This window comes from Mustela erminea, chromosome 16 (genome assembly GCF_009829155.1).
Source record: "Mustela erminea isolate mMusErm1 chromosome 16, mMusErm1.Pri, whole genome shotgun sequence".
NCBI classification, from domain to species: Eukaryota; Metazoa; Chordata; class Mammalia; order Carnivora; family Mustelidae; genus Mustela; species Mustela erminea.
The window spans coordinates 83,823,746-83,892,471 of NC_045629.1; the positions used below are offsets into that span (position 1 = coordinate 83,823,746).

Here is a 68,726-nt window from a genome sequence, read left to right on the forward strand (position 1 = left end):
ATTCAGTGTGGGTTTTTCATAGGTGGCTTTTATGATTTTCAGGTATGCACCCTCTATCTCTGCACTGTGAAGAGTTTTAATCAAGAGAGACTGTGGACTCTGAAAAACCATCTGAGGGTTTGGGAGGGGTGGAGGGTGGAGGTTAGGTGAGCCTGGTGGTGGGAATTAAGGAGGGCACGTATTGCATGGAGCACTGGTTGTGGTGCATAAACAATGAATTCTGGAACACTGAAAAGAAATTTTAAAAATAAATAAAAATTTTAAATAGAAATTTTAAAAATGAATTAAAAAAATTTTTAAAAGGATGCTGTACTTTGTTCATTGTTTTTCTGCATCTATCGAGAACATATGGTTCTTGTTCTTTCTTTTATTAATGTAGTGTGTTGCATTAGTTGATTGATTTCCAGATGTTGAAGCAACCTTGCAGCCCAGAAATAAATCATGGTGAATAATCCTTTTAAGGTAGTGTTGGATCCTATTGGCTAGAATTTTGGTGAGAATTTTCGCATCCATGTTTAGTAGGGACATTGGCCTGTAACTCTCCTTTTTGATGGGGTGTTTGTCTGGATTTGGGATCAAGGTAATGCTGGCCTCATAAAATGTTTTTGGAAGTTTTCCTTCCATGTCCGTCTTTTGGAAAAATAGGTATTAATTCTTCTTTCAAAGTTTGGTAGAATTTCCCTAGAAGCCATCTGGCCCTGGGCTCCTGTTTGTTAGGAGATTTTTGATGACTGCTTCATTTTTCTTGCTGGTTATGTGTCTGTTCAGGTTTTCTACTTCTTCACGGTTCAGTTTTGGTAGTTTTTACATCTCTAGGAGTGCATCCCTTTCTTCCCGATTGTTGACATATAGTTGCTCATAATACGTTCTTCTAACTGATTGTATTTCTTGGGTGTTGGTTGTGATCTCTCCACTTTCATTCATGATTTTATTAATTTGGGTCCTTTCTCTTTTCTTTTTGATAAAGCGGGCCAGGTGTTTGTCAATCTTAATAATTCTTTCAAAGAACCAACCTCTAGTTTCATTGATCTGTTCTGCTGTTCTTTTGGTTTCTATTTAATTGATTGCTGCTGTGATCTTTATTATTTCTCTTCTCTTGCTGGGTTTAGGCTTTATTTGCTGTTCTTTCTCCAGCTCCTTTAGGTGTGAGGGTAGGTTGTGTACTTGAGACCTCCTTGTTTCTTGAGAAAGGCTTTGTAGTGCTGTGTACTTTCCTCTTAGGATAGATTTCACTGCATCCCAAAGGTTTTAAACAGCTATGTTTTCATGAATTTTTAAAAAATCTTCTATAATCTCCTGGTTGACCCATTCATTCTTTAGTAGGATGTTCTTTAACCTCCATTTATTTGAGGTCTTTCAACTTCCCTCTTGTGATCGAGTTCAATGTTCAAAGCAGTGTGGTCTGAAAATATGCAGGGAATCACCCCAGTCTCTTGGTACCAGTTGAGACCTGATGTGTGACCCAGGATGTGATGTATTCTGGAGACTCTTCCATGTGCACTAGAGAAGAATGTGTATTCTGTTGCTTTGGGATGGAATGTTCTGAATATATCTGTGATGTCCATGTGGTCCCGTGTGTCACTGGAAGTCCTTACTTCCTTGTGGAGCTTCTGTCTAAATGATCTGTTGCCGCTTCCAGTCGGCGACGGGAGAAGAATTAGGCACAAACAAGTCAGCTGCAAGAGATTGGGAGCAGGGGACAACAGTCAAAAAGACTGCTGCCATGAGCAACTCCACAGTCGCACTTTTATTAGATAGAAACAATAGCCAACAGAAGAACTGATGAAGGTCAAACGTTAATCACATGTCTTGTGGACAAGCAAGAAGGAGGATCAAGTTTCTAGTTAACCACGCACACTCGAAGGACTCATCTAACTAACAACGGGCGCTTCTGGGAAGAGAAAGGAGCGAGAATGGAAAAGGGAGGCAGCCGGTATTTCGTTCCACCCTGAGCTGACCGGGCGTTCCCATGTGCTGGGCTTCCCTGAAGCAGGCGCCGTTCTGCCCTGGGCGGGCCAGCGTTCCCGGCTGCCCGGCTTCTGTGAAGGGGCAGCCTTTTGCCCTGAGCGAGCCGGGCATCTCCAGCTGCCCAGATTCACGGTCGTATATCATCCTTCTCCCCAAAGACCCATTGCCAGTATATGCTTTTCTTAAGGCCATATCTAAATGTGCTTGGCAACTAGTAAAATCCTCCAGGGGTTATAGTTTAAGTAACAAATTGTTCCCGAGGGGCAGCAGCAATCTGTCCATTTCACTGAGGGGGTTGTTAAAATTCCCTAGTATGGTTGTATTATTCTTGATGTGTTTCATGATTTTATTATTAATTGGCTTAGGAAATTGGCTGCTCTCATATCGGGGGCATATATATTTACAGTTGTTAGATCTTGTTGGATAGACTTTTTTAGTATGATATAGTGTCCTTCCCCGTCTCTTATTACAGTCTTTGTCAGATAAAAGGATTGCTACCACAGGTTTTTTGTTTGTTTGTTTGTTTGTTTACATCCTTTAGTGTGGTAAATAGTTTTCCACCCCCTCGCTTTAAATCGGGAGGTGTCTTTGGGTCTAAGATGAGTCTCTTGCAGACAGCATATCGATTGGTCTGGGTTTTTTTGTTGTTGTTGTTGTTTTTTATCCAATCTGATAAGCTGTGTCTTTTGAATGGGGCATTTAGTCCCTTTACATTCAGGATAATGATGGAGAGAGGAATTTAGTGCCATCGTAAAGCCTGTAAGGTGACTGTTACTGTGTATTCTCTTTGTTCCCTTGTGGTCTATGTTACTTTGACACTCTCTCCTTGCTTAGAAGACCCCTTTCAATATTTCCTGTAGCTCTGGTTTGGTGATCACAAATTCTTTTAGTTTCTCTTTGTCCTGGAAGCTTTTTACCTGTCCTACTATTTTCAATGATAGCCTAGTTGGATATAGTATTGTTGGCTGCATATTTTTCTTGTTTAGTGCCCAAATATATCATGCCAGTCCTTTCTGGCCTGTCAGGTCTCTGTGAATAGGTCTGCAGCTAATATAAACACTTTAATGAAATCCGAGTGAAACTAGAGGGTCAGGTGACCGCTGGATTGGCACGAAGCCATGGAGTGACCACCATCTCACAAGTAACTTTGCTTATAGAAGAATAAGAGCATATGGGGTGACTGGGTGGCTCAGTGGTTTAAAGCCTCTGCCTTCGGCTCCGGTCATGGTCCTGGGGTCCTGGGATTGAGCCCCACATCGGGTTCACTGGTCAGCGGGGAGCCTGCTTCCCCCTCTCTCTCTGCCTGCTCTCTGCCTACTTGTGATCTCTGTCTGTCAACTAAACAAATAATAATCTTAAAAGAAGAAGACGAAGACGAAGAGCATAGAAAACACGACAAAAGAAGAAGACATAGTCAAAAAATGGTATGGGGATTTTCCTGAAAGAAAAAATTCTACAGATAACTCTTAGGAATGAGAAATGGAAGAGCTGAGCAAAAAAATTGAGGAAAGTGAAATATTACACATTACACATAGGTGAAGACTGAGTAAGAAACGGGGGTGTAAGCTGTCAATGTCACAGCCGTGATTTTGCCAGCAAAATGGGAGTTTCAGAGAATTGCAGGACCGGACGAGCAAGCAACAGCTGAGCCACAGTCTAGTCCCACAAACAAAGGGCACGAATGTTACTTTAGGGTGAAGAAGAAGGACGCTGGGAGAGTGGGATTGAAGGAAAGGCCACCGGAGGCTAGCAGGGCTCCAGACAGACGCTGGCTTCTGGTGGCTGTGCTGCAGGGGGTGGTGACTTCGTGTGGAGCCCCATCTTTCCCTGCGGGGTCCCATAACTCATGGTGTTTCCTGTGACAGACATGGAGGGCTAGGGACCCCTTCTGGCGTCCCCTTCTAGCTCCCAGAGTCCACATCCATAAGGTTTACCTTTACTCTTTTTCACAAAGCTAAACACGTTCCTTAACTGAAATTCACAGAAAGGAAAAGAGATGGGAAATGCAGCCAGAGGCCCAAGTGCTTGGCCAGTGGAGGACACAGTGTAGAGAAGTAGGGAGAAGGCCAAAGAGGTCAAGGGAAGAGGAAGCACAGGCAGCGTTCAAAGTAAGAACCGTGGAGGATGTGCCAAGGGGGCTGAAGGGCAGGGCAAGGGAGATGGGAGGTATGGATGGTTTCCTCGGCACAACGCTTCCGTTGTATGGGGCGAAGAGACTTGCAGAGGGTAGCAGTGATGGACACAGAGCGAGCTGATGGCACTCAATACCCCTGAGCTGAGCACTACAAAATGGTCAAGAAGGTCAAGTTCTTACTCTGCGCATCTTAAAACCAGGGAAAGCGAGACAAACGGAAAACATGGCGTAATCTGAAAACAGAACGTGAAGAATAATCATTCTACATCAGTTATCACACGTATGCCACCAGAATGAATTTGGGAGGAAAAGGCGCCGAGTTGAGATGGGCAACCAGACACCGCCGCACGGCACTCCAGGAGCCACTGTCTCCGATGCACTTCCTGAGAGGCGGAGAGTCGCAGGACGGAAATCTACATCGCAGGCGACGGTGGCCAAAGGAAAAGGCTGCCTCCGTGCTGCTGGGGTGGGAGGTGCACCCATGTCTTCCGTGGACCAGGGCAGGGCCCCGGGCCGGTGAGCCAGCATGGGTCCCTCTTGCTACCCGCTCAGTAGTCTGCCTAGAGGGATGGGGGCCCCCGGGCAGGCATGGGTGGTGATGAGCACACCTCACCAGCCCTCGGGCTGTCAGCGTCTTCTAGACAGCGACCGACCACCCGGAATACAGACGCAGCTGGCGATGTCAGAACACTGCAAGGGAGAGCCACGCCGGAGAAGCACCCAGCGCAGAAAGCGTCAGGTCGGTCCAGCTGCCTGGCTTGGACAGAGTGACGTCCACTCCGGATGGCAAGATTCGCTGACGGCCCTCTCATGGCCTCGTGCTGTCCCATCTCACACTGGTGAGCAAGCTGGGTGGCAGAGGGACAGAGAGAGGAAGAGGTGTGTGTGCGCGTGCACGAACGCACACACATACCCACACACACACACACACACACCCCCTCTCCCACTGCGGGCACCGGCCTCCCGGAGACCCAAGTTCAAAGCAGTGAGCTCTGCAGTTCTCAGAGTTGATCCCGGCAGGGAAGCAGGAAGCACAATGGTCCAGAGGTTGGAGACACCCATGTTCTGTGGAAAAGCACCCGAGGGCCCCAAAGAACCTAGCGGGGAGAAGGCACAGGGCGCTGGGCGGCCACTGCTGTCTGCACGTCGGGGCTGTTGGTCCGTTGGAGAAACACTGCCTGAGTCCTCCCCACGTCACCTCTGCCACCCACGAGGCCAGACCCAGGTGCTGGTCCGGCACGGAAGGACAAGCTGAAAAGCCAGCACACTGCACTTGGAGCCCCTCGTGTTCCCCGAGCACCACAGGAGGCGCTCAGAGAGCCCAGGCTCCATGCAGGAGCTGCCGGCCACTGTGGGGGCCACTCTCTGCCTGGCGTGCGGATTGGCGGTCTGCCACCGGCCAGCGATCAGCCTGGGAGGAGGGGAGCTCGGGATGGCTAGAGCCCGTTTGTCTGCTCCTTGGTCTGTCGGTCTGTCTGGTAGGAGGGGCTCCCGTCCAGAGCTTCAGGGCATTTGAGCAGGTGCCTGCCTTCTGCTGGTCTGCAGCCTGCCGCGGGGGCAGCGCTCCTGTCCCCGGGACCCAGGAGTAGCGTGGGGCCTGACTGGGTCCTGCCCGGCCAGAGCAGGCTCCCCGCACTGGTGCCCGCGGACCACTGACATTGGCCTACAGGCCTCGAGGTCTGTTGCTTTCTCGCGGGGGCCCTCTTCGGAGTGGAAGGAAGGACCCAGCCCAGCCCTAGAAGAAGAGCGGGCAGTTCCCCCACCTCCCGTTCCCAGCGCACCACCTCCCTGTTCCCCCCAACGTAAGGCCCGTCGTGGGGTCTCCGTCTCCCCCAGACCTCATGGGGGACCTGACCTTAAACAGCCATATGTAGTGCACTTCAGCGTCTAGCTTCCGGCCGGGCTCAAACCTGATGCGGAGCGTGCGGTGCCGCGGTGAGCAGCTGAGACGTGCTCCTCGTCACTCGGGTCTGTCTGGCCCCCTGGCCCTGCCCTCGCTGCGGGTGCTTCTCCCTGCAGGCCCTGGGGCAGCGCCGCCCCCCGCCCGGGGAAGCCGGCTACCGGCTTGGAAGGCAAAGAGGCGCTTCTCTGGCACCGGTCACGTGGTGATGCCTGCTGAGCGCGGGCAGGAGGGAGGGGCAGAAGGGGGAAGGGAGGGAGGCAGCCCCGGCCCGGCCCGTCCATCGCTTCCCCTTCAGTGGTGCGCACGCGCGGCCGTGACAGCCCTTTCCCCCCGACCGGACATCGGGGGGCACTTGTTCCCCGTTTCTCCCCGGTTCTCCTAGAGCACCAGCGCACACATAATGCCATGTTGGGAATATAGTATCATGGCGTGGAGGCCGAGAACATTAAGGGCATCCCCCGTCAGGCTTAGCTCTCGCATAAGTACGGCCACCTCAGCCCGGACAGCCGGCTCAGACCCTGTGCCCAAGGGCTGAACTTTCCCCTACTTCGCTTTCGTAAGCCCCACGCTGCTTTGGTTCCGGGAATCCCCACCCTGCTCTAGTAGCAGGAACCCATAAATACCCCTGCCTTTACCAAGCTCGCATCCGAGTCCCTGCTCCGCTGTGTCGGGTATACTTGGGCCCAAGCTTAAGCTTGACAAATAAACCCTCGCGTGATTGCATCGGTGCTTGGCTCCTTGGTGGTCTCTCGGAGGGGAAAACTCGGGCACAACAATGGAAATAGAGGGGCGGGGACTCCCGGGTACCAGGGCATGTTCTGTGCGGAGCTCCCTGCTTCCAGAAGAGGGGCCCCCGTGTTCCCCATGACCTGTGCGGTGGGCATTGCGAGGCAGCTGATGGGGCCAGGCCGGGCTTGGGTTTGCTGCCTGCAGCCCAGGGGAGGGAGTCAGAGAAGCCCCTTGGGGGCGGGCTCCGTCCCTGCAGTTGGGGCCGGGAAGGACTAGATATAAAGTGTGGACAGCTGGGACCCAAGCCCCAGGGAGGGCGGAGGGCTGACCCTGACGGACTTGCTCCCAGCAGCCCACGTGCCAACCTCAGCTCTTTTGCAGAGGCGGGCCCGCGGCTCAGGGTGCCCGTCCGCGGACGGTTCTTTTTCCGGACACTGGGCCTTGGGGCGCCCGCCTCATTCAGGGACACCTTGGCCTGGCCTTGCCCTGGCCCGCCGCCGACTGTGTCCTTCTCCACCCCCCGCTGGAGCGCCGTCAGCAGGAACGGGCAGTGCCAGGGCTGGGGATCTCCCTCTCAGGCCGCTTGGGCCTTGGCCCCCCAGCTCTGCCTCAGAGCAGCCACCCTGCCCCGCCCCCCAGGGCCTGCCAGGCCTGTGGGTCCATGGGGTGGGGGCAGCAGCCCAGCAGCGGCACTGGCAGCCCTCCTGGGTGCGCACCAAGGAGGAGGCTTCACAGGAAGAGTTTTCCGGAACCTGCTCCCGGGCACAGGGCTGGGGCGCCGGCCCACACCGGGACTTCGGGGCAAGTGCAGGACCGTCGGCCGCCGGCACCTCCCTGATGGAGCCGGCTGCACCGTTCCTCTCGGCAGGAGAGGCTGGCTGCAGGCCACCTGCCTCCCCAGGTCCTCGTGGCAGGCTGTGTGGGGACACGGAAAGCAGACCCCTTGCGGTAGCCCTGTCAGGCCTGAGAACGGGCAGCAGAGGTCCGGAGGGGCCGGGAGGCAGAGGGCCCACGGGCAGGCACGGGCAACAGGAGTGTCCGGCGTGGCGTGGGCCGATGTGCCTCCAGCCTGCCTCTCTGCCCGAGGACCGCTTGGGCCCCCTCCGGGGCTGAGGCACCGCACACATCTCAGCTTGCTGAAGGGGCCTGCCTGGCCGTCCTGACTCCTCGGCCGCCGCACCTGAAGACCTTCCCCTAAGCCGCCAACCCACAGAAGGGGCGGGAGCAGGGAACGGATTCAGCAGGAGGGCGACCCTGGGAGGTAGCAGGAGCGAGGGGCTTCTGTCCCCTTGTCTGGGCATGGGAACAATGACGGCCGTGGGAAGGCTGCCAGGAATCGGGGGGATAGGTGCCCTGGACCCCGACCCGCGGGCCCAGCCTGCAGAGGGTGGACAGCCCACGCCCGCAGCACCCCCCAGCACAGACTCCACGCTGCCCCCGGCCTGCGCTCAGAGTCTGCGTCCGGGAGAGCCCCCTTCCGAAGGAGGAGAAGGGAGGGCGTGGGCCCCGAGCACAGGCCCGGGCGGGCCGGCCAAGCTTGGGCCAAGGCGAGCGAGCCTCTCCCGGGGCCTCCGCCACATCAGTGCCATCCCCAGGTGTGTCTCTGGGTTCCTCTGACTGACCCCCAGCACTGAAAGGCCTCACTGGCGGGGACTCGGGGACTCTTGCCAGCTCAGGGCTCCTGGTTTGAGTCCCGGTGCCCTGCACCTAGCCAGAGGCCTGGGGAGGAGCAGACAGAAAGGCCCGTGCGTTAATGGGATGGAGGCCCTCGCTCGTCCCCAGCTCCTGTCCCAGGCGGCTCTCCTCTCTCTCTATTCCCCACGGGAAGGACGGAAGGGCCCCTACCCCGACCGGCCGACCCCACCGAGCCCCCAGGCCAGACCCTGCACAGGCTCTCACCAGCCACCCGCCCGCAGGTCTTGCGTCAGTGGGAGACAAGGCACCCATCCATCTCTTTCCTCTGCCTCCAGCCGGAGGCCTCCAGCCCTGACCCCTGCCTTGGGTTTCCTGGCCTGGTCCAGGGACAGCTTCTCCCGTGACGTGGTCAGGTCGGCCGCTCCAGGCCTCCTGGCGAGATAAAAGGGTTGCGCTGCCCAGGGGCGGAGGGAGCTTCAGAATGGCACTGGGGGCAAAGGCACGCCGGTGGCTGGCAGGGCGCCGGCTGTCCCTGAGCTGTGCACGCACACTGGGCACCAGAGCCGCTCAGGCCCCCAAGGCGGTGCTGCCCTTCGAAGCCATCCCCCAGTGCCCCGGCAACAAGTGGCTGAGGCTGCTGCAGATCTGGAAGGAGCAGGGCTCCGAGAACCTCCACCTGGAGATGCACCGGACCTTCCAGGAGCTGGGGCCCATCTTCAGGTAAAGCCCTTCCTGCCCGCCTGGCCGAGAGCACCCTAACCGGCTGTCCCTCCAGACGGCTGAGTCCCGGCCGGGCGCCTTGCACCAGCGCTGCCACGTCCCCGCCGGGCGCCCTTGGCCTGGGCTCTGTCTGCGCCCTCACGAAGGCAGGGTGGGAGCCGAGCGGTGGCTGCTCTGGGCCTTTGACCGTGGAGGCGGCGGCTCTCAGTGAGGACGGAGCAGTCCCTGGCAGGCCGGGCGGAGTGAGACAGCAGAGCCCCAGAGGCTTCCTGCCTTAGACAGCGGGAGGGAGCGCCTGTTCTGGAAGGGAGAGGCCCCCGGAGACAGGCCGGCTTGGTGCTGCTGAACGAGGCCCAGGGGAGGGCAGGCCCCTCTGGCAGGGATCTGAGCTTTGTCCCGCAGGTATGACGTGGGAGGGACACACATGGTGTACGTGATGCTGCCCGAGGATGTGGAGAGCCTGCAGCGGGCCGAGAGCCCTCAGCCCTGGCGGCCGCTCCTGGATCCCTGGCTGGCCTACCGACAGCATCGTGGGCACAAATGTGGCGTGTTCTTGCTGTGAGAGCCAGGCGGGGTGGCAGTGGCGGGGAGGGCGGGGGACGGGGCCGGGGCGGGGGAGGGGGGCACAGGTGGCGCGCGTCCCAGTGCAGGGTCCAGCCAGGTCCAGAAGCCCACAAGCGCCCCTGGCCAGGGACATCCTGAGAGCAGGTGGGCCCTGTGTGTCGCAGGGGTGGGAAGGGGCTGTGGGACCCCAGGAAGGATGACCACTGGCACTAGGGAGCACCCACTCTGCACCCGCCTCCGCGCGTTGTCCCGGCAGGGTGGGCTTCTCCCTTCCTATAGGTTGGGACGCCCAGGCCTGGGGGAGGGGTCACCGGCCAGGCGTCCATGTCAGCCTGAGGGCCCCCCCGGACTGCAGCCCTCTGCACGAGGTCCCCTGTGGGACTTCGAGGTGAGCGCAGGTAGCTCAGGATGGGGAGGCTGGGGTGGGGAGAGGGCAGGCAGTAGGAAAGGCGCCCTTGTTCAGAAGCGAAACTCTAAGCGGGTGCCCGTGCGAGCGTGAGCCTGTGCATGTGCCTGTGTGTGTGTGGCTTCCTGGCTGGAGCTGTCCGCAGCCTCGGAGTAGGTGTGCGCTGTGAGTGCTACATACGTGCGCGTGTCTCCGTGTGCGCGTGGGTTGAGCGCTCCAGCTGTGCTGTGGCAGCGGTGCGTGTGGGGATTGTGGGCGTGCTCACGCGTGTCGTCCTGGTCAGCGAGCGCATGTGCAGGCGTCCCGCTGTGGTATGCGCATCTCTCCGGGGGTACGTGTGTGCGCTGGTGTGCAAGTGTGCACGTGTGTGCACGCGATCGTTCTGACGACCTGCCGGCGGCCAGCTGAAGCCAAGAAGGTGTTTCTGCTTGAGTGTGGCTGAGAATGCAGGGGCCTCCCCGCCGTGCGCTGAGGGCTTCCGTCCATACTGGCCTGGGCCCTGGTGCCCTGGGAGAAAACTGGTCCAACCGTGTCCTCATCAGCCTGTGGGGGAGAACGCTTCTCTCCTCCCCCTCCCCCTCCTCCTCCTCCCCAGCTCCTCCTCCTCCTCCTCCTCACCCTCCCCCTCCTCCTCCTCACCCCCTCCCCCCCCTCCTCCCCCTCCTCCCCTCCCCCTCTTCTTAGCCTGTCTCCCCTTCTCTTCCTCCCCTCCCTCTCCTGTTCCGCTCCTGTTCTCCTCTTGCGGCTACTTCCGGCTCACGGACGTGTCCTCCCATGAACTCGCGCACGAGGACCCGGGGTCCGGTGGAAAACTCAACACTTCCATGTGCTGCTCAGCGCTCACCCCGACGCGCGCACTCTGGGTCCCCGTCCCCCACCCCCGAATTCCCCGCTCCTGCAACCACAGTTTGTTGTCTGGATTTAAGACTCCGCGTTTGGTTTGATCTCTCTGTGTCTTTGTTCATTTGCTTTGTTCAATTCCATACGTGAGCGAAACCTTATACTAATCTGTCTTACCCTGACTAACATTTCTCACTTAGCCTAATACCCTCTGCGTCCATCCATGGGCTCGCAAATGGCCAAGATCCCATTCCTTTTAGGGACCGAGTAGTACCCCATCATGTGGACGAGTATCTCTCTGTATCCCTGTCCGGGCCATCGGAAACCGTGCTGCAGGAAACACAGGGGGCAGGTATCTCGTCGCATTTGTGGTTTCATTGTCTTTGGGCAAATGACCAGTAGTGGAACTCGTTTTAGCTTTTTGAGGGACCTCCACACTTTTCTCCAGAGGGGCTGCACCCGTCTGCATTCCCACCAACGGCACACAAGGGTTCCCCTCTCTCCACATCCTCGCCAACGCCCCTTGTTTCTTGTGATTCTGATTTTAGCCGTCTGACCACTGGGAGGTGATGTGTCCTTACAGCGGACGCGGACCTCCTTGATGATGGGTGCTGCTGAGCGCCTGCTCACGTGTCTGTTGGCCATTGCGAGGTCTTCCGTGGAAGAAGGTCTCTTCCGGTCTTCTGCCATTTTTAATGGGATAGTGTGTTTGCTCGGTGTGCTGCTGCTTGGGTTCTTTGTATGCTTTAGATATTAAGGTTATCATACGTACCACTGGCAAGTATCTTCCGCCAATCAGGAGCTTCCCCCTTTTCCTTCTGTTGATGGTTTCTTCGCTGGGCAAAACCTTTCCAAATTGTGGCAAGGTGCAGATAGCTTAATTTTGCTTTTCTTTCCCTTGTCTCCGGAGACACATCTAGAAAAATGTTTCTGTGGCCCGTGGCAGAGTCATTACTGCCTGCCTTGTCTTCTAGGAGTTTTGTGGTTTCAGGTCTCACACGCGGGTCTCTCATCCATGTCAAGTTTATTTTTCTGTGTGGCGTAAGGCAGTGGTCCGGTTTCATTCTTCTGCTTGGGGCTGTCCAGCTTTCCCAGCGCCATTTGTTGAAGAGACGGTCGTTCCCCATCGGGTGTCCTTGCCGCCTTCGTCATAGGTCGGCCATACAGTGGACCGTCCAATCATGGGTTTGCTTCTGGGCTTCCTATGCTCCTTCATCGATGGGTGTGCCTGCTTCTGTGCCAGCACCACACAGAACTGATCGCTAGCGCTTTGTCGTCTGGGTGGAAATCTGGGGCTCCGGGGTTCCGGCTTCCTTCTGCTTTCTCAAGGTTGCCTTGGCTAGTCAAGGTCTATTGGGGTCCCCTCCAAATTTTAGCATTCGTTGTTCTAGTCCGTGAAAAATGTTGCTCTTGTGATAAGGATTGCAGCGAACCTGTAGATTGCTTTGGGCAGCACGGACATTTTAACAAGACTGGTTCTTCCTTACCATGAGCCTGGGATGGCTTTCCATTTCCTTCTGTTTCTTTCTTCTGTGCCGTAGACTTTTCTGACTACGGGGCTCGTACCTCCTTGGTTCAGCGTATTCCTAGATATTTTGTTATTTTGGGTGCGACCGTACATGGGACTGTTTTCTTCATACTCTTACTGCTACTTCTCATGAGTGTACAGAAATCCAGCAGGTTTCTGGGTATTGATTCTGTGTCCTGCGGCCTGACTGAATTCCATTGTCAGTTCTTTTTGTTTTGTGTTGGTTTCACTGCTGGACGCTTTAGGGCTTTCCCTCTATACAGTCTCATGCCATCTACAGGCGGGGAGAACATTTTATTACTGCTTCTTTACCCACTCGAGGTGTAGCCACAGCGATCAGACAAGAAAAAGAAACAAAAGTCATGCAGCTGGGAAAGGAAGAAATACAATTCTGGGCTCTGTTCTGAGCACGTGGCAGGACCCGTGGTTTGGCTCCTGCCCTGGAGGACCAGGAGACGGGCCGGGGCGGACTAGGTGTGACTGGCACAGGGGTAGCACTCTCAGCAACGGGGAGGGTGGGAGTGAAGCGGGCCCCGGGCCTCTGCCTCTGGGGCCTGGTGTGAGCAGGGTGGCAAAGGCGGACAGGAAGTCGCCCCTCCCTCCTTCCTCCCGGGACAGGGACGGCCCAGACGGGTGCTGACGGGCCAGCAGGGGACCTGTAGGTGTGCACGAGTGAACGCCAGGAACCCACTCGTGGCGTGGCCAGGCAGAAGTTCTGGGTCAGCCCCTCTTTGGACGGGAGCACGCTGGGCACAGCACGCAAGGCTTCCCTCAGAGAAAGGGCTGCGGCTGAGGCCGACAGGCAGGCATCTGCCCCTCAGGCCCAGCAGGCAGCTCCCTGTCCGCGCCCCCCGCCACACCCCATCCGGAGAAGATGTGTCCGGGGCTGGCCCCGAGCGGCTGACTCCGGCTTCCCTGAAGCTCCTGTCTCTGCTCTCCAGAAACGGGCCCGAATGGCGCGCGAACCGGCTGAAGCTCAACCCGGACGTGCTGTCGCCGCAGGCGGTGCAGAAGTACATCCCCATGGTGGACAGGGTGGCGAGGGATTTCTCAAAGGCCCTGAAGTCAAGAGTGCTGCAGAATGCCCGGGGCAGTCTGACGCTGGACATCCAGCCGAGCATCCTCAACTACACCGTAGAAGGTAGGGAGGTGCCGGGCTCTGTGGGGCAGGGGCAGGGGCAGGGGCAGCCAGGAACTGGACTGGGACCGTGTGGGTGTGCTGCAGGAGGCCCCCGTGAGGCCATCGGCTGCCCGAGGCTCAGCAGCCATACCCTCTCCTCAGCCAGCAATTTAGCCCTTTTTGGAGAGCGGCTGGGCCTCCTCGGCCCTAGCCCGAGTCCTGCCAGCCTGCAGTTCATCCGGGCCCTGGAGGCCATGTTGAAGTCCACCGCGCAGCTCATGTTCATGCCCAGGGACCTGTCACGCTGGACGAGCGCCAGGGTGTGGAAGGAGCACTTCGAGTCCTGGGACTACATCTTCCAGTACGGTGAGGCCCAGAGACGGGGCAGTGCCGGGTAGCAAGGACACCAGGGCCCCCAGTAGTCGCTCACCGAAATCGGGGTGGGGGGCGCTGAAGCCACTTCACTGGGCTCATGTTGTCCTCGGGGCCCAAGAGACTTGGCAGGGAGGCTGGGCTGGGCCGGTCCTGAGTATCTGGCGCAGGAACAGGGAGTCTTGGGGGTGGGGGGGCTGCCAGGTGGCGGCATGGGGACAGGTGCTGCCCAGCACCCGGCCCAGGCCCCTGTTCTCCCTTCCGCACAGCCAACAATGCCATCCAGAAAATCTACCAGGAGTTGGCCCTCGGCGGCCCACAGCACTACAGCGGCATCGTGGGGGAGCTGCTGATGCACGCGGACATGACCCTGGAGGCAGTCAGGGCCAACTCCATCGAACTCACCGCCGGGAGCGTGGACACGGTCAGGCCGGCAGCCAGCCCTGCCCTAGCACTCGGAGCCTCCTGACTGCAGGCAGAGACCCCCATGCCGCGTGGCTCCCACAGGCCCTGTTTGGAGCGGATGGAGGGCTCTGATCTGAGGGGGTTGGGGGGGAGAGCACTCCGGAGCTGATCTTCCCAGGGAAGGGTTTGCAGACGCTCTGGAGGGAAGCGTGCTCCAGGCCCAGTGCAGAATGGGTGAGGCCCAGCAACATGCAGCAGCGCAGACCCCTGCCGACGTCTGGGCCCTGGGAAGGAGGGGGCCGAGGGGCCGCTGCACAAGGAGGGGTGCGCACAAGCAGGAATGCCCGCACAAGGAGCCCCTGCCGGGGCCGCGGTCCGTTGGGCGGTCGCTACAGAGGCTTCGGAGGTGATGGGCTGAAGACACAGAGGGCAGCGGAGGCTCCAGCTTGTGGAAGAGAGAGCAGCTGGCAGCCCAGCCCCGGGGCCGGGGTGCTGTAGGGAGGTGCAGGCAGGTCCCAGGGTGTGGAGTGCCGTGAGCCTCCTGCCCTAAGCCAACCCTCATCTGCCAGCATCCCTGAGGTCCTGCTCTGGGCCAGGCCCGCAGGCTTCTGAGCGGAGGCACAGAGCGCTGGCTGGAGAAAGCCCATGAGCAGAGGCTACGGTTCGGCCACTGAGGGTCCAGGGTGGCCCGTTCCTGTTGGGACCCCGGGGTCTGGGCTGACCTGCCTATGGGAGCCCAGGGGACAGGACGCAGTGGGTGCCAAGGGGTCTGGGGATGAAGGGCTGCACCCCCGCACCCCCCATACCTATACACTTGAGTAGACGGACCCCCGAGGAGGGTGAGAAGCAGGCCCTGGGGGATGGGAGGAGGCGGCCTGGGTCTTCACCAAACATGGGGACACCTTCCCTGAGGGATTCAGTGGAAGCAGATGAGGCGAGGGTTAGATCTTGAGGTCTCAGATCCCCAGGGTCGGTGCTTCCCTGGGCACGCACGTCCACCCCCGGGGGAAGGGCGTCTTCCTGGGGGAGAGCCCCTGGGGTCGGAGGTGCGTGGCCTGTGCCAGGGTCTGAGCCCCGCACCGTGGCTCCCGCAGACGGCCTACCCCTTGCTGATGACTCTCTTCGAGCTGGCGCGGAACCCTGACGTGCAGCAGGCCCTACGCCAGGAGAGCCTGGTGGCCGAGGCCGGGATCACTGAGAATCCCCAGAGGGCAACCACAGAGCTGCCCCTGCTGCGGGCGGCCCTCAAGGAGACCTTGAGGTGGGTGTGGCAGACCCTGGCTGCCCCGGTGCCCCGGCCCCAGTGTCTGGAGAGCCGTGCTCAGCGGACCTGCAGACAGATCCTGGGGCTGACGAGCAGCTTTGCCCCAGATGCGTGCCCTGTAGCTCCTCTTCTTCTCCCTGAGGGATAGGGGCGCTTCTCTCCCTGGAATCCCGCTTCAGCGCCCTGGGCGCCCCCTCGGCTGCGCCCTCCTCGGCCGGACCGCTCAGGCCAGGAGAGCTTTGCCTGGGCTCCGGAGGTGCAGGGAGCCCGCCCCTCATGGTCTGGGCTTCCCAGTGCCCGAAGCCACCTGTGGGCGTGGCGGGGAGCTCCCCTCGCCCTCGCCGGTGCCTCCTGGGCTAGGAAGGCCGCAGAACGCAAGCGAGGGTCCGGGTGAAGCTGAGGTCCCCGTTGGACGCCCCTGTGCACAGGCTGTACCCCGTGGGCATCTCACTGGACCGGCAGGTGGGCTCGGACGTGGTGCTGCAGAACTACCACATCCCGGCAGGGGTGAGTGGGGCCCCACAGCCCCTGCAGCAGACGCCAGGCCCGGCTGACCTTTGTCCGCAGCGAGGCGCTGACGCTGCCCCTCCCCACCTCTCTACAGACCGTGGTCAAGGTGCTGCTCTACTCCCTGGGTCGAAACCCCTCTGTGTTCCCGAGGCCGGAGCGCTATCATCCCAGGCGCTGGCTGGACAGCAGGAGCTCTGGCACCAGGTCCCCCAGCCTGGCCTTCGGCTTCGGCCTGCGCCAGTGCCTGGGGCGGCGCCTGGCAGAGACAGAGATGCTGCTGCTGCTGCACCACGTGAGCAGGCCAGGGCTGCCCTGGCCGCAATGACATGCCACTGCCCGGGCCCGGCCCAGGGTGGGGGTGGGGGGAAGTGAGTGGGGTGAGGGGTGGGCGTGCTGGGCGGCCTGGCTGGGAACCACTGGCTTCCCCGGCACGGCACGCAGCCCACGGAGCAGGGCCCAGGAAGGAGGAGGAGGGGGAGGCTGGGCCAGACCCCAGGCTGCGCAGCTGTGCAGGTGGAAGCCGCGCCTCTGTCCTAGGTGCTGAACCACTTCCTGGTGGAGACCCTCACGCAGGAGGATATAAAGATGACGTACCAGTTCATCCTGATCCCCTCCACCCTCCCGCTCCTCACCTTCCGGGCCATCAACTAGTCACGTCACCATGCTGTGGGGACAGCCGCGCCACCAGCCCCTCCCTGCCTGACCCCAGGCCACCCTGTTATCGCCCAAGAGCCCTGCTCCCTGCCCCGCGACACTGTGCGGCCAGGCCAGCACCTTGCTCGAAGGGTCGGGGATGACTCTCGGTTGCACGTCCTGGCTGCGTGCTCAGTCCCGCCAGCGCCCTGTCCCACCAAGGAGCACCATCGGAGGGCCTTAGAGCCCAGTCGCCCCACACTAGCTCCAGGGTCTTCAGACCCGCCCTGCGCCCGCCTCCCTGTCTAGTCTCTCGGGGAACCCTCAGCCTCTGTACTCAACTCTGTCCCCATGAAGAGCTGACAGCTGGGGCTCCCTCCGTCTTGCCCGTTGCCACTTCAAACTCCTTGTCTGCACTGCTCTCGTCCGGCCCAGAGCTTCGAGCTGGGCTCTCAGTCCCCCTACCTGTTGCGCTCAGGCTGCTTGGGTCCTCCCGGCACTGCCAGGCTCTGGTTGTGGCTGAAGCACCCAGCCGGGGAACCAGATGCGCGGGTCGGGAGTCGTGTGTCCTGGAAGGATGGCCTCCAAGGAGCTGCCGGGGACATCTGGGCCAATGATCCTCCTCTGACAGCTGGGTGGAGGTGGACTCCTCTGGCTGGCCGCAGGGTGACCGACCTCAGAGGAGTCTCTAGAAGAAGGCTTGGGGCCATAACAGCCAGGCACAGGCACATGCTCCCTTTAATGAAGCCCTCCGTGTGCGGTGCCGGCTGCCCTCTTGCAGTGACCCTCAGGACAGGGGCCAGCCCTGACCTGGGAGGAAGAGGCTCTGAACAGCTGAGAGTCGGCTGGGGTCTCCTAGCTGGCAGGAGCGAGCAGTGCGTCCCACGCGGCCTGGGGCCAGGTGACACCCACGAGTCGAAAGGGGACCGGGAGTCCAAGACGGGGGGTGGGGTCGCTGTGCTCGCCCTCCGTCCCCACCCCACCCCCACCTCACCCGGGGAGAACCAGGCAAGGCAGTGAGGAGGAGGGGCTGCCCTCCACCCTGGTCTGGCCCGCCCTGCCTGCACTGAGGGCCCCTCGGGCATCTGGTCCTGCCCAGATTCCCTGCAGGAGGGAGGCGATGTGCACCCTTCTGGCTCCACGGGCCGCGGAGAAGGGCCGCAGCGGGGGGCGTGGGCTTCTCCCGCTCCCGCCAGGCACGGCTCAAGGGGCCGTGGAGCCGTGGAGAAGAGAGCAGCTCCCGGACCCGGCGGGCACAGGCACACGCGGGCCTGGCCCTTCCATCGCGCCCGGCCCTTCACCCCTCTGAGCCTCGAGTGCGTCCCGTGGGCATTCTGCTGGAGAATTCCCACCCCCCAGGCCCCGGGGAGGACACAGCAAGGTTGGGTCTGGAAGGGGCCCAGCTCTCTGCTGCGGCAGGCGCTCAGTCAGCAGCTCCGGCTTCTCCCGCGGCTCCAAAGTCCCTTCCTTGTTTGCGGCCCTGCTCTGTGGGATCGCGGGAGAGAGGGCGGGCCTGGAACGGAAGAGGCTCGGCCGGAGGGATCCTCTGTTGCGGGCAGCACACGTGTTCACCTCATGGTCCCTGCAGCCCTCCAGGGGAGCGAGGAGCTCATGCGTGCGGGCCAGGCCGGGAAGCCGAGGCTCAGAGGGTCCCTCCTGCTGCACAGCCTCGCAGCTCCCCCGGGCAGAGGCGCCCTGCGACCCCCGCCTGTCAGGCCCTCCCCGCACCCCTTCCCCCCAGCGGAGGACCTTGGGTTGGCAGTGACCGCACACATCTTGGAAATGACCTCCCAGTGACGGGTCTCGGGGTCAAGGTCATCTCTCGTTTTGCGTGGCTCCCGATGTCTCACTGTGCGATCGCTCGTGGCAGTCCCTTCCCGTGAGTCCCGCTTGGGATTTCCTGAGGCCTTGGGCGGTGGATGTCCCTGGGCTCTTTCTGAAAATGGTCCAGGCGATCTGGAGAGACCCAGCTTGATGATCCTCACTCCTGTCTCGTCAGGACTTCCCATGCACAGACTGCCTAGACCTTCACATCATGGATGTCCCCAAGCAGGGCACCTGTTCTTTGGCCAGAGGGGGCCTGGGTTGAGGCGGCACTGCCCATGGGCGTTTCTCTGGCTTCTTCCAGTCACCCAAGCATGGTCCCCTGCCCAGGGCCACGTCCTGTGTTCATCCCTCAGCGTGAGGGTTTCCCCGAGGACGTGAGTGACAAGAACCCTAAGCCAGCATGAGGGCGTTTCTCCTGGTTGTCGGGCGGGAACAGGTGTCCCTCCCGCCTTGTGGACATCAGCTTCCTTCTCTTGTCGCGATACTGCCAGACAGACCATTGCCGCCCTACGTCTTCAGTGTCGCCGTGGTCTTTCAAAGTCCTGTCCTGGGGTGCCGGGTGGCTCCGAAGGTTAGGTGTCTGCCTTCAGCTCGGGTCCCAATGCCAGGGTCCTGGGATCAAGCCCCTGCATCGGGTTTCCTGCTCAGTGGGGAGTCTGCCTCTCCCTCTCCTGCTTCCCCTCTTGTGCCCCACACGCTCGCTCGCTCGCTCTCTGACAAAGAAATAAAATCTTAACGGAAAAAGAACATGTGATCTGATGAGCACTAGGTATTACACACAACTAGCAATCCTTGAACGCTACAATCCTTGAACACTACAAAACAAATGATGTGGGGCGCCTGGGTGGCTCCGTGGGTTGGGCGTCTGCAGTCAGCTCTGGTCATGATCCTCAGGTTCCGGGATCGAGCCCCACATCAGGCTCCCTGCTCAGTGGGGAGCTGCTCCCCCTCTGCCTCTCAGCCGCTCATGTTCTCTCTCAGTCTTTGTCTCTTTCTCAACTAAATAAATTTCTAAAAAAAATAAAAATAAAAAACAAGTGCTATAGTTTATGTTAGCTAATTGAATTTAAATCTTCTTTAAAAAGCATTTGCTGGCTTGTGTGTCTGTCTCTGGAACGAGGCCAACAGGAAACCAGAAAAGAAAACGAGGTTCGTACACAAGCGTTTGCAACAGCCATGTTCACCATGTACGAACCGTCAGGTCATTCCGCTGCTGTCGAGTCCCCACGGGCTCACGCATTCTTGCAAATACCTTCCTCTCCTGCACACCCTCACGAACCACAAGCACCATGTAGATTTTACTGTAGTTTAAGCAGAACATTCACAGTGAACACAAGAATCTAAACCCCTGGAGATCAGCGGCAGATCAGGGTCCCTGGGTGGCTCCTCAGTTGAGTGTCCAACTCCTGACCTCGGCTCAGGGCATGATCTCTGCGTCTTGGGCATCCTCTCCACATTCAGAGGGGAGTCTGCGCCTGCCTCTCCCTCTGCCTCTGGCCTAGCTCCTGCTCTCTCTCGGTGTCTCAAATAAATAAATAAAATCTTCTTTAAAAAAAAGTCCTGCCCTTCTGTGGGGTTCCAATCGCAGCTTTGATCCTACCTGGGTCCTACGCCTTCATCCTTTCCCCCTTAGAAGTGGACCCACCCGGCCCCGGGGCTGCTGGGCTGGCCTGGCTTCTCCCTTACCTGACATTGTCCTCATTTCCGTACTTGAAAGATGGCAGCGCAGGCAGGCACTTTCTTTTTCACATGTTCGAGAGTCTACGCGCTGGAAGAGGAAACACTGAAGCTTGATTGCCTCATGACTGGCTGTGAGGGCTCCTGACCTGAGCTCCGAGGAGGAGAGGGAGGAGGGTTGGTGCCGAGGCTGTCATGCTGCCTTGCAGAGCACAGAGCTGACAACTGTGGCACAGTCCGCCGCTGCTGACAGGACGTCTCACTCTGTCTGCAAACACTGTTGCGCCCTCGTGCAGAAATATTTGCCAGTCTCACAGGAGAGGTCCTAGAGTGACTGGCTGTTTGTTGAAGCAGGCTGTCCCTTTGGGTTGCCAAATGTTCTGGAATTAGGCGGTGGGGATGGCTGCACAGTGTGGTGAATATGGTAAAAAAACACTGAATTACACTCTTTGAAATGATGAGTTTTTCTGTTACGTGAAGTTAGCTAATTTCAAATCCAGTTTAGAGAAGGAGAGGTTGAGGCCAAAGAAGGTGGAGCTCTAGTGCTCCCTTCACGTCCTCTCTCCTGACACAGACCCCGAGCACAATGAGGATGACAGCACCGCCCAGAAGTCTCCCCGCCGGTTCAAGGCGCTCAGCAGCTGGCTCTGGCCCCTTACCCCTCTGACGTCAGCATCTGAGGAGGACCTTCTCTCGCTGGCGTGACGACAGGTGCCATTGTGACGGAGGACGGCGCTTCATGCAGGTCTTGGCTCACTGACCCGCGCGAAGGCACCGGCACAGTCTCTAACGTCAGGCACTGTGGGCCGCGTGCTGCCTTATGGCCAAGCGCCCTCCTGCGACCACCGTCCCGCTCTGAGAGGGAAGCTTGGGTCCTCGGGGGGCCTCAGCTCCCTGTGGTCTGGGCACAGCTGGGCCGGCGCTGCCAGCTGAGACGTGCACTGTCCCCTCTAACCGTTCCGCTTTTCACTCAAACGCTCGATCCCCGTGTGCCGGAGTGGCAGAGGCTTTGGTCTACTCGTGAGGTGATGACTGAAGAGGAACAAACGGATCGAACGCTAAAACCACAAAGAAACCTCCAGGGCACCAGAGTCCAAACAACGATGCTCTTTATTTCTTCTCTCCAAGTAGGCTGCAAAGGGGTAACCCGCCACCCGGGAGCCATGTGGGTCAGGGCCCCTGGCTCACGAGGGAGGGATGGAACGTGAACTTGCTCTGAGGAATGGGGGGGGCAGACCCTCTACGAGGCTTCTCACGTCAGTGTGTTTGCTGACTAGGATGGAGGCAGCACCCAGGAAAAACGCCGACTCCGCCAAGCGCCCGGTCCCTGACAGAGTCTCCTCAATTGTACTCTCCAGGATGATATCCTTCTCCAGAGAACTAGGTCCTCCATCGTTTGCAATTAATCTTGTTACAACCACGAACAAAATAGAAACTATTAGTCCTCAAGACTCTTGGGCTTCAAGAGGTACTTCGGATGGATACACGAACCGTGCAGTTGCTCGTACAGTTCTTTGTGAACAAGGAGTTCCCGTTCATGCACACCCTAGAGATACAGACATGAAAATCATTGATTTCAGGCTTTCTGCTTGCGAGTATCAACACACACCTCACCAGTCTAACTAGTGCTGCGCCCACATTCTACAACCGCAAAAGCTTCTCCGTTGCCTAGAATTCATTGCTGGTAAAAAACGTCCAAGTGACGGCCTCGAGAGGTTCTGTTCCTCCTTGAACAGGTTCTCCTGGAAACGTTTTTTCTGTCCGCACTGCCACCTCACCTCTGCCTCGGACACTCCCCGATAGTCGCTGGGCACCTTGGCACGCAGCCGCACGTGTGACATGCCTGGCTCATTACGTGCGCTAAGACTCCCAGGGCTCTAGAAATACGGTGGCTCGTGTCCCGCAGGATCACACAGCCCCTGGTGTGGAGCACCCCAAAACCGTGACCCCTCACCTGATTTTCTGCGGTTGGAGCGGCCCCTCGGCCAGACGTTCCCAGCTCTTGGCCCAACACAGAAACTGGCGATGTGCGCGTAGTGCCAACCTGCTCCCCAGCACAGACTGGACGCTCCTGTCCCAACGAGGGTCCCACAGTGACTGTGATCACCTCAGTGGCGGGCACACCAACAGCCTCGGCCAGCCAAGGCGCTGGAGCCAGGCTCCCTCTGAGGCCTCCTTCGCGAGTCCTTGAGTTCGAGTCCTCGGCTCTCGCTCATGAGCTGCCCCCGGGGGACCCGTGTTGACCCACGACTTGTTTCCCTGGGACTTGCCGCAGTTGATGTGCCGTTCACGGCTCCGGGGTTACAGAGAAGGAACGAACAGCCGGCTCCAGGCACTTGCTTTTCTTTCTTTGCCACGTAAAGGACTCTTGAAAGTTCCATACCGTCCTGTGGAGCGCAGAATCCTAAGTCGGCCGCCGAGGGGGTTTCCAGGAAGGGTTCGTAACAATATCAGCAGCGTCAAAGTCCAGAGACAGAACTGGATGAAAACCCTCCTTCCTGCTTTTCTTCCTCCATCAGGCACGACGAGCCAGCCAGCGTCCAAGACAGCAAGTGTCTCGGTGTGTAAGCCATATGTTAACTTCGTCCGTCCTTGAACTTCGTTGTTGTCGTTGGACGTTGTGATTACGGACTCCTGCTTTGTCGTTTCGGCGTCTTGGCTTCTCCTGCCTGCTTCGTGTTTGGGACACCCACCCCTGCCGCGGCCCCCTGTTGTATCCCGCCTGCTCGGTAGCTCTATGCTTCCCCGCTGACTGTGCCACAACACGTGCACGATGGGCGTCAGGGCTATTCCTGGCTCTTGTCTATCCCCAAGGAGCATGCAAGGAATGTTCTGGGCCTCATCCAGAGGCGAGCGCACAGGGTTCTTTAGAGCTGATAACGCCGCGTCCTCAGGGTGAGGACGCGTGGCTGCGGAGGATGCTGCCGAACACGCTGCCGGGCCCGCCGTACCTATGCACGCTCCGCAGGGTGGTGGACGCTTCGACGACTCGCCACCCGTGACTGGGCGTTTGTGAATGTGGAACCGTTGCCGTGGGGGTACCGCATCAAGGCTCAGACTGGCGTTTCCACCAAAAACGATGATGCTGAGCTTCGTTGTGTAAGACTTACTGCCCATGTGGGTATCATCTTCTGGTAACATCCTTCAAGCCGCTTTGCTCGAATTTCTATGCAGCGATCTGCTTGTTCAACTGCTGATCTGTAGGACGAAGCTCATTTTTATACACCGCGTACAGCCCCTCCGCAGAGCGCCTTTCACTGCTCTCTCTTCATCTCTGGCATCATTTTCACTGTCTCTTCAGTGTCTTCTCAGGGGCAGAAGTGCTGAGTTTTTATGTAATCGCACCTGCCACTTTGGCCACATGTGACCAGCACGATACTGTTCGCTTTTCTCAAGTTCATAATTATCCAAGGATACAAAGATATTCTTCTATGTTTCCCTTCAGCTGACGTCTTAAAATTTATCTTCTTTAAATCCAATTCAGGGAACGTCTACGGTATTCCGAGTGTCAGACGCAGAACCCCACGAGTCATCAGGTGCGAACCACAGCCAGTTCTCATCCAGCCAGCGGCCCTCCTTACTGCCCATCGTCCAGGCACCCCGTCCCCATCCCTCACCTCTGGGGACCCTCAGCTTATCGCCTGCAGTTAAGAGACTCGTGTGGTTTCTCTCCCTCTCTGCTTTCAGCTTCTTGTGTTTTTCCTTCCCTTCCCCTACATTCATCTGTTTGTTTCTTAAACTCCACATGCCGGTAAAATCATGTGGCATTTGTCTCTCTGAGTGACTCATTTCTCTGAGCATAAGACACTCTAGTTGTAACCATGTCGTTGCAAATGGCAAGATTCGTTCTTTTCACGGCTGATTAATACTCCATTATGTGTGTACACACACGCGCGCGTGCGCGCGCCATCTCTATGCATTCTCTGGGCACTTTCCGTATTTCGGGGAGTGTGCACACTGCTGCTCTAAACATTGCGGTGCATGTGCCCCTTCAGATCACTGTTCTTTGGATAAACACCTAGGAACCCCTTGCTCTCTTCGTATTTACAAGGAGATCCACAAGACACCCGAAGCTGCTGCTTTGGTGTAAAGTACATACGGTGACTAAGGTCCCATCTCCCACCAGCTGTGAGTGCAGACAAGCCTCCTTCCCTAAACCTACGGGGCCAAAGTCGTCAGAAAGCATGAAAACCAGAACACACCTGAGATCTCCTTCCCCCTCTAAAGGTCTATTCTTCAACCTTGACACCAACATCAGAGTGTCTGAATTGACAAAAAGGTATAAATCATCTTGCGAGTTCAGAGCGCCATCCTCCAGTTTCTCTCCTCTCCTACAAGATTGCCTCGGGCACTCCAGCCCTTCCTAACCCCGGAACATCCCAGTATCTGTTCAACTTCCATGTGGGTGCACAGACACACACACACACAGACCTACTGAGAGTCTGACTGGAACAGGACGTTCTTAGATTAATTTGGGGAGAACAGCCACGTTACGTCTACCGGGCTTCACCATCTAACCACGTAGATTTTTAATTGCTTTTCCACTAAACGTTTTCCCTTTGACAACTGCATATTCAAAGCACTCGCAGGAATACAGCAAGCTCCCGTGTAGCGTCGCTCAGTCACTTGCAAAAGGAACATTTGGCGAGGGCACAGCGCGCTGTCACAGCCAGGGCACTGGCTTTCAGAACGGTCAGGACAGACAACGGACAGAGGCCGCATTCTGCCCTCAGACGGACGCACTGACGTCTTTGCCACCCAGATGCCAGCCACCGACCCTCGTCCGCACGCGCACAGAACTAACCCGGGGTCCGCTTCTCGCAGTTGGTCATTTCGAGCACGGCCTCAACCGGGACCACGGACGGTCACCTCTGGGGTTCACCCTCCCTCGTTCCGCAGAAGCCCCGGACATTCGCTCAGGCTGGCGGATCGGTACCTGCTCCTCTTTACTGGCAGGAGCACCCGCAGGGCGGCCGTCCCATGGCTTCCGTACCCTTTAAGCAGTGCAGAACAGCCGGGATGCTCCAGGCCGGGCATGTCGCACATTCATCTGCTGTGAACAGCCGCGCCGTTTTACTTGGTTACTCTGGGGAAAACCCTCAGAAGTGCCATTCCGGGCACGCAGAGTAGCTGCGTGTTCAGTTTGTAAGAAACCGGACCCCGTCTCGGCTGCCCCAACTTCACTGTCGCTGGCGGTGTGTGAGAATCTGGTTTCTTTACCGTCCCGGCCAGCATTCGGGGCGGTCTCTCTCTTCTACTTCGGCCACTCGGATTCAGGACGCCTAACTGTGTGTGTCAGTGTTCATTTTGGCAGTGGCGCAAGATGCTGAAAATCTGTTCATGGGTTTATCTGCTACGTGTGACTCCGCGTCGGTGAAATATCTCTTCGTGTCTTTGGCCTCGTTCTACGGGAGGGGCTGCATTTTTGCTGTTGAGCGGCGAGAGCTCTGTCCGTGCTCGGGACCGCGGTCTTCTGTTGGGAGTGCGGTCTGCGCGCTGGTGCTCCGTGCGTCGCCGCTCCACCCTCCGAGCAGGGGCCTTCCGCACACAAGCGCTTCTCATCGCTGGGCGTCCCCACCGCCAGTTCCCCTCTGTGGGTCCCGCTCTGGCGGCCAGGCCCGGTCCTCTTTGCTTAGTCCCCGACGCCAACGTTCTCCTCGGCGCTCTCTCCTCCTGAAAGTCACAGACTGCACCTTTTACACTTAGCCCACGGTCCTTCGGAGGGAATTTTTGAATCCCAGTTGAGGTTTAGGTGAAGATGAATTTTTGCCCGATGCCCTTGAAGAGGCAGTCTTTCCCCAGGTGACGGCGCCGGCACGGTTGCCCAGAACCCCCGGGGCAATGTGTGTGGAGTGTTTCTGGGGTGACAAGTGGTCACTGGCCGCCGGTGCTTTCACGTTGCTCAGCTTAGGGGCCTGGGGAGTGGGGCGCCTTTCTCAGGGCCCGAGAGCCTCTGAGTGAGAGGCGAGAGCGTGCTGGGAGGGGCCCGACTGCCTGACCATTCTGCCTGAGCCCAGGCTTGGTCTTGGCATCTGCGGGAGGTAGGTGTTGCCCTGACACGGCCATGGCGTGTCCGCTTCCTGGGTCTGCTTATCTGGAAGCCTCTGGCAATGACCAGAATCAAATGGGCCACGAGGAACCACCCAGGTTACACAGGGCTGTCGACACACACGGACCGGGCCTGCCAGGGATTGGAGCCGAGAGAAGCAGCCACCCCCGAGCCCGCAGGGACAGCTCAGGACATGTGCACACTGCAGCCCGCCCCGGCAGATTATGGGGACTCTCCACGATGGTGGCACTGCCCTTTGCTGGGCTGAGCCTAGTGCTTGGGATGTGCTCCCGGGATGGGGCAGGGCGGGCCAAGGGCCGGTTCTGGGTGCAGGCAAAGAACCTATTGGACCTGCTCCCTGTAACGGACTCAATCACAAGGCGTAGGAAGGACGAACAGATACTTACGAACAGAGATTGTCATGCAGAACTTCTCGTCGTTTTCACAGACCCTTAAATTCGGACAGTGGAAGGTGTTGAATACTGAGCACTCGTGGCATTTCATGTTGGCAGGGCCCTGATAGAAGACGCAGCGGCATCAGACCCGCGCGTCTCTGCCCCGTTACCAGCCGGCTGCTCCCTCCCCTGGCAGCTGACCCTCTCCCTGCCTTGAAGGCCCCTTTGCTGTTGGCAGCACGAGCATCTGCGCAGAACCGGGGCCTGTTCCTGCTCCCAGAGGCCAAGGGGGGGACCCTGCCCTCTGCAGATAAGCCTCAACTGCCCGAGGAAGCTTGAGAGTCATAAACGGCCGGTGCCCTCCCAGAGGCTGCTGGACTCAGCCAGGCCTGCCCGCTCACATGAGGAAGGGCCTGGCCGTCCCCTAGCTCAGGGACTCTTCCAGTTCCACCCCGTGTCAGCCATCTGCACTGATGACAAACGTCTCTGCTGGCTAAGATGACTGAAATTCCCCCTCGAACTCCTTCTCTGATCAGGATATCACAGTAAATGCTTATCGCGCCCCAGACAGGCAGAAGGAATACTCACAAGCTGTTCCATTCTCATTGCTGACCAATGGCCAGCCGCCGGCTAGCAGCAAGGCCCAGAGGAGCATCATCTCCTGCAGAGGCTCGAACCTACGGGCGAGGAGACGCAGGGCACGCGGTGTCAGCAAGCTCCGTGTGCACAGAGCGCCGCCCCCCGGCTGCATGTGTGCAGGAGCCAGGGGGGCATGAGCCGGGCTCCTCGGGGAGGGGCAGCACGTACCTGCTCCAGCCTCTGGGCGCCTCTCCCCACCTGCCCCTGCACCCCCGCCCAGCAGGGCCCAAGCTGCTCCACGCAGGGACTGGGGCTTGGCCTTTCCCAGCAGGAAGGCTGCGCTACACCAGCGACTTCATCTTGGGGGAGTCATTCCCGCTCTGCTCGCCCCCCCAGGCAGCGCTCCGCCCAGGCAGGCCAGGTCCGGCGCCGCCTCCACCTGGAGCTCGCCCCAGGTCCCCTGTGCCCCCCAGATGCTCCTCCTTATGCACCCCTTGATCTCAAGAGCAACCTGGGGAAAGCGCCAGAACATTGTCCGCCTGGCTATTTCCTGCCCCGCCAGCGTCTGGACAGACGTGGGGACAGGGCGTGAGTACAGCATGGAAGATGCCAGAAGCCTCCTGCACACTGGCCACAGTGTGCCCCAGGAACGTTCTCCCCGAACCCCACCTCTGCGGAATCAGGTGGCCCCGAGGGTGCGCAGGCCCCGGAGCGCCTGGGGCCCCCCCACAGCTGAGCCTGGACCCTGGCCTTCTGCTCCAGGGCGGCCCCCAGGCACCAGCAGCGCCTGCCTCTGCTCCAGCTCCCCCTGGGGCCCCAGCGGCACCCCCGACCTGTGCCTGCCCGGTGTCCTGCAGGAACCCTCGTGCCCCGCCCCAGCAGCTTGTCGCCCTGGAGGCCCCACCTGCCTTTTCAGGGTCAGGGACCAGGTCCTCGGTGCTCAGGGGGACGCCCTCACCGCATGGGGCAGGAGGTGGGTCCTGCTGGAGACGGAGCCTGACTGGGGGGCAGCCGGGGCACCTGCCTCACGGGGGCCGACCCTGAGCGCGGGGGAGGCCACCTGCCCGAGAGCGGGGGGCTCTGCGCTGAGGCCAGAGGTGACAGGCTGAGGCTGAGAGTCGGCGCCTTGCCCCGCGGGAAGCACCTGCGTGAGGTGCTGGGGAAGGGGTGTAGGGGCTTGGGGCGCCTTCCTGAGGGGCAAGGGTGCGGGCCGCCTTCCTGAGGGGCAGGGGTGCGCGCCGCCTTCCTGAGGGGCAGGGGTGCGGGCCGCCTTCCTGAGGGGCAGGGGTGCGGGCCGCCTTCCTGAAGGCAGGGGTGCGGGCCGCCTTTCCTGAGGGGCAGGGGTGGCGCGCCGCCTTCCTGAGGGGCAGGGGTGCGCGCCGCCTTCCTGAGGGGCAGGGGTGCGGGCCGCCTTCCTGAGGGGCAGGGGTTGCGCGCCGACTTTCCTGAGGGGCAGGGGTGCGGGCCGCCTTCCTGAGGGGCAGGGGTGCGCGCCGCCTTCCTGAGGGGCAGGGGTGCGCGCCGCCTTCCTGAGGGGCAGGGGGTGCGCGCCGCCTTCCTGAGGGGCAGGGGTGCCGCGCCGCCTCCTGAGGGGCAGGGTGCGCGCCGCCTTCCTGAGGGGCAGGGGTGCGCGCCGCCTTCCTGAGGGGCAGGGGGTGCGCGCCGACTTCCTGAGGGGCAGGGGGTGCGCGCGACTTCCTGAGGGGCAGGGGTGCGGGCCGACTTCCTGAGGGGCAGGGGTGCGCGCCGCCTTCCTGAGGGGCAGGGGTGCGCGCCGCCTTCCTGAGGGGCAGGGGTGCGGGCCGCCTTCCTGAGGGGCAGGGGTGCGGGCCGCCTTCCTGAGGGGCAGGGGTGCGGGCCGCCTTCCTGAGGGCAGGGGTGCGGGCCGCCTTCCTGAGGGGCAGGGGTGCGCGCCGACTTCCTGAGGGGCAGGGGTGCGGGCCGCCTTCCTGAGGGGCAGTGGTGCGCGCCGCCTTCCTGAGGGGCAGGGGTGCGCGCCGCCTTCCTGAGGGGCAGGGGTGCGGGCCGACTTCCTGAGGGGCAGGGGTGCGCGCCGCCTTCCTGAGGGGCAGGGGTGCGCGCCGCCTTCCTGAGGGGCAGGGGTGCGCGCCGCCTTCCTGAGGGGCAAGGGTGCGGGCCGCCTTCCTGAGGGGCAGGGGTGCGCGCCGACTTCCTGAGGGGCAGGGGTGCGGGCCGACTTCCTGAGGGGCAGGGGTGCGCGCCGCCTTCCTGAGGGGCAGGGGTGCGGGCCGCCTTCCTGAGGGGCAGGGGTGCGGGCCGCCTTCCTGAGGGGCAGGGGTCGCGCCGCCTTCCTGAGGGGCAGGGGTGCGCGCCGCCTTCCTGAGGGGCAGGGGTGCGCGCCGCCTTCCTGAGGGGCAGGGGTGCGGGCCGCCTTCCTGAGGGGCAGGGGTGCGGGCCGCCTTCCTGAGGGGCAGGGGTGCGGACCGCCTTCCTGAGGGGCAGGGGTGCGGGCCGCCTTCCTGAGGGGCAGGGGTGCGCGCCGCCTTCCTGAGGGCAGGGGTGCGGGCCGCCTTCCTGAGGGCAGAAGGCCACCTGCACGAAGGGCGTCCGCTGCGTGTGGGGAGATGCCCTTCCTGACGGGCGGAGGCGGCCTTCTCGAGGGCGAGTCCCTGCCTGAGCAGGGCTGGGGGTGGGGGAGCCCCGTGGGGACCAGCCCGCCTGTCCGGCAGGGGCGCGGCCGTCTGCTCGGGGCCGCCGTCCGGGGGGAAGCGTCTGCCCGAGGAAGCGGCCGCCGGTCATGGGGGGCGAGCCCCCGAGAGGCGCCGCCTGTCCCAGCGGGGAGCGCCGGGCTGCGGGGGCGCGACCGCCGGGCGGGGGACAGCACCTGGCTGGGGGGGTGGCGCCGTCTCTGTGGGGGGGGAGCACCTTGTGGCAGGGGATGGTGGCCCCATGGGGGCGCGCTGAGCCCTTGGCCGAGGTGGACGTCGCCGTGCGGGGCGCAGGGAGCCGCTGCCTGAGGGAGGCGGGCCTGCTGGGGGAGGAGCGCTGTGTGAGGGCAGCGCCGGCCCGTCGGGGAGCGGGGGCGGTTGTCGGCCGAGAGGCGGCCGCTGAGGGGGGAGCACCCGGCGGAGGGCGAGCGCCGCGCGCCCGTGGGGAGCACCCGGTGGGGGCGGGGCCGCCGGTGCACACGGCCCGCCGCGCCGCGGGGGAGAAGCTTCCCCGCCCGCCGCCCGCCCCCGCCGCTGCCCCACCCTGTGAGGGCGCCCCCTCCACGGCAGCCGCTCCCGGCCGCGCGCCCGCCCGCCTCCCGCCCCCGCCGCCGCCCCCGCAGTCCCTTCCCGCTCCCGCAGCCCCCCGTCCACACCCGACCCTCGACGACCCCAGAGAACCTTCTGGAGCCCCGGACTTCGGGGCCTGAGGCCGCGGGCACAGCGGGGTTCGGGGCACAGCCGAAGCAGCTGCGCGAGACGACCCTCCGCACCAAGTCCGCGTCCCACAGCTGGAGCGCGACCCGGAGGCCGTCTCCGCGGGCGCGCCCGACTCCCATGGGGCCCTGCGCGCGCACGCCCGTGCGCATGCGCTCTCCGATGCGCGGGATTCCAGAAGCTTCGGCAGGCTCCGAAGGCCCCGCCCTCCAGGGCCGGGAGGCGCGAAACGTTCCGGAGGTTTCCGGGTCGTTCGTCGCCGGCCCGCAGCAGCAGCGTCGCCGACAGAAGGTTGGGCGTCTCCGGACGGGGCAGGGGCGCGGAGGCCGGCTGGGGTCCGAGGGCCCGGGCGGGGCGGGGCGGGCGCGGGGCGGGCGCGGGGCGGGCGCGGGGAGGTGGGGGGGGCGTCCCTCCGCACGGGGGTCGCAGCCCCCGCGGGACCCTCGGCGAGCGCTTCGGCCCGGCTCTGCGCGTCCTCGTCCGGGCCGCTGGCTGCGGCGGAGCGCGGTCTCGTCCTCCTGGTCGCGCGGACGCGGAGCGGAGCCTGCGCCGCCGCGCTCGGCCCTCCTCACGGGGCTGCCGGGGCTGCCGTTCCTGCGCCCGCCCTCGGGGCCGTCCGTGTCGCGCGGTGTTTTGTCGCCTTGTCCTTCCCCCGCTGTCCGCTGTCCCAAACAGCTGCCGTCCTCTCCCGGGAGTGCTGCGGGCGGAGGCTGCGGGGCTGCGGGGGTGAAGGCGGCCGCGCCCCGTACCCCGTACCCCGTACCCGGGTCGCCGGGCGCTCACGTCGGCTCGGCGCCGCTCGTCGGAAGAAGCGGCTCTGAGTTCGTCCAGCCCGTGTGGACGCGAACCCTCCACGACTAGCCGCGAGACCTCGCCGCGGGGGCAGGCGCTGCCCGGGGCCGGGGCCCCTCCGGGAGCAGAGGGCCCGGTGTGGCTTAGCTGCGGGGGTCCCAGCCCCTCCGCGCCCACCCTTCGGGCCCCCTGATCCCGCAGGGGGCAGGGGGCGGGGGTGGGCGTGGCAGGAGGTGTCCGGGTCACACTGCAGCCTCCGCGCGAGGGAGGCTTCTGGCACGTCGCACACTCGCCTCCGCTTCCCAGAAGTCGCTGTCAGGACGCCCGTGGGAGCAGGGTACGGATGGACGCTGTCCTGGCACGTCCCAAGCTGCTCTTGAGGGGCCGGTCCAGGACTACCTCGGGAGAAGCGTCTGCGGGCACAGGGACCGGGGGCGCGCTCCGGGGGGAGGCGGCCGCGGGAGCTGGCTGTCCGGTCCGCGCCGCCTGATGGACAGCAGGCGGGGGACCTTCCTCCAGACGGAGGCCGGAGGGGCAGAGCCTTCGTGCTGGGAAAGGCCTGCTGTGCCCAGTCCCTGCGTGGAGCAGCTTGGGGCCCTGCCGCGGGGTGGGCGTGGGGGTGCGGGGGCCGGTGGGGCGAGGCGCCGGGAGGCCCGCGCGGCTGGCTGGTCGATGCCGCCCCTCCCGAGGAGCTGTGCCCTCTGCTGACGTGCAGGGAGCGAGGGCGCGCCCGGTGCGTCTGTGCTGTCGGAGGCCTGGGGCTGTGTAGCACGTGCCGACCACGACGTCCGGAGAGCGTCCCTGCGGTTGTAATGTTCGTTTCCGGAGCCATTTACTCGGAATTGTGAAGGAGACGGGAGTTTCCACCGCAAACGTGTGCGGTGCATTTCGGCATACACGCAGTAGTGAAGGAAAGTTCCAGTCGGTATGGACGAAATGGAGGTTACACGCTGTGTGCTTTTTCAAAACTGCGTTCTGCTCTACCTCAAAGGATAACCCCTCCGGTGCGGGATTCTAGGTAGGCGCGATCTGTCTTCCAACCCGGGACATGTTTCGTTTCACTCCTTTGGCTTGCGTGCTTTCGGACAGGAAGCCCACTGTAGCTCCCCTGCTTGTTTCTTTGCCCGGGTTCCTTAAAGTTTTCTCTGACTCATGGGACTTGAACACGCTCAGGTGTAGGTAAAATGTCTCTGTGTGTGCGTGTGTGTGTGTGTGTGTTCATCTTGTTCGTTTGGTACGCGTACTGTTCTCGAAGCTTCCAGAGTCTTGCCAGTGATGTCCATCAGTAGCATTGGAAAGGCCTTCGCCGTTAATATGTCAGGCGATTCTTCTGTGGCCTGCCGTCCTCTTCCTTTTGGTCTTTCAACTACCTGTATGTTATTTCACATCACCTTCCCGCAGTTCTTCGGGATTCGGTTCTGTTTTCTCATTGTCTGTTGCCTTTGTTTTTCGGCTGGGGAGATTTCTACTGACCCGTCTTCAGACTCACCGAGTCTTTGCGAATGTGTCTCAATGCATTGATGGGCCCTCTCCAGCCTTCGGCGTCTCTGCCGCACTGGTTTTGGCTTCCAGCATTTCCATTTGACTGTCAGGGTTTTCATCTCTGTGCTCACATTATGTATGTGTTCTCGCGTGTCATCTGCATTTTCCACTGCGGTTCTTCGTGTTCCAATCCTAGTCCTGTCACCCCCCTCTCTAATGACTGTGATATATCTGTTACATAGGTCTTGTCCTCGTGCGTGCTCTCCCTCCGCAAAACTGTTTTCTTGGCTTTGGCACTTCTTGTATTTCTGGTTGAAAGCCGACGCGTGGAGCTGGTTAGTAGGAACTGCTGTAAATAGGCCGTGGGCATGACGATTCATGCTACTTGGCCTGGGGTTGGACGCTGTAATGTTTGCTGCAGCTCTGCTTCCTTAGGGTTCACATTCTTGAGTGTCCTTGCTTTTGTCTCCTGTTGTAGCTCGCATCTTTCCTGTGCATTGCGCCTCGGGCGGAGGGTGTGTTTGGTGGCACTTTCAGCAGTTATCCTTCCAAAAGCAAAAGAAAGGGCTTGGTGGCCAAGTGCTTGGGGCAGGATGCGGACTCTTGTGAGAACGGGAGATTCCCGAGGATTGCTGCTGCACCCAACCTCCGGCATGTTTTCAAAATCAGGTGTGAGATCCTCCTGGCTGACAGCTCAGCAGCTTCTGCTACAGGTCAGCGTGTTTCACTGTGTCCTGGCAGGGTCCCCCAGGCTCAGCGGATTTGGGACTGTCATTTCGGTGACCTCAGTTTTCTGAGGGGCTACGAAATGTGGTTGGTTTCCAGTTTGGCAGGTGTTTAATTTTGGGAGTGATGGCCCCAGGCTCCTGCTATGTAGGGCTAAATGCTGCAGGCTTCCTCTGTCAGTGCAGATGAAGCGGAGGTCATGGGACTCCAGAGTGGGTAAGAAGAGAGCGTCAAGGAGAACAGGCTCACTGGTCACGGGGAGTGGTCGTCATTAATCCTGGCGGTCAGCGGCAATGAAGGGGCACCACTGAAGCGAGACAGCCGGGAGTGAACAGTCACACAGGAAAACGTGGAGAAAGAAAGCTGTTTCAGGAGCCTGGGGTGTAAGGTAAAACGGAAACAGAAATGCAAAGTTGAACCGTCCAGAGGGATATTAAAAAGAACAGGGGTGACACATCACACAAAGAATCAGTCGAATTTGTATTATGATTAATATGTGTAATAATCCAAAGCAGAGAGAGATTCTGAGGGAGTTCACACCCAACATACCAATCATTTCAGTAAACGTCAGTGGCTTAACTAGCTTACTAACCAGTGTGTGGGTCCATAGGGCCTATGCTCGGTGGCTATATTGAGTGAGGTGGGCCGTGGGCACAGTTGGTGTCAGGAAGCAGGAGGGTCTGGAGTGGATGGTGAGGGTGAGCGTGGCTGGACCTGGGATCTGGTTGGCATGGGAGGTGGGCCGTAAAATGGGTTACCAGACGATGGAATGTGTCAGTAGGTGTCCACCCTCCCAGAGAGACCACACTCCCTCCCTGATCCTGGACTCCTGGTCCCATAGGCAGTTAGGCCTGACCCTGGGGCCACAGAGCTGAGCACATCGTCCAGCTCCTTGTGTCCGGGATCGGGCATCGCTGGAAATGACGATCCTGGTCATGGCCCTGCCATGCGTGGAGACAAATGTCACCAAACAGGTAAGTCGGGCCGCCAGCCTCCTGACTGGGAGAAGAAGGCAGGCCAGCATGTGTTGAGTTGCAGACATCACGGGGCCACCCATAATGGACACTTTCAGGGCCCCAGGTGGTTCTGGGCAGTGGAAAGCAGAAGCATCAGGGAGCAAGAGATGGTCAGGACAGCCAGCTTGCGGATTTGGTCACCTCACGGGAGAGTCTCTCATCTTGGGGCTCCCCGGGCAGAGACAGGCAGGAGTGCTGGAATCCTGGTGTCTTCCCTAGCACCCTGCTGTCTCCTCGATGTCCCGTCAGACTGCCTTCCTGGGAGATGTCATGATGGGAGCCAAGCCTGGCCTGGTCCTCATGGGACCGTCCAGGGCTGTGTCCGAGAACGGGAGCAGCAGCGAGACGGTGACCAGCTTCTCTCCCGGGAGCATGTCCTGCCCTAATACAGACCCAACAGCGGGCTACTGCGCAGGGGTCAGGGCGCAGGGCCTAGAGGGATTGAGGACAGCGCAGCTAGTGCTGGAGGAGGTTCGGCGGCCCACGAAGGTGAGTGGGAAGGGCCGGGAGAACAGATGGCAAATCTGCTGAGCTGCCGAATGTGAATTGCCAAGTGTGTGCGTGTGTGTGTGTGCATGTGTGTGAATGTGCCTACGAGCGTGTGCATGTGCGTGTGCCTGTGTGTTCGTGTGCACGTGTGAGCGTGGGGAGGGTTCTTCTCTGGAAAGGCATGGGTGGGCAGGCAGGTGGTTCCGGTGTCCGTGTGCACTGGTGTGTGTCTGTGTGTGTACATGTCCATGCCGTGTGTCCGGGTGTGGGTGTGTGAGCGAGGCACAGCCTGGGGGGAGGAGGGAAGCCCAGGAGGGAAGACAAAGCACTCCAGACCCACTTGGAGGAGGAAATGATGGTGCTGGGTGTTCATCTGACATGACCGGGGATGTAACTACCCACTTCGGATTTTTTTCCCTCCTTTTAGATATAACACTGAGGTGTCATCTATGTGAGGCAGAGAACAGCTTCCGCTGCACCCAGGAAAAAAATGTGCCCTGAGTTACTCTGAGTTAACTGAGTTACTCTGTTGCCATGAATAAGGATCTCAGCTTCTCCTGGGGTTCACAGGCAGGTCAGTAAATGCTAACAGGAATTAGGGTCTGTCCAGGTTTTCTCAATAGGGAATAACTAATATAAAAATGACCTTTAAAAAAATTGGAGAACAACGTCCTGAGGCATCAGGACCGAAACCTGGTGGCAGAGGACACCAGCTTTTGGAAGGCTAGTGCCGACATACAGCAGACCACAAAGAGTTGGACCAGGGGAAATAGTGGGGTGCATGAGGAAAGTGGTCGAAGTGTATTTGTTTCTGTTTTTATAGAAATGTGTGTATCTACCTGGAAAGAGAGTTAGAGGAAAGAGGGGTCCTTAGGGAGGGGCAGAGGGAGAAAGAGTCCCAAGCCGACTCCCCACTTAGCGTGGAGCCCAATGCCAGGCCGATCGTAGGACCCGAAGATCACCCTGAGCTGAAACCAAGAGTTGGATGCTCCACTGACTGAGCCACCCAGGCGCCCCTATTTGTACTCAATTTTAAGTGAAAAGTGAAGCTGTAATAATTTCACCTGTCCCGGGGGAGTAGCTTCTACAAGAGAGCTACATAATCAGGGGTGTGAGCGCACCATATGTTCGGGAACGAAGGCGTACGCTGTTAAATGTTTGCAGACCATCGTTCTGTTGCGGGCAAATCACCCAAGACCTTCTGGCCACACGATGCTCCCCTCGGAAGAGGAGTCTGGAGGCCCAGCACCAGGGAGCAGAGCGTGGTCAGGACTCGGGAACTCAGATGCAGCGTGGCAGCCACTTCGGCGGTCCTGCCGACGAACCGGAAACGTGTGGGGTGCAGAGTGGAGGCTGAGGACCCGCTCGCCCCATGGCAGACTTCACAGGCTCCTAGGGAAGAGTGAATGGCACAAGGAACTAAAGACAAAAGGGAAGCCAGAAAAGTGCCCAGCCATCAGTGCCGAGCCATGGTGCCCTTGAGAGGTGCTCGGCAACAGCTTGGGGCGCTGGCTGGCGGCTCATTGACAGCCCAGAGCAGATCCCTGGGCCATAGCACAGATAAGCAAAAGTCCCAGCTCCCGAGTGTGTCCTCTGGCTACCAAGGCCTGGGCTCCCTGCTAGTGACATGCTGAGGCCTAGGAGCCTCTGTTGTCCCAAATGGAGAGCCGAGCCCCAGGTTCCTGGTACGCATGCACAGGCCAGACCTGGGGAAGGGGCTGTGGGGCGTGGTGGGGCAACCATCTCCTGGCCACTCTGTAGGCAAGCCTTCCCCATCCACTAGCAGTTCTTAACGTAAAGGCCTGTCCCAGTCCCCCTCAGCGGTGGCTCCTGACTACCTTCTAGACAGAGGGGGCCTCTAAGCGTGGGCCTCTGAGCAGGGAGAACCAGAAGGTCAGGGATGGGCAGGTACTGACAGAACGTGCTTTGGGGGCTGATTCCTTTCTCTCTGTGTGTATTTGTACCAGCTCTAGTGGTACCCAGGGAGAGTAGTGCTCAGATGCTTCTGGCCTTGGGAGGACCCCAGGCCAGCAGGAAGACTGGAGGAGCTGGGCGTGGGACACCCAGGAGTGAAGTATCGCCCTCGGCCCGCAAGGACGACAAGAAGCCCCAGTTCAGGTGCATCTTTTCTCTCCTTATTTCCGCAAGTCTACACACTTATATACGCTCACATGACCAATCAGCGAGCAGGGTACAGGAGGGAGCGAATCAGGCTGTGCACCCAAACGAACAACTTCGCTAGCAACCAATGCTGTTTACTTCCTCTTTGGGCGTTCCGCTTAGTCTCACGAGGCAATCCTAACCTGGCAACTAGCCAGGCGCCATCTTTTAATGGCGGAGGCCGCCCTGGCCAGGGGCCTGCCTCTGACAGTGAAGGACTCAACATGTGGTGGGGGACAGCATCCAGGGACAGCCCAGCAGAGCAGACCACAGCTGCTCTCTCTGGACTCCTCCATGCAGACTATGGGAGATGGAACAGGGGAAATTCTGTGCAATGAATTTGGACTTTGCTCAGCACCCAGCAGAGTTGTGTGGGCTCACAGGTGTGCCCATGTTCCTTCATCCATCATCGGGAACGTGGGTCCAGTAGCCGGCAGCAGGGCCGGGTAGCCTCCCCTTGCTGAGTGCCGCTGCTCCTGGGAGCACAGCCTGGGGAGTGGGCGGTGTGGGGTCGGGCGGAGGCAGCAGTGCTGCCAGGTGGCCGATATCCCCATGTTAGAACATGCACGCCCGTGAGCTTCAGCACCTCTGTGTTGGCTTTCAGACCTAGAAAAACAGGAGTCTGAGGGTCCACATTGAGTCTAAGAAGCCATCTTCCAAGGGAAGAAAACTCTCTGAAGCTCCATAAGCTGCCCGTTCCTCTTCTCTGATGTCTGGACTTGGTGGGTCACGCAAGGGCCCATGGGAGGAGCTCAGGAGTCGAGGCTTCAAATCTTGCCCATCAGAGGCTGCCGGGGACCTGTCCCCTGATTGATACTCGTGCAGCTGCTGGCACGTTCCTGAACATGCAGGCTCTCTGCAGCCTCTGCGTCTTTGAATGACATGTCCATCTGTCTGAAACATCATTCTGTTCCAAGCACTTAGAAACCTTCCACTACCTCCTCCTTTGTACAGAACGGGTATGACCACGAGGCATCAGTAGCCCAAGAAGGCCGGGGGCCAATGTAACTGTGAACGAGAGAGATATGGAAGCTAACCAAGCCTGGGCAGATAAAGGCAATGGGAAGGGTATGAGAAAGTTCAGCTTCCTCCAGCAAGGGGAGCACAGTCCATGGTACACAGGGTGTCGCGTCCGCTCATCTGAGAATATCAGGTAAGAACCCTATGATTGTCTACATTCACATAACATGACTTTCTAAAAATTCCAGAGTAGTGGGAAATTTCAATCATGTAATAAAAGTTACCTACCCAAAATGTAAAACAAATGCCAAAACTCAGAATTCATATGACCTTTCCAGTATTATCTCATAAATACCTGCTTAAAATACTAAAATTTACCAAATATCCTTCTCAGTGGGACAAAACTGACAGCCCTCCCATTGAGATCAGGAACATGACAAGGATAACCCAAAAGCCTCCACCTCCAAATTTCTAGAACTCATACAGCCATTCAGTAATGGGGCAGGATACAAAATCAATGCACAGAAATCAATTCCTTTCTTATACACTAACAATGAAACCATAGAAAGGAAAATTAGAGAATCAATTCCATTTATTCTAATACCAATAAGAATTATAAGATACCTTGGAGTAAACCTCACCAAAGAGGTAAAGGATCTGTACCCGAGGAACTATAGAACACTCATGAATGAAATTCAAAAGACACAAAAAGATGGAAAAGCATTCCATGCTCATGGATCACAAGAATAAACATTGTGAAAATGTCTATACTGCCCAGAGCAATCTATACTTTCAATGCCATCCTGATCAAAATTCCACTGGCATTTTTCAAAGTGCTGGAACAAACAATCCTAGAATTTGTATGGAGCCGGAAACAACTCTGAATCGCTAAGGAAATGTTGGAAAAGAAAAACCGAGCTGGGGGAATCACATTGCCTGATTTCAAACTTTACTACAAAACTATGATCACCAAGACAGCATGGTACTGGCACAAAACAGACACATAGAGCAATAGAACAGAATAGAGAGTCCAGATATGGACCCGCAACTCTGTGGTCAAATAATCTTTGACAAAGGAGGAAAAAATACCCAGTGGAAAAAAGGCAGTCTCTTCAATAAATGGTGCTGGGATGGGGCGCCTGGGTGGCTCAGTGGGTTAAAACCTTTGCCTTTGGCTCAGGTCATGATCCCAGGGTCCTGGCATCAAGACCCGAATTGGCTCTCAGCTCGGCAGGGAGCCTGCTTCTCTTCCTCTCTCTCTGCCTGTCTCTCTGCCTGCTTGTGATCTCTGTCTGACGTCAAATAAATAAATAAAATCTTTTAAAAAACAACAAGTGGTGCCTGGAAATTTGCTTGGCTACATACAGAATGAAACTCAACCATTCTTTTACACCATAACACAAAGATAAACTCGAAATGGATGGGAGACCTCAACATGAGGCAGGAATCCATCAAAATCCTAGAGGAGAACATAGGCAGTAACCTCTTTAACATCAACCACAGCAACTTCTTTCAAGACATGTCTCCAAAGGCAAAGGAAACAAAAGTGAAAATGAATTTTTAGGATTTCATCAAGGTAAAAACCTTCTGCACAGTGTAAGGACCTATTTAGCCAGAGTGACTCCATCTTGGGTAAATAGCCACTTTGTTGTTTGTGCAGTAAACTTAAACTGACGCCCCCCCCAACCCCCCAGAGAAACTTACTTAGAAACAAGTCTGGGAAACCAGTAAAATGTAGTCGGCTAGTTCCTGATAATAGAGCCCAGAATACAAGGACGAGTCAGGCCAGACGGAAACATCTAATCAGTAGGAAGTACTTTTTGTAACAGTGAGAAGGTCTTGCCCAAAACTAAATGACTCCATCTTGGAAGGATGACGATCTTATTATTCACACTGAATATGTTAACTGACTAAGCCTTCCCAGAAAGTACTGTGTGTAACGGTTCCTAGTATGGGGTACTCTTGAATAACACGTCACCAGACCAGATGGAACTAGCCAATCAGCAAGAGACACACAAGCCCAGTGGGTTGAGATACCAAGATATGGGTTGCAGTTTCACCCAATAAAAGGTAGCCTGTAAGATTGGGAGGGGTCGTCCTCTTCGGAGGCAGCCTTGACTGGTCAGTCAGTGGATTCTTGAGCCTGTAAGCTGCGGGTGGTTGAGCTCTTCAGAAATGTCCCTGGCGGATCAGTCTGACTTCTAGTGCTTGGCATGGAATAGAGCCTTGCATAACTTTAAGTTTGTTTCAGTCTCGTTCCCCTGGCCAATCAATCTGATTTCTAATACTTATCATAAAATAAAGCTTTAAATGACTTTCACTTGGTCTCAGTCTTGTTTCGTTTAGTAACAGACCTAACATTGGGGGCTTCTCCAGGATTAAATGATGAGAACTGAGCCAGCATCAGAATTTCTGGGAAAAGCCTCCTGAGGTAAGATGGTGAGACCCCATCCTTCGAGATCCTGTCTGTGTCTGTCTGGTTGTGGAGCTCCAGGGGTATGGTCCACCAGGGAGAAACCGGGCACAGTATTGCTCCCCAGGGCTGGAGTGGTGTCGGAGGCAGGCCCCTGGCCAGGGCGACCTCCGCCATTAAAAGATGGCGCCTGGGGAGCTGCCAAGAAAAATTGCCTCATGAGACTAAGCGGAACGCCCAAAGAGGAGGTAAACAGCATTGGTTGCTAGCAAAGTTGTTCGTTTGGATGCACAGCCTGATTCGCTCCCTCCTGTACCCTGCTCGCTGATTGGTCATGTAAGCGTATATAAGTGTGTAGACTTGTGGAAATAAAGAGAGAGAAGATGCATCTGAACTGGGACTTCTTGTCGTCCTTGTGGGTCGAGGGCGATAGAGTGGATGCGGGGATGCCCCATCCCTCCACTGGTGGATCGCCAGGGGGTTCGAGTCCCCTGCCATTTCAGGGGATTAGAGTCCCCCTGGGCGGTCACCAGGGGGGTTGAGTCCCCCTGGGCGGTTAGGGGACCGAGAAAATCCCCACCAGTGGCAGGTTATGTTTTGAGTTGGAATTATATCTTGCACACCCTTAGACTTGATATCTGATCGAGGGAGGGCCTCTGGGTCTGTGGTTGTCTTTGTCTTGTCTTTTTGTTGTTTGTTGTGTTTTTTATCGGCTTGAAGAAATTGGGCACGCGGAGAGTAAAGGGACTCTGACTTTTATCTCTCTGTTCCTCCTAATAGATGTGGGGCTTCTCCCTCACTCATTTCGTGTTGTTGGGGCTATAACTGGAGCCAACTGGGATTAGTCTAACTGGAGACAGAGACTTCCCAAGCAGCTGCCAAAACTACCTTTGTTATGGGGAAATTCCGTCTTCTCTGGCCCGATATGGACTGCCTAACCCCTCCCTCCTTGCTGGCGGGAAAGCATGGTGTCTGCTTCTCTGTTGGGGCTGATGAGCTCTAAACTGGAAATCCTTTCTCTGCCTTCTGGCAGCACTTTGTTCTTCTGTCTCCCCCTTCTGTTTCTGCACCAACTTGGGTGCAGCCTGCATAACTGGCCTCTAGACCATCCTCAGTGCTTCCTGTACCACGACTCCTTCTCTGTCAAGGAGCAAGAAGAGCAGCCCTGGACCCAACACCCCCCCACTCCAGATCTCAGGTAAACATTCAAAGTGGAGTGGGCCCAGGTGGAACGTAAATCAGTATTTAAACTAAGTTGAGTTTGCTGATTTAATTACGATAGACGTGTCTTTCAAGTTACAGCAGTAAATGTGAAGCTTTTATTCTGTTAAGGTTTACTGAAGGTCAGATAAGCTGTTATTTGTTAAAATCTGTTAGCAAAGAGATGATTGAACTGATGGTTAATTGTCTGTCTCAAAGTTTTACTGGGTAATTGTTAAAGTAACTTTCAAAGTCTTTGGTAACCTCAAACTTTAAAGTTTTGGTTGGATGACAAATGAAATTAAATTATGGACATCTAGGTCTTAACCAAAGGATAAAATACTAAAGCATTAAGTACTTGATGTAGGTTTGTGCTTTTGACTTCTTACTGCAGAGAAACTAGGAATATTTAAATCTGTTGGTAAACATGTTTTGTGCTTAACTGATTCATAAATTTGCCATCTAAAGAATTGTTATAACTGTTCACAATTGGTTTATATTTAGTCTTCACTAGAGATTAAGATGTTTCTAAGAGTACAAAATTCTGCTAACTGTAAGGCTGATGGAAATTAGGAAAGCAACCCTGTATGTAGGAAAGTAGGAGATATGTAAAAAAGATTTAAGGAATGAGAATACATTTTTTAAAGGTAAAAGAAGGTAATTTTGTCCTAAATGAGATGGCTGTTTGGAAGGAAATGGCTTGGGACAAAACCTGAATGCAAAAGCAAGTCGTAGAAGGTTTGTGAAGGGAAATCTTCAGAAAAGGAATTTTAGGTATGGTCAGGACAGACTAAGATTAACTGTACACACAAAAAAGAGGGCCTAAGAGAGTGAGTGGTTTTGTCTTAAAGTAAAAATATCTGGTTGCACCAGGACGTGGAAGGAAATAACCCTGAGGGTCTGTAGTAAGTCGTAGAAGGCTTGGGGGAAGTGACTTTTATTTGCCTTGGTTTATAGGTTTAAAAGAAAACAAGGAAATATGTTGAAAATTTGACCATATTAAATCAGTTTTGGTGGATTTATTTACAAGAAGAGAAAAAAGACTAATGAATCTTTCCCTATAAAATGTTTCTGTTCAAATAAGGCATAGTATTTAAGAAAGGAAGACTAAAGCCCCGTGTCATGGCATTAATAAAGCTGTGTTCTCCTATCTCTCCGTGTGCCATTTGGCTTCCCTCTGTCACCTCGGATTTTCTGCAACATTTAGTTCCCTGACCGGGAATCCCAACTGTGCTGGCCCATTGTGCCACCAGTATGGGACAGGAGATGGGCCATGGAGAGCAAATGGAACACCTGCCCTAGGGCTTAGGCATGCCCTGCTGATTTCAGCAGACCCAAGGCTGGGCTCTCCTGGACAGCCGCGGCTCACCTCCACCCTGAGTAGGAGGCCGGGGACAACTAACTGGATCTGCCCGTTGAACCAGGAAAGCCCTGGGGCCACTGTCTGAGCCAGACCCATTCGTTAAAAAAATGGAAGGGGAGACTGATCATCTCCCATTAGCCAGGGATACCAGAGGGGGGTCCAACCTGTTTGAATCTGAAGAGTGCCTGACAGTGTGAATCTGTCTGTGTGGCTCCACTGCTTCGGCTATGGAGTCTGAGTGGGCTGCACCCTGAGTCTCGCGCGGCTTACATGGACAGACCTTAGCTAAGACACTCTTAAGTTCCCGCGAGAGACACGAGCAGGACAGCATCTGAAAGATGCCCCTCCCTTTGTCTGCGACATCATTCATGATGGGAGGGAAACCCAGAAAACTCACTATCTTGAGACTGCATGCTTAAGAAAAAAAGGAAAGACACCGGTACAAAAACCTGGTTTTCTCTGTTTAAAAGGGCAAAGTTTTCTTAGGTTAATTGATCTGTTATGGTTTTCTCTTTGCCTGCCCAGAAAACCCAGTTTCTATGTTTTGTTTTATCAGATGTTTAACATCCCTAGTTATATTTAGGAATGTACTTTAAAACTTCCTAAGGTTTTAGCAATTGTCGACAAGATTTAAATTATAAATGAGACCTCTTTGACTCATAAACTTTTCCTTGGTATACTAAGTTACTCAGTAGGTACTACTAAACCAATAATAAACCTTGAGTTACATTTGGATAAGTGCTGTAACTAAGGGTTCTATACATTTCCTAAGGTTTTAATGTTTTAATAGGGTCATCACCTGGTAATTTAAACATATCTATTCTGAGTTCTTGTCATTTGTAATTGTTTTAATTCTCTTGTAAAATGAATTCTGCCCTAAGGGAAATTCATATGGGAGACTTTCAGGACAAATACAGGTCTCTGATATGTTAAAATCCTGGAATTGAAATGGGTAAGAATTTACAGAAGTAAAAGCTGCATTTGGACTAAACCAGAATTAGTAACATGGGACTAGATGAACTAAAAGATTGTAATGTTGTGTCTCTTAATGTTTTGTCTTAATTTTAGACATTGCTGGTTCTCTAATGTTTGTTCTTCTAGACTAAGAACTGTAATGTTTACTCTTCCAGACTAGAGAAACTGTTTTAGTTATCTGTAACTTACAGAGCTGTAAAAGTATTCATTTGCAAACGAATCAAAGCATTCAACTTTTCTCTCTGTCTGAACCCTCGGAAACCAAAAGGTCTCAGCAAGTATTCTTTCTTCCATGTCAATCAGTCACTTGCGTAAGTTCAATAAGAATCTGTTCTCCTTGTAACAGGACACCATTGGAAACACTGGTTATTTTATCAAGGCTTTGACTCGGATGAAATATTTGAAAAAAGACTCAGATATGACCAGACAGCTTAAAGGAACTAAGGTTGACTTTATAAAACCTGGAGCCATAAAGCCCTTTGGAACTATTGGCCTGATGATACCTTGCTTACAGAGTTCCCAGCAGCCTCACCAGGTGAGGAAAGAATGTCAGTCCCTGGTAGGCGCAGAGCCTCAGGAAGAAAAATTCGCCCAATTCGACAGGTATTACAAGCACGTCTGATGACAAGTATGTGGCTTGGCTTCTGGCCCGGAGAGGCTACTAAAAGTTCAACCTAGAGATTCCTTATAAAAAGTTCCAGCAAAGCAGATTCTAAAAGATCTATATGATCACTCACTGTTCTTGCTGAACTTATGTAAATAATTAGACCAAGTTTGTTAAAACTGGATTTGTTTTTTCAAATGAATTAGTCCTGATTTGGCTATCTCTGGAAATGAGGGTTATTTTAGAGAGAAAATTTGTGTTTTAATAACACACATTTATGGATGTTAAATTCTAGATTTAATTGTTCTTAAATGTTTGTTTGCCTAAGCTAGACAACTTGAGGTAAACTTCAGAGAAGTTGCACAATAGCTCGTTTAGACGATCTTGCCTTTGCCAGTCAGTCATCCCCAGATATAAGGAAGAAAATTCAAAAAATTAAAGGACTTAAAGGGGAAAATCTAACTGAGTTAGTAAAAATAGCAAAAAAAAGTTTAACAACAGGAAAAATATGAACACAAGTATACGTTGTTTTTGTGGATACCTTTTCAAGCTGGGTAGAAGCTTTTTCCGCCAAACATGAGATGGCAAAAGTAGTAGCCAAAAACTACTAAAAAACAATTCCTAGGCTTCGGTTGTCTCTCATGATCGGGTCAAACAATGGCCCTGCATTTGTGAGTTCAGTCTCACAGGCATTGGCCAAGGCCATGGACCCTAATTAAAAACTACACTGTGCCTACCAGCCCCAGAACTCCAGATAAGTAAAAATAAAAGATAAACTGAACTCTTAAGGAGACCTTGACAGGGTTAATTCTGGAGACTGGTGATGATTAGATGAATCTCCTTTCCTTCACCCTCCTTAGGGCACAGTATACACCCCACTTTCTTTAAGTGATGTACATGGGACTCCCCTCATCTCTTGACAAGTTTTCTCCCACTTGCCAGTAATCCTCTGTAATCAGAATATTGTTACAGATGATCCTTACCACGCACAGAGACTTCTTCACTGTCAGCACTGCATTCAGCTTCCTCCATCTTTCGTAACTCCCCTACATTCCTCAACTGATCAATGTTGACCCGAATAGGTAGGGACAACTCTACGCCCCTATTCAGCAGGAAGAAGTTACAGAAGATGAGACCTTCCACCTTCAACCACTGTAAAGATTTAAGGGCCAAAATTGTTTAGGGGAAAATGATAAGAGAGCAGAAGGATGACGGAGGACAAAGCAAAAACTGGCACCTTCCACCCCTCCTCCCCCGACCTCGGTGACGTATGTAGCATCGCTCAGGCACTCCTAAATGCCCCAAAACAAAAACAAACTTAAAAGTCAAGGATTTGACTAATCTCCAAAGAAAAGGGGAGAATGTGAGGACCTATTTAGCCAGAGTGACTCCATCTTGGGTAAATAGCCACTTTGTTGTTTGTGCAGTAAACTTAAACTGACGCCCCCTCCCCAGCCCCCAGAGAAACTTACTTAGAAACAAGTCTGGGAAACCAGTAAAATGTAGTCGGCTAGTTCCTGATAATAGAGCCCAGAATACAAGGACGAGTCAGGCCAGACGGAAACATCTAATCAGTAGGAAGTACTTTTGGTAACAGTGAGAAGGTCTTCCCCAAACCTAAATGACTCCATCTTGGAAGGATGACGATCTTATTATTCACACTGAATATGTTAACTGACTAAGCCTTCCCAGAAAGTACTGTGTGTAACGGTTCCTAGTATGGGGTACTCTTGAATAACACGTCACCAGACCAGAGGAACTAGCCAATCAGCAAGAGACACACAAACCCAGTGGGTTGAGATACCAAGATATGGGTTGCAGTTTCACCCAATAAAAGGTAGCCTGTAAGATTGGGAGGGGTCGCACTCTTTGGAGGCAGCCTTGACTGGTCAGTCAGTGGATTCTTAAGCATGTAAGCTGCGGGTGGTTGAGCTCTTCAGAGATGTCCCTGGCGGATCAGTCTGACTTCTAGTGCTTGGCATGGAATAGAGCCTTGCATAACTTTAAGTTTGTTTCAGTCTCGTTCCCCTGGCCAATCAACCTGATTTCTAATACTTATCATAAAATAAAGCTTTAAATGACTTTCACTTGGTCTCAGTCTCATTTCGTTTAATAGCAGACCTAACACACAGCAAAGGAAACAGTCAACAAACCAAAGAGACAACCCATGGAATGGGAGAAGTTATTCGCAAATGACACTACAGACAAAGGGCTGATAGCTAAGATCTGTAAAGAGCTCCTCAAACTCAACACACAGAAAACAGATAATCAAGTCAAAAAATGGACAGAGGACATGAACAGACACTTCTCAAAAGGAGACCTAGAAATGGCTAACAGACACATGAAAACATGTTCATCATCTTTAGCCATCACAGAATTTCAAGTCAGAAAGCACATTGAGATACCACCTGAAACCAGTTAGAATGGCCAAAATTAACAGGACAGGAAACACGTGTTGGAGAGGATGTGGAGAAAGGGGAACCCTCTTACACTGTTGGTGGGAATGCAAGTTGGTGCAGCCACTTTGGAGAACAGTGTGTAGATTCCTCAAAAACTTAAAAATAGAGCTACCCTATGACCCGGCAATTGCGCTACTGGGTATTTGCCCCAAGGATACAGATGTAGTGAAAAGAAGGACCATATGTACCCCCACGTTCATAGCAGCAGTGCCACAACTGCCAAACTGTGGAAAGAGCCAAGATGCCCTTCATCAGATGAAGGGATAAAAAGATGTGGTCCATATACACAATGGAATATTACACAGCCGAGAGGAAGGATGAATACCCAACTTTTGTATCAACATGGACGGGACTGGAGGAGATTATGCTGAGTGAAATCAGTCAAGCAGAGAAAGTCAATTGCCATATGGTTTCACTTACTTGTGGAGCATAAGGAATAACATGGAGGACATTAGGAGAAGGAAAGGAAAAATGAATTGGGGAAAATCAGAGGGGGAGATGAAGCATGAGCGACTGTGGACTCTGAGAAACAAACTGAGGGTTTTGGAGGGGAGGGAGGTGGGGGATGGGTGAGCCCGGTGGTGAGTATTAAGGAGGGCACGGATTGCATGGACCACTGGATGTGGTGCATAAACAGTGAATCTCGAAACACTGGGAAAATAAAATAAAATTAAAAAAAAAAAAAAAAGACAAAAGCACAAGGAAACAAGATACAAGGAATAAGTAGAAAGAGACCACCAGGGATGTCAAACACTGCAAATAATAGATACGGAATACAAAGTAATGTTTTCAGGTTAACATACAATGTTGTGTTCATCTCAGGGGTACAGGCCTGTGATTCATCAGTCTAACACAATTCACAAGCACTCACCATAGCACTACCCTCCCCGGTGTCAGTCATCCAGCCACCCCATCCCTCCACCCCCTCCACTCCAGCAACCCTCTGTTTGTTTCCTGAGATCAAGAGAGTCTCTTATGGTGTGTCTCCCCTCTCTGGTTTTTGTCTTGCTTTATTTTTTCCTCTCTTCCCTTAATGACCCTCTGCCCTGTTTCTCAAATCCCACATGCCAGTGAGATTATATGAAAATTCCCTTTCTCTGAATGCCCTCTAGTTCCATCCACATTGGTTGCAATGGCAGGATTTCATTGTCTGATGGAGGCATAATATTCCATTGTATGGGTAAACCACAATGTTCTTTATCCATTCATCTGTTGATAGCTCTTTCCATAGTTTGGCTATTGTGGACATTGCTGCTATACATTGGGGTACATGGGACTCTCTGGATCACTGCAGTTTGTATCTTTGTGGTAAATGCCCAGTTGTGCAGTTGCAGGGTCGTAGGGTGGCTCTATTTCAAGTTCTTGAGGACCCTCCATACTGTTTTCCAGAGTGGCTGCACCAGCTTCCACTCCCACCAACAGTGTAGGAGGGATCCCCTTTCTCCGCATCCTTGCCAGTGCTGGTCATTTCCTGACTGGTTAATTTTAGGTCATTCTGACTGGTGTGAGGTGGTATCTCATTGTGGTTTTGATTTGTATGTCCCCGATGCCGAGTGATGTAGAGCACTTTTTCGTGTATCTGCTGGCCATTTCGATGTCTTCTTTGCAGAAATGTCCGTTCATGTCTTCTGCCCAGTTCTTCGATCGGATTATTTGTTCCTTGGGTGTTGAGTTTGGTAAGTTCTTTCTAGATTTCAAATACTAGCCCTTTATCTGATATGTTCATTGGGCAAATAACTTCTCCATTGTGTCAGTTGTCATTTGGTTTTATCGACCGTTTGCTTTGCTGTGCAAAAAGCACGCTACCTTAATGAAGTCCCAACAGTTCAATTTTGCCCTTGTTTCCCTTGCCTTTGGAGATGTGTCTAGGAAGAAGTTGCTGCAGCTGAGGTCAAAGGGGTGGCTGCGTGTGTTCTCAAGGATTTGGATGGATTCTTGTCTCACATTGAGGTCTTTCGTCCATTTGGGAGTCTAATCTTGTGTGTGGTGTAAGGAAACGGTTCTGTTTCCTTCTTCTGCATGTGGCCGTCCAATTTTCCCAGACACCATTTGTTGAAGAGACTCTTTTCCATTGGATTTTCTTTCATTCTTTGTCAAGATTAATTCACCATTGAGTTGGGGTCTATTTCTGGGCTCTCTAGTCTGCTTCATTGATCGATGTGTCTGTTTTTGTGGCCGGTGCCTTACTGTCTTGATGATGACAGCTTTGAAATAGAGTTGATGTCTGGAATCGTGGTACCACCAGCTTTGGTTTTCTTTTTTCAACCTTCCTCTCGCTATTTTCTGGTTCCAGACAAATTTTAGGATTACTTGTTCCATTCTTTGAAAAACGTTGATGGTATTTTGATAGTGATTGTACTGAATTTGTCCATTGTTCTAGGTAGCATAGACATTTTCACAATATTCCTTCTTCCAATTCATGAGCATGGAACGTTTTTCCATTTCTTTGTGTCTTCCTCAATTTCTTTCGTGAGTATTCTCTAGTTTTCTGAGTACAGGTTCTTTGATTCTTTGGTTAGATTTATTCCTAGGTGTCTTATGGTTTGGGGTGCAATTGTAAATGGGATTGACTCTTTGATGTCTCTTTCTTTTGTCTTGTTGGTGTATAGAAAATGCAACTGAATTCTGTGCATTGATTGTATATCCTGCCACTTTACTGAATTCTTGCACGAGTTCTGGTAGTTTGGGGTGGAGTCCTTTGGGATTTTCACATAGAGTATCATGTCCTCTGCAAAGAGTGAGAGTTTGACTTCTTCATTGATGATTCAAATGCCTTTAAAAAAAATTTCTTTGTCAAATAAATAAAATCTTTAAAAAGGCGGGGGGGGGGGGCACCTGGGAGGCTCAGTCATTAAGCAGCTGCCTTCAGCTCAGGTCATGATCCCAGAGTCCTGGGATCAAGCCCCACATTGGGCTTTCTGCTCAGTGGAGAGCCTGCTTCTCCCTCTCCCTCAGCTCTACCTACTGTGCTCTCTCTCTCTCTCTCTCTCTCTGTCAAATAAATAAATAAATAAAATCCTTTAAAAAATTTGTTGTTGTTGTTGTTGTTGTTGTCTGATTGCTGAGGCTGGGACATCTAGTACTATGCTGAGTAGCAGTGCTGACAGTGGACATCCCTGCTGTGTTCCTGACCTTAGGGATAAAGCTCTCCATTCTTCCCCATTGAGAATGATATTCAGTGTGGGTTTTTCATAGGTGGCTTTATGATTTTGAGGTATGCACCCTCTATCTCTGCACTGTGAAGAGTTTTAATCAAGAGAGACTGTGGACTCTGAAAAACCATCTGAGGGTTTGGGAGGGGGTGGAGGGTGGAGTTAGGTGAGCCTGGTGGTGGGAATTAAGGAGGGCACGTATTGCATGGAGCACTGGTTGTGGTGCATAAACAATGAATTCTGGAACACTGAAAAGAAATTTTAAAAATAAATAAAAATTTTAATAGAAATTTAAAAATGAATTAAAAATTTTTTAAAAGGATGCTGTACTTTTTTCATTGTTTTCTGCATCTATCGAGAACATATGGTTCTTGTTCTTTCTTTTATTAATGTAGTGTGTTGCATTAGTTGATTGATTTCCAGATGTTGAAGCACCTTGCAGCCCAGAAATAAATCATGGTGAATAATCCTTTTAAGGTAGTGTTGGATCCTATTGGCTAGAATTTTGGTGAGAATTTTCGCATCCATGTTTAGTAGGGACATTGGCCTGTAACTCTCCTTTTTGATGGGGTGTTTGTCTGGATTTGGGATCAAGGTAATGCTGGCCTCATAAAATGTTTTTGGAAGTTTTCCTTCCATGTCCGTCTTTTGGAAAAATAGGTATTAATTCTTCTTTCAAAAGTTCGGTAGAATTTCCCTAGAAGCCATCTGGCCCTGGGATCCTGTTTGTTAGGAGACTTTTGATGACTGCTTCATTTTTCTTGCTGGTTATGTGTCTGTTCAGGTTTTCTACTTCTTCACGGTTCAGTTTGGTAGTTTTTACATCTCTAGGAGCGCATCCCTTTCTTCCCGATTGTTGACATATAGTTGCTCATAATACGTTCTTCTAACTGATTGTATTTCTTGGGTGTTGGTTGTGATCTCTCCACTTTCATTCATGATTTATTAATTTGGGTCCTTTCTCTTTTCTTTTTGATAAAGCGGGCCAGGTGTTTGTCAATCTTAATAATTCTTTCAAAGAACCAGCCTCTAGTTTCATTGATCTGTTCTGCTGTTCTTTTGGTTTCTACTTTAATTGATTGCTGCTGTGATCTTTATTATTTCTCTTCTCTTGCTGGGTTTAGGCTTTATTTGCTGTTCTTTCTCCAGCTCCTTTAGGTGTGAGGGTAGGTTGTGTACTTGAGACCTCCTTGTTTCTTGAGAAAGGCTTTGTAGTGCTGTGTACTTTCCTCTTAGGATAGATTTCACTGCATCCCAAAGGTTTTAAACAGCTATGTTTTCATGAATTTTTAAAAAATCTTCTATAATCTCCTGGTTGACCCATTCATTCTTTAGTAGGATGTTCTTTAACCTCCATTTATTTGAGGTCTTTCAACTTCCCTCTTGTGATCGAGTTCAATGTTCAAAGCAGTGTGGTCTGAAAATATGCAGGGAATCACCCCAGTCTCTTGGTACCAGTTGAGACCTGATGTGTGACCCAGGATGTGATGTATTCTGGAGACTCTTCCATGTGCACTAGAGAAGAATGTGTATTCTGTTGCTTTGGGATGGAATGTTCTGAATATATCTGTGATGTCCATGCGGTCCCGTGTGTCACTGGAAGTCCTTACTTCCTTGTGGAGCTTCTGTCTAAATGATCTGTTGCCGCTTCCAGTTGGCGACGGGAGAAGAATTAGGCACAAACAAGTCAGCTGCAAGAGATTGGGAGCAGGGGACAACAGTCAAAAAGACTGCTGCCATGAGCAACTCCACAGTCGCACTTTTATTAGATAGAAACAATAGCCAACAGAAGAACCGATGAAGGTCAAACGTTAATCACATGTCTTGTGGACAAGCAAGAGGGAGGATCAAGTTTCTAGTTAACCACGCACACTCGAAGGACTCATCTAACCAACAACGGGCGCTTCTGGGAAGAGAAAGGAGCGAGAACGGAAAAGGGAGGCAGCCGGTATTTCGTTCCACCCTGAGCTGACCGGGCGTTCCCATGTGCTGGGCTTCCCTGAAGCAGGCGCCGTTCTGCCCTGGGCGGGCCAGCGTTCCCGGCTGCCCGGCTTCTGTGAAGGGGCAGCCTTTTGCCCTGAGCGAGCCGGGCATCTCCAGCTGCCCAGATTCACGGTCGTATATCATCCTTCTCCCCAAAGACCCATTGCCAGTATATGCTTTTCTTAAGGCCATATCTAAATGTGCTTGGCAACTAGTAAAATCCTCCAGGGGTTATAGTTTAAGTAACAAATTGTTCCGAGGGGCAGCAGCAATCTGTCCATTTCACTGAGGGGGTTGTTAAAATTCCCTAGTATGGTTGTATTATTCTTGATGTGTTTCATGATTTTGTTATTAATTGGCTTAGGAAATTGGCTGCTCTCATATCGGGGGCATATATATTTACAGTTGTTAGATCTTGTCGGATAGACTTTTTTAGTATGACATAGTGTCCTTCCCCGTCTCTTATTACAGTCTTTGTCAGATAAAAGGATTGCTACCACAGGTTTTTGTTTGTTTGTTTGTTTGTTTGTTTACATCCTTTAGTGTGGTAAATAGTTTTCCACCCCCTCGCTTTAAATCGGGAGGTGTCTTTGGGTCTAAGATGAGTCTCTTGCAGACAGCATATCCATTGATCTGGGGTTTTTTTGTTGTTGTTGTTGTTTTTTTATCCAATCTGATAAGCTGTGTCTTTTGAATGGGGCATTTAGTCCCTTTACATTCAGGATAATGATGGAGAGAGGAATTTAGTGCCATCGTAAAGCCTGTAAGGTGACTGTTACTGTGTATTCTCTTTGTTCCCTTGTGGTCTATGTTACTTTGACACTCTCTCCTTGCTTAGAAGACCCCTTTCAATATTTCCTGTAGCTCTAGTTTGGTGATCAACAAATTCTTTTAGTTTCTCTTTGTCCTGGAAGCTTTTTACCTGTCCTACTATTTTCAATGATAGCCTAGTTGGATATAGTATTGTTGGCTGCATATTTTTCTTGTTTAGTGCCCAGATATATCATGCCAGTCCTTTCTGGCCTGTCAGGTCTCTGTGAATAGGTCTGCAGCTAATATAAACACTTTAATGAAATCCGAGTGAAACTAGAGGGTCAGGTGACCCGCTGGATTGGCACGAAAGCCATGGAGTGACCACCATCTCACAAGTAACTTTGCTTATAGAAGAATAAGAGCATATGGGGTGACTGGGTGGCTCAGTGGTTTAAAGCCTCTGCCTTCGGCTCCGGTCATGGTCCTGGGGTCCTGGGATTGAGCCCCACATCGGGTTCACTGGTCAGCGGGGAGCCTGCTTCCCCCTCTCTCTCTGCCTGCTCTCTGCCTACTTGTGATCTCTGTCGGTCAACTAAACAAATAATAATCTTAAAAGAAGAAGACGAAGACGAAGAGCATAGAAAACACGACAAAAGAAGAAGACATAGTCAAAAAATGGTATGGGGATTTTCCTGAAAGAAAAAATTCTACAGATAACTCTTAGGAATGAGAAATGGAAGAGCTGAGCAAAAAAATTGAGGAAAGTGAAATATTACACATTACACATAGGTGAAGACTGAGTAAGAAACGGGGGTGTAAGCTGTCAATGTCACAGCCGTGATTTTGCCAGCAAAATGGGAGTTTCAGAGAATTGCAGGACCGGACGAGCAAGCAACAGCTGAGCCACAGTCTAGTCCCACAAACAAAGGGCACGAATGTTACTTTCGGGTGAAGAAGAAGGACGCTGGGAGCGTGGGATTGAAGGAAAGGCCACCGGAGGCTAGCAGGGCTCCAGACAGATGCTGGCTTCTGGTGGCTGTGCTGCAGGGGGTGGTGACTTCGTGTGGAGCCCCATCTTTCCCTGCGGGGTCCCATAACTCATGGTGTTTCCTGTGACAGACATGGAGGGCTAGGGACCCCTTCTGGCGTCCCCTTCTAGCTCCCAGAGTCCACATCCATAAGGTTTACCTTTACTCTTTTTCACAAAGCTAAACACGTTCCTTAACTGAAATTCACAGAAAGGAAAAGAGATGGGAAATGCAGCCAGAGGCCCAAGTGCTTGGCCAGTGGAGGACACAGTGTAGAGAAGTAGGGAGAAGGCCAAAGAGGTCAAGGGAAGAGGAAGCACAGGCAACGTTCAAAGTAAGAACCGTGGAGGATGTGCCAAGGGGGCTGAAGGGCAGGGCAAAGGAGATGGGAGGTATGGATGGTTTCCTCGGCACAACGCTTCCGTTGTATGGGGCGAAGAGACTTGCAGAGGGTAGCAGTGATGGACACAGAGCGAGCTGATGGCACTCAATACCCCTGAGCTGAGCACTACAAAATGGTCAAGAAGGTCAAGTTCTTACTCTGCGCATCTTAAAACCAGGGAAAGCGAGACAAACGGAAAACATGGCGTAATCTGAAAACAGAACGTGAAGAATAATCATTCTACATCAGTTATCACACGTATGCCACCAGAATGAATTTGGGAGGAAAAGGCGCCGAGTTGAGATGGGCAACCAGACACCGCCGCACGGCACTCCAGGAGCCACTGTCTCCGATGCACTTCCTGAGAGGCGGAGAGTCGCAGGACGGAAATTTACATCGCAGGCGACGGTGGCCAAAGGAAAAGGCTGCCTCCGTGCTGCTGGGGTGGGAGGTGCACCCATGTCTTCCGTGGACCAGGGCAGGGCCCCGGGCCGGTGAGCCAGCATGGGTCCCTCTTGCTACCCGCTCAGTAGTCTGCCTAGAGGGATGGGGGCCCCCGGGCAGGCGTGGGTGGTGATGAGCACACCTCACCAGCCCTCGGGCTGTCAGCGTCTTCTCCAGCGACTGACCACCCGGAATACAGACGCAGCTGGCGACGTCAGAACACTGCAAGGGAGAGCCACGCCGGAGAAGCACCCAGCGCAGAAAGCGTCAGGTCGGTCCAGCTGCCTGGCTTGGACAGAGTGACGTCCACTCCGGATGGCAAGATTCGCTAACGGCCCTCTCATGGCCTCGTGCTGTCCCATCTCACACTGGTGAGCAAGCTGGGTGGCAGAGGGACAGAGGGAGGAAGAGGTGTGTGTGCGCGTGCACGAACGCACACACATACCCACACACACACACACACACACACACACACCCTCTCCCACTGCGGGCACCGGCCTCCCGGAGACCCAAGTTCAAAGCAGTGAGCTCTGCAGTTCTCAGAGTTGATCCCGGCAGGGAAGCAGGAAGCACAATGGTCCAGAGGTTGGAGACACCCATGTTCTGTGGAAAAGCACCCGAGGGCCCCAAAGAACCTAGCGGGGAGAAGGCACAGGGCGCTGGGCGGCCACTGCTGTCTGCACGTCGGGGCTGTTGGTCCGTTCGAGAAACACTGCCTGAGTCCTCCCCACGTCACCTCTGCCACCCACGAGGCCAGACCCAGGTGCTGGTCCGGCACGGAAGGACAAGCTGAAAAGCCAGCACACTGCATTTGGAGCCCCTCGTGTTCCCCGAGCACCACAGGAGGCGCTCAGAGAGCCCAGGCTCGATGCAGGAGCTGCCGGCCACTGTGGGGGCCACTCTCTGCCTGGCGTGCGGATTGGCGGTCTGCCACCGGCCAGCGATCAGCCTGGGAGGAGGGGAGCTCGGGATGGTCTGTCCGTCTGTCTGGTAGGAGGGGCTCCCGTCCAGAGCTTCAGGGCATTTGAGCAGGTGCCTGCCTTCTGCTGGTCTGCAGCCTGCCGCGGGGGCAGCGCTCCTGTCCCCGGGACCCAGGAGTAGCGTGGGGCCTGACTGGGTCCTGCCCGGCCAGAGCAGGCTCCCCGCACTGGTGCCCGCGGACCACTGACATTGGCCTACAGGCCTCGAGGTCTGTTGCTTTCTCGCGGGGGCCCTCTTCGGAGTGGAAGGAAGGACCCAGCCCAGCCCTAGAAGAAGAGCGGGCAGTTCCCCCACCTCCCGTTCCCAGCGCACCACCTCCCTGTTCCCCCCAACGTAAGGCCCGTCGTGGGTCTCCGTCTCCCCCAGACCTCATGGGGGACCTGACCTTAAACAGCCATATATAGTGCACTTCAGCGTCTAGCTTCCGGCCGGGCTCAAACCTGATGCGGAGCGTGCGGTGCCGCGGTGAGCAGCTGAGACGTGCTCCTCGTCACTCGGGTCTGTCTGGCCCCCTGGCCCTGCCCTCGCTGCGGGTTGCTTCTCCCTGCAGGCCCTGGGGCAGCGCCGCCCCCCGCCCGGGGAAGCCGGCTACCGGCTTGGAAGGCAAAGAGGCGCTTCTCTGGCACCGGTCACGTGGTGATGCCTGCTGAGCGCGGGCAGGAGGGAGGGGCAGAAGGGGGAAGGGAGGGAGGCAGCCCCGGCCCGGCCCGTCCATCGCTTCCCCTTCAGTGGTGCGCACGCGCGGCCGTGACAGCCCTTTCCCCCGACCGGACATCGGGGGGCACTTGTTCCCCGTTTCTCCCCGGTTCTCCTAGAGCACCAGCGCACACATAATGCCATGTTGGGAATATAGTATCATGGCGTGGAGGCCGAGAACATTAAGGGCATCCCCCGTCAGGCTTAGCTCTCGCATAAGTACGGCCACCTCAGCCCGGGCAGCCGGCTCAGACCCTGTGCCCAAGGGCTGAACTTTCCCCTACTTCGCTTTCGTAAGCCCCACGCTGCTTTGGTTCCGGGAATCCCCACCCTGCTCTAGTAGCAGGAACCCATAAATTACCCCTGCCTTTACAAGCTCGCATCCGAGTCCCTGCTCCGCTGTGTCGGTTATACTTGGGCCCAAGCTTAAGCTTGACAAATAAACCCTCGCGTGATTGCAATCGGTGCTTGGCTCCTTGGTGGTCTCTCGGAGGGGAAAACTCGGGCACAACAATGGAAATAGAGGGGCGGGGACTCCCGGGTACCAGGGCATGTTCTGTGCGGAGCTCCCTGCTTCCAGAAGAGGGGCCCCCGTGTTCCCCATGACCTGTGCGGTGGGCATTGCGAGGCAGCTGATGGGGCCAGGCCGGGCTTGGGTTTGCTGCCTGCAGCCCAGGGGAGGGAGTCAGAGAAGCCCCTTGGGGGCGGGCTCCGTCCCTGCAGTTGGGGCCGGGAAGGACTAGATATAAAGTGTGGACAGCTGGGACCCAAGCCCCAGGGAGGGCGGAGGGCTGACCCTGACGGACTTGCTCCCAGCAGCCCACGTGCCAACCTCAGCTCTTTTGCAGAGGCGGGCCCGCGGCTCAGGGTGCCCGTCCGCGGACGGTTCTTTTTCCGGACACTGGGCCTTGGGGCGCCCGCCTCATTCAGGGACAACCTTGGCCTGGCCTTGCCCTGGCCCGCCGCCGACTGTGTCCTTCTCCACCCCCCGCTGGAGCGCCGTCAGCAGGAAACGGGCAGTGCCAGGCTGGGGATCTCCCTCTCAGGCCGCTTGGGCCTTGGCCCCCCAGCTCTGCCTCAGAGCAGCCACCCTGCCCCGCCCCCCAGGGCCTGCCAGGCCTGTGGGTCCATGGGGTGGGGGCAGCAGCCCAGCAGCGGCACTGGCAGCCCTCCTGGGTGCGCACCAAGGAGGAGGCTTCACAGGAAGAGTTTTCCGGAACCTGCTCCCCGGGCACAGGGCTGGGGCGCCGGCCCACACCGGGACTTCGGGGCAAGTGCAGGACCGTCGGCCGCCGGCACCTCCCTGATGGAGCCGGCTGCACCGTTCCTCTCGGCAGGAGAGGCTGGCTGCAGGCCACCTGCCTCCCCAGGTCCTCGTGGCAGGCTGTGTGGGGACACGGAAAGCAGACCCCTTGCGGTAGCCCTGTCAGGCCTGAGAACGGGCAGCAGAGGTCCGGAGGGGCCGGGAGGCAGAGGGCCCACGGGCAGGCACGGGCAACAGGAGTGTCCGGCGTGGCGTGGGCCGATGTGCCTCCAGCCTGCCTCTCTGCCCGAGGACCGCTTGGGCCCCCTCCGGGGCTGAGGCACCGCACACATCTCAGCTTGCTGAAGGGGCCTGCCTGGCCGTCCTGACTCCTCGGCCGCCGCACCTGAAGACCTTCCCCTAAGCCGCCAACCCACAGAAGGGGCGGGAGCAGGGAACGGATTCAGCAGGAGGGCGACCCTGGGAGGTAGCAGGAGCGAGGGGCTTCTGTCCCCTTGTCTGGGCATGGGAACAATGACGGCCGTGGGAAGGCTGCCAGGAATCGGGGGGATAGGTGCCCTGGACCCCGACCCGCGGGCCCAGCCTGCAGAGGGTGGACAGCCCACGCCCGCAGCACCCCCCAGCACAGACTCCACGCTGCCCCCGGCCTGCGCTCAGAGTCTGCGTCCGGGAGAGCCCCCTTCCGAAGGAGGAGAAGGGAGGGCGTGGGCCCCGAGCACAGGCCCGGGCGGGCCGGCCAAGCTTGGGCCAAGGCGAGCGAGCCTCTCCCGGGGCCTCCGCCACATCAGTGCCATCCCCAGGTGTGTCTCTGGGTTCCTCTGACTGACCCCCAGCACTGAAAGGCCTCACTGGCGGGGACTCGGGGACTCTTGCCAGCTCAGGGCTCCTGGTTTGAGTCCCGGTGCCCTGCACCTAGCCAGAGGCCTGGGGAGGAGCAGACAGAAAGGCCCGTGCGTTAATGGGATGGAGGCCCTCGCTCGTCCCCAGCTCCTGTCCCAGGCGGCTCTCCTCTCTCTCTATTCCCCACGGGAAGGACGGAAGGGCCCCTACCCCGACCGGCCGACCCCACCGAGCCCCCAGGCCAGACCCTGCACAGGCTCTCACCAGCCACCCCGCCCGCAGGTCTTGCGTCAGTGGGAGACAAGGCACCCATCCATCTCTTTCCTCTGCCTCCAGCCGGAGGCCTCCAGCCCTGACCCCTGCCTTGGGTTTCCTGGCCTGGTCCAGGGACAGCTTCTCCCGTGACGTGGTCAGGTCGGCCGCTCCAGGCCTCCTGGCGAGATAAAAGGGTTGCGCTGCCCAGGGGCGGAGGGAGCTTCAGAATGGCACTGGGGGCAAAGGCACGCCGGTGGCTGGCAGGGCGCCGGCTGTCCCTGAGCTGTGCACGCACACTGGGCACCAGAGCCGCTCAGGCCCCCAAGGCGGTGCTGCCCTTCGAAGCCATCCCCCAGTGCCCCGGCAACAAGTGGCTGAGGCTGCTGCAGATCTGGAAGGAGCAGGGCTCCGAGAACCTCCACCTGGAGATGCACCGGACCTTCCAGGAGCTGGGGCCCATCTTCAGGTAAAGCCCTTCCTGCCCGCCTGGCCGAGAGCACCCTAACCGGCTGTCCCTCCAGACGGCTGAGTCCCGGCCGGGCGCCTTGCACCAGCGCTGCCACGTCCCCGCCGGGCGCCCTTGGCCTGGGCTCTGTCTGCGCCCTCACGAAGGCAGGGTGGGAGCCGAGCGGTGGCTGCTCTGGGCCTTTGACCGTGGAGGCGGCGGCTCTCAGTGAGGACGGAGCAGTCCCTGGCAGGCCGGGCGGAGTGAGACAGCAGAGCCCCAGAGGCTTCCTGCCTTAGACAGCGGGAGGGAGCGCCTGTTCTGGAAGGGAGAGGCCCCCGGAGACAGGCCGGCTTGGTGCTGCTGAACGAGGCCCAGGGGAGGGCAGGCCCCTCTGGCAGGGATCTGAGCTTTGTCCCGCAGGTATGACGTGGGAGGGACACACATGGTGTACGTGATGCTGCCCGAGGATGTGGAGAGCCTGCAGCGGGCCGAGAGCCCTCAGCCCTGGCGGCCGCTCCTGGATCCCTGGCTGGCCTACCGACAGCATCGTGGGCACAAATGTGGCGTGTTCTTGCTGTGAGAGCCAGGCGGGGTGGCAGTGGCGGGGAGGGCGGGGGACGGGGCCGGGGCGGGGGGGGGGGGCACAGGTGGCGCGCGTCCCAGTGCAGGGTCCAGCCAGGTCCAGAAGCCCACAAGCGCCCCTGGCCAGGGACATCCTGAGAGCAGGTGGGCCCTGTGTGTCGCAGGGGTGGGAAGGGGCTGTGGGACCCCAGGAAGGATGACCACTGGCACTAGGGAGCACCCACTCTGCACCCGCCTCCGCGCGTTGTCCCGGCAGGGTGGGCTTCTCCCTTCCTATAGGTTGGGACGCCCAGGCCTGGGGGAGGGGTCACCGGCCAGGCGTCCATGTCAGCCTGAGGGCCCCCCCCGGACTGCAGCCCTCTGCACGAGGTCCCCTGTGGGACTTCGAGGTGAGCGCAGGTAGCTCAGGATGGGGAGGCTGGGGTGGGGAGAGGGCAGGCAGTAGGAAAGGCGCCCTTGTTCAGAAGCGAAACTCTAAGCGGGTGCCCGTGCGAGCGTGAGCCTGTGCATGTGCCTGTGTGTGTGTGGCTTCCTGGCTGGAGCTGTCCGCAGCCTCGGAGTAGGTGTGCGCTGTGAGTGCTACATACGTGCGCGTGTCTCCGTGTGCGCGTGGGTTGAGCGCTCCAGCTGTGCTGTGGCAGCGGTGCGTGTGTTCTTTGTGGGCGTGCTCACGCGTGTCGTCCTGGTCAGCGAGCGCATGTGCAGGCGTCCCGCTGTGGTATGCGCATCTCTCCGGGGGTACGTGTGTGCGCTGGTGTGCAAGTGTGCACGTGTGTGCACGCGATCGTTCTGACGACCTGCCGGCGGCCAGCTGAAGCCAAGAAGGTGTTTCTGCTTGAGTGTGGCTGAGAATGCAGGGGCCTCCCCGCCGTGCGCTGAGGGCTTCCGTCCATACTGGCCTGGGCCCTGGTGCCCTGGGAGAAAACTGGTCCAACCGTGTCCTCATCAGCCTGTGGGGGAGAACGCTTCTCTCCTCCCCCTCCCCCTCCTCCTCCTCCCCAGCTCCTCCTCCTCCTCCTCCTCACCCTCCCCCTCCTCCTCCTCACCCCCTCCCCCCCCTCCTCCCCCTCCTCCCCTCCCCCTCTTCTTAGCCTGTCTCCCCTTCTCTTCCTCCCCTCCCTCTCCTGTTCCGCTCCTGTTCTCCTCTTGCGGCTACTTCCGGCTCACGGACGTGTCCTCCCATGAACTCGCGCACGAGGACCCGGGGTCCGGTGGAAAACTCAACACTTCCATGTGCTGCTCAGCGCTCACCCCGACGCGCGCACTCTGGGTCCCCGTCCCCCACCCCCGAATTCCCGCTCCTGCAACCACAGTTTGTTGTCTGGATTTAAGACTCCGCGTTTGGTTTGATCTCTCTGTGTCTTTGTTCATTTGCTTTGTTCAATTCCATACGTGAGCGAAACCTTATACTAATCTGTCTTACCCTGACTAACATTTCTCACTTAGCCTAATACCCTCTGCGTCCATCCATGGGCTCGCAAATGGCCAAGATCCCATTCCTTTTAGGGACCGAGTAGTACCCCATCATGTGGACGAGTATCTCTCTGTATCCCTGTCCGGGCCATCGGAAACCGTGCTGCAGGAAACACAGGGGGCAGGTATCTCGTCGCATTTGTGGTTTCATTGTCTTTGGGCAAATGACCAGTAGTGGAACTCGTTTTAGCTTTTTGAGGGACCTCCACACTTTTCTCCAGAGGGGCTGCACCCGTCTGCATTCCCACCAACGGCACACAAGGGTTCCCCTCTCTCCACATCCTCGCCAACGCCCCTTGTTTCTTGTGATTCTGATTTTAGCCGTCTGACCACTGGGAGGTGATGTGTCCTTACAGCGGACGCGGACCTCCTTGATGATGGGTGCTGCTGAGCGCCTGCTCACGTGTCTGTTGGCCATTGCGAGGTCTTCCGTGGAAGAAGGTCTCTTCCGGTCTTCTGCCATTTTTAATGGGATAGTGTGTTTGCTCGGTGTGCTGCTGCTTGGGTTCTTTGTATGCTTTAGATATTAAGGTTATCATACGTACCACTGGCAAGTATCTTCCGCCAATCAGGAGCTTCCCCCTTTTCCTTCTGTTGATGGTTTCTTCGCTGGGCAAAACCTTTCCAAATTGTGGCAAGGTGCAGATAGCTTAATTTTGCTTTTCTTTCCCTTGTCTCCGGAGACACATCTAGAAAAATGTTTCTGTGGCCCGTGGCAGAGTCATTACTGCCTGCCTTGTCTTCTAGGAGTTTTGTGGTTTCAGGTCTCACACGCGGGTCTCTCATCCATGTCAAGTTTATTTTTCTGTGTGGCGTAAGGCAGTGGTCCGGTTTCATTCTTCTGCTTGGGGCTGTCCAGCTTTCCCAGCGCCATTTGTTGAAGAGACGGTCGTTCCCCATCGGGTGTCCTTGCCGCCTTCGTCATAGGTCGGCCATACAGTGGACCGTCCAATCATGGGTTTGCTTCTGGGCTTCCTATGCTCCTTCATCGATGGGTGTGCCTGCTTCTGTGCCAGCACCACACAGAACTGATCGCTAGCGCTTTGTCGTCTGGGTGGAAATCTGGGGCTCCGGGGTTCCGGCTTCCTTCTGCTTTCTCAAGGTTGCCTTGGCTAGTCAAGGTCTATTGGGGTCCCCTCCAAATTTTAGCATTCGTTGTTCTAGTCCGTGAAAAATGTTGCTCTTGTGATAAGGATTGCAGCGAACCTGTAGATTGCTTTGGGCAGCACGGACATTTTAACAAGACTGGTTCTTCCTTACCATGAGCCTGGGATGGCTTTCCATTTCCTTCTGTTTCTTTCTTCTGTGCCGTAGACTTTTCTGACTACGGGGCTCGTACCTCCTTGGTTCAGCGTATTCCTAGATATTTTGTTATTTTGGGTGCGACCGTACATGGGACTGTTTTCTTCATACTCTTACTGCTACTTCTCATGAGTGTACAGAAATCCAGCAGGTTTCTGGGTATTGATTCTGTGTCCTGCGGCCTGACTGAATTCCATTGTCAGTTCTTTTTGTTTTGTGTTGGTTTCACTGCTGGACGCTTTAGGGCTTTCCCTCTATACAGTCTCATGCCATCTACAGGCGGGGAGAACATTTTATTACTGCTTCTTTACCCACTCGAGGTGTAGCCACAGCGATCAGACAAGAAAAAGAAACAAAAGTCATGCAGCTGGGAAAGGAAGAAATACAATTCTGGGCTCTGTTCTGAGCACGTGGCAGGACCCGTGGTTTGGCTCCTGCCCTGGAGGACCAGGAGACGGGCCGGGGCGGACTAGGTGTGACTGGCACAGGGGTAGCACTCTCAGCAACGGGGAGGGTGGGAGTGAAGCGGGCCCCGGGCCTCTGCCTCTGGGGCCTGGTGTGAGCAGGGTGGCAAAGGCGGACAGGAAGTCGCCCCTCCCTCCTTCCTCCCGGGACAGGGACGGCCCAGACGGGTGCTGACGGGCCAGCAGGGGACCTGTAGGTGTGCACGAGTGAACGCCAGGAACCCACTCGTGGCGTGGCCAGGCAGAAGTTCTGGGTCAGCCCCTCTTTGGACGGGAGCACGCTGGGCACAGCACGCAAGGCTTCCCTCAGAGAAAGGGCTGCGGCTGAGGCCGACAGGCAGGCATCTGCCCCTCAGGCCCAGCAGGCAGCTCCCTGTCCGCGCCCCCCGCCACACCCCATCCGGAGAAGATGTGTCCGGGGCTGGCCCCGAGCGGCTGACTCCGGCTTCCCTGAAGCTCCTGTCTCTGCTCTCCAGAAACGGGCCCGAATGGCGCGCGAACCGGCTGAAGCTCAACCCGGACGTGCTGTCGCCGCAGGCGGTGCAGAAGTACATCCCCATGGTGGACAGGGTGGCGAGGGATTTCTCAAAGGCCCTGAAGTCAAGAGTGCTGCAGAATGCCCGGGGCAGTCTGACGCTGGACATCCAGCCGAGCATCCTCAACTACACCGTAGAAGGTAGGGAGGTGCCGGGCTCTGTGGGGCAGGGGCAGGGGCAGGGGCAGCCAGGAACTGGACTGGGACCGTGTGGGTGTGCTGCAGGAGGCCCCCGTGAGGCCATCGGCTGCCCGAGGCTCAGCAGCCATACCCTCTCCTCAGCCAGCAATTTAGCCCTTTTTGGAGAGCGGCTGGGCCTCCTCGGCCCTAGCCCGAGTCCTGCCAGCCTGCAGTTCATCCGGGCCCTGGAGGCCATGTTGAAGTCCACCGCGCAGCTCATGTTCATGCCCAGGGACCTGTCACGCTGGACGAGCGCCAGGGTGTGGAAGGAGCACTTCGAGTCCTGGGACTACATCTTCCAGTACGGTGAGGCCCAGAGACGGGGCAGTGCCGGGTAGCAAGGACACCAGGGCCCCCAGTAGTCGCTCACCGAAATCGGGGTGGGGGGCGCTGAAGCCACTTCACTGGGCTCATGTTGTCCTCGGGGCCCAAGAGACTTGGCAGGGAGGCTGGGCTGGGCCGGTCCTGAGTATCTGGCGCAGGAACAGGGAGTCTTGGGGGTGGGGGGGCTGCCAGGTGGCGGCATGGGGACAGGTGCTGCCCAGCACCCGGCCCAGGCCCCTGTTCTCCCTTCCGCACAGCCAACAATGCCATCCAGAAAATCTACCAGGAGTTGGCCCTCGGCGGCCCACAGCACTACAGCGGCATCGTGGGGGAGCTGCTGATGCACGCGGACATGACCCTGGAGGCAGTCAGGGCCAACTCCATCGAACTCACCGCCGGGAGCGTGGACACGGTCAGGCCGGCAGCCAGCCCTGCCCTAGCACTCGGAGCCTCCTGACTGCAGGCAGAGACCCCCATGCCGCGTGGCTCCCACAGGCCCTGTTTGGAGCGGATGGAGGGCTCTGATCTGAGGGGGTTGGGGGGGAGAGCACTCCGGAGCTGATCTTCCCAGGGAAGGGTTTGCAGACGCTCTGGAGGGAAGCGTGCTCCAGGCCCAGTGCAGAATGGGTGAGGCCCAGCAACATGCAGCAGCGCAGACCCCTGCCGACGTCTGGGCCCTGGGAAGGAGGGGGCCGAGGGGCCGCTGCACAAGGAGGGGTGCGCACAAGCAGGAATGCCCGCACAAGGAGCCCCTGCCGGGGCCGCGGTCCGTTGGGCGGTCGCTACAGAGGCTTCGGAGGTGATGGGCTGAAGACACAGAGGGCAGCGGAGGCTCCAGCTTGTGGAAGAGAGAGCAGCTGGCAGCCCAGCCCCGGGGCCGGGGTGCTGTAGGGAGGTGCAGGCAGGTCCCAGGGTGTGGAGTGCCGTGAGCCTCCTGCCCTAAGCCAACCCTCATCTGCCAGCATCCCTGAGGTCCTGCTCTGGGCCAGGCCCGCAGGCTTCTGAGCGGAGGCACAGAGCGCTGGCTGGAGAAAGCCCATGAGCAGAGGCTACGGTTCGGCCACTGAGGGTCCAGGGTGGCCCGTTCCTGTTGGGACCCCGGGGTCTGGGCTGACCTGCCTATGGGAGCCCAGGGGACAGGACGCAGTGGGTGCCAAGGGGTCTGGGGATGAAGGGCTGCACCCCCGCACCCCCCATACCTATACACTTGAGTAGACGGACCCCCGAGGAGGGTGAGAAGCAGGCCCTGGGGGATGGGAGGAGGCGGCCTGGGTCTTCACCAAACATGGGGACACCTTCCCTGAGGGATTCAGTGGAAGCAGATGAGGCGAGGGTTAGATCTTGAGGTCTCAGATCCCCAGGGTCGGTGCTTCCCTGGGCACGCACGTCCACCCCCGGGGGAAGGGCGTCTTCCTGGGGGAGAGCCCCTGGGGTCGGAGGTGCGTGGCCTGTGCCAGGGTCTGAGCCCCGCACCGTGGCTCCCGCAGACGGCCTACCCCTTGCTGATGACTCTCTTCGAGCTGGCGCGGAACCCTGACGTGCAGCAGGCCCTACGCCAGGAGAGCCTGGTGGCCGAGGCCGGGATCACTGAGAATCCCCAGAGGGCAACCACAGAGCTGCCCCTGCTGCGGGCGGCCCTCAAGGAGACCTTGAGGTGGGTGTGGCAGACCCTGGCTGCCCCGGTGCCCCGGCCCCAGTGTCTGGAGAGCCGTGCTCAGCGGACCTGCAGACAGATCCTGGGGCTGACGAGCAGCTTTGCCCCAGATGCGTGCCCTGTAGCTCCTCTTCTTCTCCCTGAGGGATAGGGGCGCTTCTCTCCCTGGAATCCCGCTTCAGCGCCCTGGGCGCCCCCTCGGCTGCGCCCTCCTCGGCCGGACCGCTCAGGCCAGGAGAGCTTTGCCTGGGCTCCGGAGGTGCAGGGAGCCCGCCCCTCATGGTCTGGGCTTCCCAGTGCCCGAAGCCACCTGTGGGCGTGGCGGGGAGCTCCCCTCGCCCTCGCCGGTGCCTCCTGGGCTAGGAAGGCCGCAGAACGCAAGCGAGGGTCCGGGTGAAGCTGAGGTCCCCGTTGGACGCCCCTGTGCACAGGCTGTACCCCGTGGGCATCTCACTGGACCGGCAGGTGGGCTCGGACGTGGTGCTGCAGAACTACCACATCCCGGCAGGGGTGAGTGGGGCCCCACAGCCCCTGCAGCAGACGCCAGGCCCGGCTGACCTTTGTCCGCAGCGAGGCGCTGACGCTGCCCCTCCCCACCTCTCTACAGACCGTGGTCAAGGTGCTGCTCTACTCCCTGGGTCGAAACCCCTCTGTGTTCCCGAGGCCGGAGCGCTATCATCCCAGGCGCTGGCTGGACAGCAGGAGCTCTGGCACCAGGTCCCCCAGCCTGGCCTTCGGCTTCGGCCTGCGCCAGTGCCTGGGGCGGCGCCTGGCAGAGACAGAGATGCTGCTGCTGCTGCACCACGTGAGCAGGCCAGGGCTGCCCTGGCCGCAATGACATGCCACTGCCCGGGCCCGGCCCAGGGTGGGGGTGGGGGGAAGTGAGTGGGGTGAGGGGTGGGCGTGCTGGGCGGCCTGGCTGGGAACCACTGGCTTCCCCGGCACGGCACGCAGCCCACGGAGCAGGGCCCAGGAAGGAGGAGGAGGGGGAGGCTGGGCCAGACCCCAGGCTGCGCAGCTGTGCAGGTGGAAGCCGCGCCTCTGTCCTAGGTGCTGAACCACTTCCTGGTGGAGACCCTCACGCAGGAGGATATAAAGATGACGTACCAGTTCATCCTGATCCCCTCCACCCTCCCGCTCCTCACCTTCCGGGCCATCAACTAGTCACGTCACCATGCTGTGGGGACAGCCGCGCCACCAGCCCCTCCCTGCCTGACCCCAGGCCACCCTGTTATCGCCCAAGAGCCCTGCTCCCTGCCCCGCGACACTGTGCGGCCAGGCCAGCACCTTGCTCGAAGGGTCGGGGATGACTCTCGGTTGCACGTCCTGGCTGCGTGCTCAGTCCCGCCAGCGCCCTGTCCACCAAGGAGCACCATCGGAGGGCCTTAGAGCCCAGTCGCCCCACACTAGCTCCAGGGTCTTCAGACCCGCCCTGCGCCCGCCTCCCTGTCTAGTCTCTCGGGGAACCCTCAGCCTCTGTACTCAACTCTGTCCCCATGAAGAGCTGACAGCTGGGGCTCCCTCCGTCTTGCCCGTTGCCACTTCAAACTCCTTGTCTGCACTGCTCTCGTCCGGCCCAGAGCTTCGAGCTGGGCTCTCAGTCCCCCTACCTGTTGCGCTCAGGCTGCTTGGGTCCTCCCGGCACTGCCAGGCTCTGGTTGTGGCTGAAGCACCCAGCCGGGGAACCAGATGCGCGGGTCGGGAGTCGTGTGTCCTGGAAGGATGGCCTCCAAGGAGCTGCCGGGGACATCTGGGCCAATGATCCTCCTCTGACAGCTGGGTGGAGGTGGACTCCTCTGGCTGGCCGCAGGGTGACCGACCTCAGAGGAGTCTCTAGAAGAAGGCTTGGGGCCATAACAGCCAGGCACAGGCACATGCTCCCTTTAATGAAGCCCTCCGTGTGCGGTGCCGGCTGCCCTCTTGCAGTGACCCTCAGGACAGGGGCCAGCCCTGACCTGGGAGGAAGAGGCTCTGAACAGCTGAGAGTCGGCTGGGGTCTCCTAGCTGGCAGGAGCGAGCAGTGCGTCCCACGCGGCCTGGGGCCAGGTGACACCCACGAGTCGAAAGGGGACCGGGAGTCCAAGACGGGGGGTGGGGTCGCTGTGCTCGCCCTCCGTCCCCACCCCACCCCCACCTCACCCGGGGAGAACCAGGCAAGGCAGTGAGGAGGAGGGGCTGCCCTCCACCCTGGTCTGGCCCGCCCTGCCTGCACTGAGGGCCCCTCGGGCATCTGGTCCTGCCCAGATTCCCTGCAGGAGGGAGGCGATGTGCACCCTTCTGGCTCCACGGGCCGCGGAGAAGGGCCGCAGCGGGGGGCGTGGGCTTCTCCCGCTCCCGCCAGGCACGGCTCAAGGGGCCGTGGAGCCGTGGAGAAGAGAGCAGCTCCCGGACCCGGCGGGCACAGGCACACGCGGGCCTGGCCCTTCCATCGCGCCCGGCCCTTCACCCCTCTGAGCCTCGAGTGCGTCCCGTGGGCATTCTGCTGGAGAATTCCCACCCCCCAGGCCCCGGGGAGGACACAGCAAGGTTGGGTCTGGAAGGGGCCCAGCTCTCTGCTGCGGCAGGCGCTCAGTCAGCAGCTCCGGCTTCTCCCGCGGCTCCAAAGTCCCTTCCTTGTTTGCGGCCCTGCTCTGTGGGATCGCGGGAGAGAGGGCGGGCCTGGAACGGAAGAGGCTCGGCCGGAGGGATCCTCTGTTGCGGGCA

At 56.9% G+C, this 68,726-nt stretch overlaps 2 protein-coding genes across 4 annotated transcripts; both read left to right on the forward strand.

Moving 5' to 3' along the window:
* Nucleotides 1–8,850: 8,850 nt before the first annotated feature.
* On the forward strand, nt 8,851–16,886 carry LOC116575245 (cytochrome P450 11B1, mitochondrial-like). 2 transcript variants are annotated; one of them, XM_032316514.1, is made up of 9 exons: nt 8,851–9,089; nt 9,492–9,647; nt 13,369–13,568; nt 13,710–13,913; nt 14,189–14,343; nt 15,419–15,585; nt 16,017–16,095; nt 16,193–16,390; nt 16,636–16,886. In XM_032316514.1, exons 1-9 carry the CDS (start codon nt 8,851–8,853, stop codon nt 16,747–16,749), a joined length of 1,512 nt encoding a protein of 503 aa, XP_032172405.1. In that variant the 3' UTR covers nt 16,750–16,886. The 2 variants fall into 2 exon arrangements, with proteins under 2 accessions (XP_032172405.1, XP_032172406.1); XM_032316515.1 differs by lacking the exon at nt 16,193–16,390.
* Nucleotides 16,887–59,288: 42,402 nt separating this feature from the next.
* Nucleotides 59,289–67,961, forward strand: LOC116575227 (cytochrome P450 11B1, mitochondrial-like). Of its 2 annotated transcripts, XM_032316491.1 has the most exons (9): nt 59,289–59,527; nt 59,930–60,085; nt 63,807–64,006; nt 64,148–64,351; nt 64,627–64,781; nt 65,857–66,023; nt 66,455–66,533; nt 66,631–66,828; nt 67,074–67,961. In XM_032316491.1, the coding sequence occupies exons 1-9, from the start codon at nt 59,289–59,291 to the stop codon at nt 67,185–67,187; spliced, it is 1,512 nt and encodes a 503-aa protein (XP_032172382.1). In that variant the 3' UTR covers nt 67,188–67,961. The 2 variants fall into 2 exon arrangements, with proteins under 2 accessions (XP_032172382.1, XP_032172383.1); XM_032316492.1 differs by lacking the exon at nt 66,631–66,828.
* The last annotated feature ends 765 nt before the right edge of the window (nt 67,962–68,726 follow it).

Excerpts from the sequence above, each read along its gene's own strand:
- LOC116575245 (XM_032316514.1), top strand. The coding sequence starts at position 8,851 with ATGGCACTGGGGGCAAAGGCACGCCGGTGGCTGGCAGGGCGCCGGCTG. Across the intron at positions 9,090-9,491 it reads GAGCTGGGGCCCATCTTCAG|GTATGACGTGGGAGGGACAC; the intron begins GTAAAGCCCTTC and ends TTTGTCCCGCAG. Across the intron at positions 16,096-16,192 it reads ACTACCACATCCCGGCAGGG|ACCGTGGTCAAGGTGCTGCT; the intron begins GTGAGTGGGGCC and ends ACCTCTCTACAG.
- LOC116575227 (XM_032316491.1), top strand. The coding sequence starts at position 59,289 with ATGGCACTGGGGGCAAAGGCACGCCGGTGGCTGGCAGGGCGCCGGCTG. Across the intron at positions 59,528-59,929 it reads GAGCTGGGGCCCATCTTCAG|GTATGACGTGGGAGGGACAC; the intron begins GTAAAGCCCTTC and ends TTTGTCCCGCAG. Across the intron at positions 66,024-66,454 it reads GCCCTCAAGGAGACCTTGAG|GCTGTACCCCGTGGGCATCT; the intron begins GTGGGTGTGGCA and ends CCCTGTGCACAG.